At 40.6% G+C, this 56,980-nt stretch overlaps 1 protein-coding gene across 1 annotated transcript; it reads left to right on the top strand.

Annotated features, from left to right (window-relative positions):
* The first annotated feature begins 6,951 nt into the window (after window positions 1–6,951).
* lrrc75bb (leucine rich repeat containing 75Bb) lies at window positions 6,952–46,532 on the top strand. The gene is made up of 4 exons (XM_036595209.1): window positions 6,952–7,545; window positions 27,516–27,644; window positions 30,543–30,655; window positions 45,680–46,532. The coding sequence occupies exons 1-4, from the start codon at window positions 7,213–7,215 to the stop codon at window positions 46,212–46,214; spliced, it is 1,110 nt and encodes a 369-aa protein (XP_036451102.1). The 5' UTR covers window positions 6,952–7,212; the 3' UTR covers window positions 46,215–46,532.
* Window positions 46,533–56,980: the final 10,448 nt, after the last annotated feature.

Below are 56,980 nucleotides of genomic sequence, written 5' to 3'. Positions count from 1 at the left end.
GGAGAATTGTAATTAAATAAAGAATAGTCTTTCAGCTTTAATTTAAGGGTAGTTACATCCAAATCAGAGGAATTCTACAATCCTTTTCATATATAGCCCCCTCACACACATTTTTGGGGAGAAAAAAGTAATTGAACAAATTAACAATCATAAATTAAATTGCAGTCAGTGATTGAAATAGCAATACAAGGAAAACAGCCACAGTACCTCCACCATGCTGGACAAATGAGATGGTGTGCTGATCGAGAGCAGTTCCTTCACATGTAAAACCGAATAATTCGACCAACATAATTTTCTTTATTTATGTATGTAGAGGGAGACAAAGTGGCAGTATGCAAGCGCAAGTCCTTTTTTTATTGAAAGCCATGATGAATAAATCCACAACATAACCAAACAATAAGAACACTCACTAACAAAATACTATAATGGAAAGGAAACAAGACTAAAGAACATTAAGAGGATTAGAAAACAAACAGGAGATAACGAAAACACAAAACACCAAGCAAACACAAAGCACATATTAACACATTTGAATACTCATGGAACAAACCAGAAACACCTGGGACTAGAAGGAGGGCTGGGCTACAGACAACAGACAAGTGAGACAGATGACAATAAGGCAGGACCAGGGAGGAGACACAGACCAGAAGAACAACCAAAGCACATAGCAAGACACACAAAGAAAGATAAATAAAGGCAGCCACAGACAGAAACAAGGAAAGAAAAAGCAGAATAAGACAGAATTACAGGTTACAATGTACTTATATGTTAAAGTTACTAATACAAATCTAATAGCACATTCATATTTATAGTTTAACCCTTAGCCACTTGGATAAATCTAGTTAAAATAGATGAGGATGTTCTTAATCTGGCCAACTGTGGTTCTGCCCTTTGACTCATACTCATTATAAATTTCAAATATAATATGATGTGGTAGACAGCGACAGCAACAATGACTTTTTTGAAAATAAATATTCCAGGACCTGACTGTGTCCTGGTCAGTAAAGTAATCTACTAAATTTATAATTTCTACCATTATTGAAGTTAGTCACATGCTTTATATTATAAATATTCATGATTACTTTGCAGCAAGATTTCACCCAATAAATGTTAAGCCATAAGAAAAACAACAGCTTGTGCTAAGTGGTGGACAGAGGAGCTAATTAGCGCAATTAAGCAGGCTAATATCTTAGCTCACCACAAAACATCTTAAATTATGTCACTTCAACATCAGCCACTTGACTCCACTTGCTTCAATTTGAGTCTTCATCCTCTAAAATTGCAGATATTGAGCCCATGTTGTGGTGTAAAGATGTTTTAGCATGCTTGCTAAGTTAACGCTAGCTTCTGGTGCTAAAGAGGACAGTACAGTGGAGCAGAGAGGCTAAGCTAACAGCTCCATTTACAAAAACATAGTTTCACTCCTTCCAATTTTAATTTTCATCCTCTAAGCCCTGCTAGAAAAAACAGCATTGCGTTTTTCCATGTGTTAATGAAGCTTCAGTGAGTGAATTGAGCCCATGCAGTGGTGTCTGGTAGCGGTACTAGTGCCACTGGCTACTAGAACAGTTCTAGACCATATCTGACAGTTTATAGGACAAATCTCTGTTACATCACAGCAGCTAAGAACTTACATCTGGGTGGATAACGGCACACCTTTGCACTGATAGAACAGGATTTTGTACTAATTCAGAAACTTATTTAGCCAAGATACTGGACAAATTAAAAGTTTCTAAACTTTCAGGTCAATAACTTCACAAATTTGTGTGGTTAATTTTTATCACATAATCATGAACTTACAGCAGCCACTGCAGTAATTTGCATTCATTAGGGTGTTTTCCTACAGCATAAGGAAATAAAAAATATATAGACAATACATTGCAATTCATACAAAAATACATTCCAAACACTAAAATGTATCTCAGAATATATCGCTATATTAACCTAATATATTTTAAAATGCACTTTTTTAATGTATGGGGAAATATTTCACATAGAAATACACCATACAAAAATAAATGTGTGTAAATGTGTTTATGAAATACATTTGAAAATGTATGAAAACAGCCAAAATCCTGTCTAATGCACTTTTACTGTTTGATACCTTTTGAAATGAATTTGTATTCCAGTATCTGAATTTTAAATATTAGCAAATGAACAAAAGAAAAAACTTAACATGACAAAAGTGAGTGTTGTAGGTATTGATACTCTGTGAAAATGCAGTTATGATTTGATATCTTGTTTATTTGAAATACATTGTGTATGATTGTCTTACTGCATATGTACATGGTTAATGTAAAGTATGATGCAGATCACAGAGGTCAGTACAGTTTAGTTAGTATAATAACAAATGCAAAGAAATGCATTTTAAAAATGTATTTAACAAATACATTTGCATTGTCATTTTCCATATGGAGGCTATACATTAGCATCAACAACTGACCCAAACTTGAACCAAACTTCTAGCAGTTCTAGTTCTTTTACCACCTGATTGAGAGACAATTTACAATAATCATGATATACAATTAAATTGGAATTTTGGTCATTTTATGTAACTAAAAGCAGTTTGACTAATAGCTTTGCTGGCTAGTCAGCTTAACTTATTAGTTGACATGAAACAATGCACTGCAAAATCAGGAAAAGAATCAAACAAAGCTTCAGTTTTTCTCTACTAAGTATGAAAATATGAGCAAAACCACTTGTTTTATGGAGGCTAGCATAAGTACTAATAGACCTCTTAACTAGCTTATCGAACCATATACAAAGTAATCATTCTACAAATAGTGATCAACACATTAACGTAGCATCCTACTTTACATTCTGCTGCTCTTACTGGTGAGATAATAATGCTATATCAACTTCATCTTCATCTGGAACAGTAAAGAATTCGCTAAATTGTTGTTACCATAGATATACATACCTAGGTGCTGCGTTGTCTGTTGTTCTCTATTTGAGGCGATGCACATCCGCCATGTTGGAGCAGTCAAGATCCACTTGTGAACAAATTCACTTGTATTGAGAGTCGAAGAGTCTCAGGATCAAATCGGCCACAATTTCCTTATAACTCAACCGATTTTCACCCACTTTGTTTTGTTATAATCCTCAGACATAGATTAATCTAGGTTGCACGGACTGCTCTCGGTAGCTTTTATTTCTTTATTGGCGCAAGTATAAACGCAATCTCACCCACATCAGCAAATCCATCAATGTTTGAATCACTTCTAAATAACCCCCCAAATCACAGTAAGAAGCTAAAGTTGGCTTCCTATTCGCCAGCTTCTTGTATGAATTTTCCCATTCCACCTTAAATGGTGCAGCAGTCACTTTTCCGAACAAGAAGCTGGCTGATGCACCATTTAAGGTGGAACAGGAAAATTCAAACAAGAAGTTGGCAAATAAGAAGCTGACTTCAGCTTCGTGTAAGAAGGTTGTAATGTTAATCTATTATGAATATCTACACAGATTAAGGAATGATATAACTTACTTAGCTACAAAGCATTAACAATCATTATAAATAAATAACTACCACATAAGGTTATGAATAGACTATTAAATGAAATAAGCCTAATATAAAACCAGAGGAAAACAATCACATCAACAGTTCTCTGTGCCGCACCAACCACACGACAATATCTACACATAAACATCACACAAATAATACGCATAACGCAAACAGGAGTGTGGATCACTGCATTTCCTCCGTTATATAATCCTATCCCACTTTCTGAGTGCAATATTCTTGAAATAGTGTAATTTTGGACAGTATCTTTCTTAAACTGCCGCTCTATAATGGTACTGAATGCAATCCACCAGCGATGTTGACCGCCCCAGAATGGTGGCGCTGTTGACGTGCCTGGCTCGACCCAACGCGGCATCTAGGTACATATATCTATAGTCGTTACCTTCAGAGTGTTAGCAAACATCCTCAGTGGGGTGAATACTGCTTATAGTCTTCAGTGGGGTGAATACTGCTTACTGCTTACAATACTCTATTTACATTAAAAATATACAGATAAATGGACATAAAGTAAAAAGGAGGTTTGAACGTCTATAAAAAGTTACTGTAGTTATAAAATGACTGGTCTTTTCTGTGGGACTGAATTGCTTTTTTGAAAGTTTAGTATTTTAGTGTATGTGGGGAGTCACCATCACTGTAAACAATTCTGACTCTGTAAGTTTCTCTAGAATGGAGCATTTCACACCAAACCACTGGACTAACACTGAGTTTAAACAGTTGAACATTGCTTGAACAGTCAGAGATGAATTGTGCCAAAGTGCCAAATGAAGTGATCGTCAGTGGAGCGGATTGTTCAGACTGTTCTGGCTAACTTAGCACACCGTGAGGAGGTTGGGGTGACCTTATTTTGCAATGGTAAAGTGGACTTTTGTGGACAGTGGAGGTCTAAAATATTAATAAGGTGTGTCAAAAGTAACTGTTTATCTGTTTTATTCTGTGCAAACCTGCCTACTCGCTCATTGTAATGTGTTAATGCTAGCCAGCTAGCCAGCGAGGACAAGCTATTCTGTTAAGAATGGTGTGTCTTGCTTGTTTACAACTTTACAGAAAGAAAATGTACCGAGGGACCAGACATTGCATACTTGGGTACATTTGACATTACAGCCTCAAACACAACATGATTTTACTGTTATTGCTAATGTATTGTCTGTTATATATGTATTTACTGTAAACTAAGCTGCCTCCACGCTGACTGAATGTGAGTTATCCACTCAGCTATACAGCCAACATTCAACACTGATCTGGTCTGTTAGATAGATGTGCACAAACCTCTCACTTTAGGGCTTTTAGCATTTAATTTAAGAAAAAGGTCCAAAATGAGAAAAACAAAGTGTAACAAACTTCACCTCCTATACAGTTTATGATTCACCAGCTCCTTTTCCTAATTTTTGTTTCTGCATAATATAACTGCTGCACCATTTAAGCATTAAGCATAAAATTCTAACAATAAGCCAGTTTCAGCCTCGTAGCTCCAATGCCGATAGAGGCTGGATGATCTACTAAGCTCTATTCCTGGTATACACTCACAAAAGATGGTTCTTCAAGGGTCTTAATTAAAGAAAGTGGTTCTTTGCATGATTAACCACTTAACTGGCCAAGGCCCACCAGCAGGCCCAACATTTTATTACACATATTTATAACCTAAGAATAGCTCAACCACTTTTGCATTGAAGTCCCTGTAGTTACTCAATAATAAGCCTGGGATTTTAAGGAGTTAAATGGTTCTCTGCATGGTGAAATGATTAATGTGCTGTATATGGTTCTACATAGAACCTTTTTAAAAAAGGGTTCTATAAAGCACCATCTGCAGCACATTCTCAATCAATCTGAAAGACCATTTCATCATCCAAAGAATCTTTCAGTGTTCATGATTCTATATAGAACCACCTTCTTTACTAAAGAACCCTTGAACAAACATCTTGTGATACTGCACACATCTCTGCAAGTGCACATTTCATCCAGAGCAGCACCTTCCAGTAACAGCACTGACAGAAACTTCCTGTTTAATGTGTTTAACCTTTAAACTCTTGCTGTGCTTCAGCACCTGTAACGCTTCACACAGGCCACAGCGTGCTGGATTAAATGTTTAAACTGCCTGAACAGCGTTCTCACTCTCCAGGTGGAACATTAACTATTCAGGTGCACCGCTGTAAAACAGATCTAATCCAATATAATACCAGAAATTCAGCACAAACACTAAACTAATAATTAAATACACTATAATTATTCCCTCAATAGATTAAACCCAGTGCTGACAGTCAGTCTGAACTTACATATGCAGAGCTATGTATAGTTATGTACAGTTACATATAGTTGTTTAAAGGTACATAGTTATACACTGTATACCGTTACTGTCAGAATAAAACTTTGTATCTCCAAAAAGTTGATGTGAAAAGGAACAGCATTCATTCATTTATTCATTGACTCATTCAAGCATTCACTTATTTCGATCATTCATTAATTCATTCATTCATTCATTTATTCATTGACTCATTTATACATTCACTTATTCATTATTCATTAATTCATTCACTCATTCATTTATTCATGTTCATGGTCCTTGTTAAAACAAATTACCTCTAACTAACTGACGTGCAGACGAGGAATTTTATACTTTAACAAGTTTTTCACCTTCAGACAAATTTATCAGTTTTAGGGATTTTGATTCGTTCTAGATGGTTTCAGAGTAGAATATGCATTACAGAATATGCATTATAATAATAACCTATAGGCAATAGGTTAGTACTGGTCACATTTCTTTGAGTAAATTTATAGAAATTGGATCTAATTTCGTCACTAGTTTTTATATAACAGCTGTTATAGTGTAAGGGGAGGGGTCACGCCAAATGTGGCTCAAGTGCGTCATCAAGCCCTGACGATAAAAAGTTTAAATCCACACTTCAGTACTACGTAATTCCCAGTCTTTTCACATTTTCAGCAGTTATTTACATTGTGTTTAGAATCGAGTCTCTGAATTTACTTTTAATCGTTGCTTTTGATTTCAAGTGATGTTGACCTTCTGATTTCATTTGACTTTTGCTCTTTTTTGGTCTTTCAGGCTCAGAAAAAAACAGAGAAACTTATTTCTGTGAGAACATCTTTCATTTATTTATTTATTTTATTTACGTGTTTTTTCAGCCACGTAGTGGGCGTCGTCCCAGATCTCTGTTATTAAACACACGTGGGGGAATCGCACGATCTGATTGGCCGAAGAGAGCGGAGCGCCAGTATTTTATTCCCCACCTATATTCAGACAAACCTCAGCCGTGCTGCGCTGTCATTGGCCACTAGCGCCCCTCCCCCTCGCTGCGATTGGCTAGGTGTTTATTCAGGGCGGGCTGCTTGCGGCTATGAACTACTGGCCAATCACAGCGCGGGAGGGCGTGTCCAACTGGAAAAAAGGTGGAAAATAAAACAGCGCCACTCAGTCGTGTGTTGTAGCCAAACACAGAGAGAGAGAAAGAGAGAGAGAGAGAGAGAGAGCGAGAGCGAGAGCGCGCGAGCCAGCACCGGATTAACTCTCTTTCAGGATTATTTGCAAATTAACGCACCATTAAAAGAATAAAAAAACAGAAATGCATGTGGAGCGTGCGCGGAGCTCCTGCACGCCTCCTCCTCCTCCTCCGTCCACTTCTCCGCCTTCACTACTACTTTACTGACGTTGCCCATCTGATCTCTGCACGTTGCTGCTGGACATGGGCTCCAAACTGAGCAGACAGAGCAGTCTGGATGGAGAAGCGGCGTTCTTTAGAAGACCCCGCCAGCAAGGAGGGTCTGGAGACGGCCAGAGGAGCGAGGCTGGAGGAGCGGGAGACGCAGGAGCTGGAACTGGAGCTGGTGCTGGAGGAGAGTTTTTGCTCACTTCCTTCATGCTCAGGTCAGAGAAGCTGCCCAGCGTCCTGCGCAGGTCCAGCAGGTCCAGCCCCAGCCCGTACCAGAGGAGGGTCGCCTGGGTCCGGCAGATCCAGAAGCTGCTGAAGGAGCAGAAAGTGGAGGAGGCTGCAGACGTGCTGAAACTGCTCAGAAAGGTAAAGAAGAACCAGGAACTTAAAGGGGAAGTCCACTGACTTTACAAATTTCCTACATAATTAAGTGTGTGAGATGTAAACAGAGTGAATCAGAGTGGGTTGGTGTGAAAGGGTTCAGATTTCTTTACAGTGCTGGTGATAGGAACCAGGCGTCACCATTACTACAACACAAATATAGACATTTTATTTACTATCCAAAACCACCAGTGAACCTACACGAGTCTTCTGAGGTTTATATGGAATGTTGATGATGGGAAAATAGTGGAAAATCTGAAACAATATGTTTTCTGCATGTATCCCTCCACCTTTAATGGATTTTAAGTTCTCAAAACTATCCTAAACAATGTCTCAGATATCAGGCAGTGAATTCATAACCATAATTAATTAATATGATAACTTTCTGTGAGGGATCTTTTAGAGGTGGATGTCTGGTTCCTATCACCACTATGAACAATTCTGACTCTGTAAGTTTCTCTAGAACAGAGCATTTCACACCAAACCACTCTGAATGACTCTGTTTACATTTTAACTAGGGCTGAACGATTTATGGAAAATATCTACTCGTGATTTTTCTGACTGCAATTTAAATTGCAACTATTTAGTATAATTTAAAGATCAGATTTTTTTAGCCAAGAAGTTCAGAATATCCACTTTTTCTGGCTTGAGGCTTGACCCCTGAATGTATTGTGCCTGACTGCCAGTTGTGATGTCACAAAAAATGGAGGTTTGGTTAAGTCTGATTGGTCTATCTTATCTACAGGCAGTGCACAAGCTCTAGGAAATTACATTAAATTTTCACTCTTAAAACCTAAGACAGTGTTGTTCAAAATGTAGACTATAATTTTTATAGTTATTTTATAACTTTTAAAAATAACAGCTATTGCTATTTGATAATTGTGCTTCTTTAAATTGCAATTTCGATATAAAAACTTTTCATCTTTCAGCTCTAATTGTAACCATTTATTTTGCAGACATTTTGAGATATTGGTGGAATTCCACTTTGAGACAGTGGCTTCCAAGCCTTGAGCATTTCTTAGTTAACTGGATAACTTAATTCAGAAGTGAGGATTGTCCAGTAATAGTGTCCCTCAGCTCCTCTCCTACTGAAGAAACTTCTGGCTTAAGTTTTCTGGCTTTTGCTTCTGTTAAACTCTCTTTTGTGAAATACTTCCTGCTTCTGTCATTTATTTGTCATGTTCGGCCCTGTTTGTGTACATGTTTTTGTTCATGGGCTCTGTAAAGCTGCCTAGAAGTATACGAAAAATAATTATTATTATGATTATTATGATTATTATTAGAGATTTCATATCAGTGTTGATGGGTATGGGGCGAATAAGAGCAGTAAATGTTTGTTGGGATATCAGAGGGAAAACAAAGAGAATCCTTTACAGAATGAGTGAGTAGTTTAGCATTATAGACTTTTACAGCAGCATAACAGGTCCTTCAATTAAAAACGCTCTTAAAAATTAAATTAAAAAGCTCTTTTTAAAGCACAGCAGTTTTTAAAGAAGAAATATCCAATAGTCAAGATTTTGATATCGATATCGGATGGTATTCAAGGTTTTGCACAACATTCAAGTATCAGTATAGGAAAATTCATAAGGTTTCAATATCGGTATTTGCTGATACCCAAGCTTTCAATATCTGTATTGGACAATACTTAAGGTTCAATATCAATATTGGACAATACTCAAGATTTCAATATCGGTATTTGCTGATATGAAAGTTTTCAATATCTGATTTGGACAGTACTTAAGAGGTCAATATCAGTATCGCAATCAGCTGATACTCAGTGTTTCAGTATCTATATTGGACAATACTTAAGGTGTCAGTATCAGTATAGCTATCAGCCAGTACTCAAGGTATCAGTATTTGTATCAGACAACACTTAAGGTTTTGATATTAGTGTTGCTATCAGCTGATACTCAAAGTTTCAGTACCGGTATCAGACAATATTTAAGGTTTCAGTATCGGTATCAGACAATACTTGAGGTTTTAGTATCAGTATCAGACAGTACTTAAGGTTTCAGTATTGGTTTCAGACGATATATAAGGTTTCACTATCTGTATCAGACAATACTTAAGGTTTCAGTATCTGTATCAGACAATACTTAAGGTTTCAGTATTACTATCGGTATCAGACAATACTTAAGGTTTCAGTATTGGTATCAAACAATACTTGAGGTTTTAGTATCGGTATCAGACAATACTTAAGGTTCCAGTATCAGACGATACTTAAGGTTTCACCATTGGTATCAGACAATACTTAAGGTTTCATTATTTGTATTGGTATCAGACAATACTTGAGGTTTTAGTATGGGTATCAGACAGTACTTAAGGTTTCAGTATCGATATCAGACAATACTTAAGGTTTCAGTATCGGTATCAGACAATACTTAAGGTTTCAGTATTAGTATCGGTATCAGACAATATTTAAGGTTTCGGTATTAGTATCGGTATCAGACAATACTTAAGGTTTCAATATCAGTATCACTATCAGCCGATACTCAAGGTTTCAGTATTATATTTACTGATGTTTGAGTTTTCAGAATCGGTTTTGCTATCAGTCGGTGCTGAAGGTTGCAATGTCAGTATCAATATTGTTGTTGCTATCAGCCGGTATTTAATGTTTTCATGTCTCCATCGGACAAAATCCATTTTCAATATCAGTATCGACTTATACTTAAGGTTTCAGTATCAGTATCGGTATCAGAAAAGGAAAAAGTGATATTGCACCCTCTCTTCTTATTATCATTGTTAGAATCGCCCTGTCCTACATAGTTTGTTTTTTTCCGGCTCAAGATTTGATTAATCAGCTCATTAACAAGCCCTCCTGGATTTAGATCAGGTGAACTGGATCACCAGAATAAGCTCAAATATTCGGAACAGGGGGCTCGAAGCGCAGGATTAGGAAACACTAAAGCCCAGACTCAAGTTTCATCCCACAGGAGAAGATCAAAGGTCTTTCCTATCGGAAAGTTTGGGCTTGACTTATCCAGCTAAACTGAGAAATCCTGCTGAAATATCTGAAAATATCAGCCAGCCTAGTAGTTCTTAATAATAAACATGCCAAAGGGAACCAAAAAAGGGTCCTTTCAGGGAGTGATGCCATTGAACAACCACTACTGATTCTTGAAGAATCTCCCAGTGATTCTTTAAAGAACCATTTTGTGAAGGATGTAATATATTAATATTCATGTAAATAATGTTCTGTATCAAATAAAGTCCTTTCTTACAATTGTACATCAAAGCCAAGAACCATTTAGAAACCTGTTTTCACGAATGTAGTGAACTGTTAGAGTGTAGAATCCATTGTTTTATGATCTAGTGCACTATTTACAAGGCTTCACTCCGTCCAGCGGGCAAGTGGGACTAACAGCACAGTGCATGCATGGGTTAACCAGCGCTTCACAGAGGGGTCTAACTTGAAGCCTGGAGGGCAACATCACAGCCCTAGTGAGGGTCCAGTATGGTGGGCACTGTTTGCAACCACACTAGGAATAAATGACAAGTGTATTATGCTGTCGGCAGAAAATAAATCAAAATAAATGTAAATCCTTTTTATTCAACACACCAGCAGAAAGGCACCCAAGACTACTGAAACCATGGGGGAGGTCACAATGAGTCATACACATTAGCCTGACGGTGACCAACCCCCCAACCCAAAACACCTACACAGATGAACATCATAAACACAGACCTTTTAACTGGCAGACAGTGACATAAACAACAAAAACAGTCCCTTTGTCAGAGGGTGTGTGCATACCTTTAACCTTTGGGTGTGGTCATCTGCATAGCCATGCCTCCAGAGTCTATCAGAGCCAGGACCAGCTAGTAGCAGGCCGCCATGCTGTGCTATATGCAGTTCAGTTTTTTAAAGAGAAGAAATGTTTATGTTGGTCTGTTTTAGATTAATTCATACAAGGACTTTAATGTTGAAGAGCCTGAATGGGGGGGGGTTGGTGGGTTTTCTGGAGTAGAGGAAAGGGCTGTGTTTTTAGCTGTTAGCACTGGAGTGGCGGTTTTTCTTATTGCAGTGTTTGCCGCTGTTTTCAAAGCTGCGCTATGGACCGAAACCTCAAGTTTTCTAAGTTTCTTCTGAGAATCCTGAATGGTACATTATTTTGCAGTTCATTTTTATTGATAGGCTACATTTAGCTAAAAAAAAAACACGATTATTTGAAACCCAGAATTAAAAACCAAATACCTACCCATTGAACGAATAGTCGAATATTCAGGTTCAGCCCTAATAATGATCCTGGACACTGTATGTTCATCACATTGTTGTTAACGTTGTTGGTTTTTGTTCTTTGTGGAGCTTCTGAGGGCTTCTTGTTGGGGTTTGAGGGTTGGAAGCTTTGGATTTGGTGGTTTGAACACTTTAGTTGGTGCTCAGTAGTTGGTACAGAGTGACAGCATTTCATGTGCGAAATACCCCCTGGTGTTCAGGGGGTCCCATGTTGGCTCACTAATCCAGCTCTCACTCACCATAACAGTGCTGAGGCTAGCTTTAATTCACTCTTTCCACCAGTTTCTTGGGAAAGTGGGCGAGTTTTCACATTTACAGATGTGTTACGGCACATTCTAAAGTTTTTCAGAGGAATCTGGGCAGAGTTACAGTTTCTAGACTTTGAAGGACCAACTGGGTCTGCTACAGCGTCACCCTGAGGCAGAGCAGTGCAGCAGCTCCGGTTAGTTAAGAACACCAAAGAGAGAAGCTGATTGTGGGTGAAGCAGATAAACAATGAGCTTCACTGAATCTGGATTTGAGCCACTATTTTTCTCTAACGAACAGCCTGAAGTCATAAGATTATCTTCAGGGAATTTTGATTTTGAGACATTCAGGGGGTCCTAGAGGTTAATTAGTCCCAGACCCCACAGGACCCTGTATTTTGCACCTCGACAGTCAGAACTGTAGATCAATAGGAATGCTGCTGTCTCAGTTGTATCTGCGGTGCAGTGTTTGTTGTTTATTTGTGTACACTTGCCATGGATTATTTTAATATGATTTGGAATTATTAATTAAGAATAAACTAAAGAGGGTTTTTTATTATTACTTTTCACACAGTAGTTCAATACAGACAATAAAACAATACTCCAAGTTTTTTTTCAAAAAGAAATGCAATTTAAAAAAGACTGAGAATTCTAGTTTGTCTTAATGTTGTCATATTTGATTATTATAAGTAATATAACAGCACTTTTTAATTTAACTACAAAATCTGAAAGTGCGTCATACAGAAAGGTAAGTAAAACAATGCAAAGCTAACATAGTTTAAATGAAATCAGCACAATTTAAATTATTATTATAATTATAATTTTTATTAATAATAATAACAATAATAATAGTTCTGAAATGAATGCAGTTGAACCGTCATCTTCAGATGGAAGTAATTTTATACCTGTGGAGTTTATGGAGTTTAGTGCAAAGAGGCTGAATGTGCGTTTGTGTTTCTGCAGGACGCTGACCGGGGTTCCCTTACAGGGTCAGTGTGGAGAACCCTAAAATAGTTCCCTGCAGCTTCTGCTTTTAGAACTGGCTGCAGTGCAGCTCTGTGAGCTGATTACAGTCGTACAACTCACAAAACCTCACAGCTCACAATCTCCTCACTGCCAGACAGCAGCGCTGGAGGCAAAAGTAGTTCACAACAAACAGTAAACAGGATGATAAACAATAAAGAACATGCAGAACAAAAAACATTACAAATGTAACATTTAAATACAAATAAGGACATTGCAGAGAAAAACAATCTAATGATGAGTGGAAACTAATACAGTCTGAGCTGATGAGAGCTTTTTAAGCCCTTTTCACAATGTACTTGATGTGCAGGGATTACAGTGATGGAGTTCACATCTGATTACTGTGAAGCCTGTTGTGCTGTAGTGGCATTAAAGAGCTCATATCAGGGAAAACTGAATGTTCCTCCTTTTTAATCTGATAGAGTTTGATGTGGTATGTAAACATTCTTAAAGTATCAAAACAAATTATGTGAAAATAACAGCCTGTTTAAAATCCACTGTTTTTCTGAACTCAGTAAACAAACACTATATGGACAAAAAAATTGGGACACCTACATACTACACCTACAGGAGCTTTTATGATCGCTCACTCTAAATCCATAGGCATTATTATGGAGTTGGACCCCCCTTTGCAGCTATAACAGCTTCCAGTCTTCTGGGAAATTTTCTACAAGATTTTGGAGTGTTTCTGTGGGAATTCTTGTCCATTCATCTTGAACAGCATTTGTGAGGTCAGACACTGATATTGGACAAGAGGGCCTGGCTCACAATCTCCATTCTAGTTCGTCCTAAAGGTGTTCAATAGGGTTGAGGTCAGGGCTCTGTGAGGGCCAGTCAGGTTATTCCACACCAAACTCACCCAGCCATGCCTGTATGGACCTTGCTTTGTGCACTGGGAGCTCAGTCCTGCTGGAACAGAAAAGGGCCTTCCCCAAACTGTTCCCACTAACATCAGTGGAACTGAGGGGCCTAGGCCAGCCCCTGGAAAACAACCCCACAGCATTATCCCTCCTCTACCAAACTTTACAGTTGGCACAATGCAGTCAGGCGTAATGTTCTCCTGCCAATTGCCAAACACAGACTCGTCCATCAGACTGCCAGATAGAGAAGTGTGATTCGTCACTCCACAGAAGACGTTTCCACTGCTCCAGAGTCCAGTGGTGGTGTGTTTTACACCACTCCATCCAATGCTTGCTGTTGTACATAGTGGCCTTAGGCTAGTGTGCAGCTGCGCAGCCATAGAAACCCATTGCATGAAGCTCCTAACACACAGTTCATTTGCTGATGTTGCTTCCAAAGGCAGTTTGGAACTCTTTAGTGAGTGATGCAACAGAGGATGGGCACTGTGCACTTTAGCACTCGGCAGCCCCACTATGTGAGTTTGTGTTGTCTATCGCTTCATGGCTGAGCTGGTGTTGCTCCTAGACACTTCCATTTCACAATACTAGCACTTACAGTTGACAGTGGCAGATCTAGCAGGGCAGAAATTTCACGAACTGACTTGTGGCAGAGGTGGCATCCTATGATAGTGCCATGTTTAAAGTCACTGAGCTCTTCAGTACGACCCATTCTACTGCCGGTGTTTGTCTATAGAGACTGCAAGACTATGTGCTTAATTTTATCCACCTGTTAGCCATAGGTGTGGCTGACGTAAGTATGATTTTGTATCAGATTTATGTTGTACTATCTGCTTTTATTTGGTCTTTCAATGTCAAACAAAAACTGTCTGTTTCAAGCCAGCACTTTCAACAGAAGTTGACGGCAGTGTTTAACATGAAAGTTTTGATGCTGTGACGTCTTGAACCAGCTACGTGATTTGTTCATGGCAGTATGATCAGTGACTCATGAGGGTTAGGGTTAGGGATAAAGAGAGATTGGAAAATGGCCATGCGGAAATGAATTGTGAATGTTTTTCGTGAATAAAACCACACAAACATTATAAGAGCAGCTCAGAAGGGACACTATAATACAAGAAAAATGTAGGACATTGGCCCTTTAATTCTTTATTGGCAGACGAGTGCTGGAGGTATTTGGATTCAAAAGTAGTTCACAGAAAACAATAGACAATAACGTAAACCATAAAGAGTAAAATAAAAGACATGCACAGCAGGAAAGTATTAGAAACTTCTCATAAAAGTATAAGTAAGGACATTTCAGAGAAAAACAATCTAATAATGACTGTAAACTAATACAGTCTGAGCTGAGTGCTTTTTAAGCCCTTTCACAATGTACTTGATGTGCAGGGATTACAGTGATGCAGCTGATTATTTTTGAGGCCTGAATGGACAAACAAATAAAGCAAGTGTGTCACTCTGTAGTGGCATTAAAGAGCTCATATCTGAATTGTTCTTACTTTTTGTATCTGCTGTTTGATGTGGTATGTAAACATTTTTAATGAAACAATTGCTAATATTTGCTATATGAAATCATAAAAAGACCATCAGAGATGGGAAACATGCTAAGTTGAAATTCTGGCTTTTCTGACAGCAGTGCTACAGCCAGTATGTTCTCCTTTAAAATCCCTGGAGCGGAAAGTCTGTTTGTGTTTTGGCCTGTGACCCGGCCTACTGCCTATTTCCCAGGACTGTTTCGATACACCAGGTTGCCAGATATAAAACAAACTGGCCACCAAACACAGCATGTGGCAGCCTCAGAAGCAGGCAAATGAACTGGATCTTCAGAGATGACGTTAGATTTTATACACTTAAAAAGATGGTTCTTCAAGGGTTCTTTAGTGAAGTAAAATGGTTCTACATAGAACCATGAACACCATTTTCTTTGCTATAGAGCCCTTGAAAAACCATTGTTTTTCAAACGTGGATGCAAGAGAGATGGGGGAGCATCTCCTCACCCTCCAAACTCTTTAAAATATCTCTTCATAATCATGAATCTTTGGTGCTCTTCTTGAATCCCAGCTCTTCATCACTCTGGATTTGACATTGTCGTCGTTTGCCATGTTGTGAGTGATGCCAAAGACACTTTGAAATCCAATTTTAGCATCCAGAGCGTAAAAGACTGAGACACGTCTGTAAAAATATGATTGAGTCTCATTTCAAACCATCTACAAATGTGGTTTGAATCTGATTTGCAAAAATCTGATTTAATGTGTTTTTTGATGTTCAGACTATCAGAACTCAATCTGGATATGACAAAAATCAGATTTGGGCTGGCAGTCTGAAAAAGGCCTAAGACGGATGCCGAGTTGGCTAGTGAGCAGTGAGCTGTAGCTAAGGTTATCAGGGTAGATACGGCTGAAGTCGGTTCCCTGTTCGCCAGCTTCTTGTTTGAATTTTCTGTTCCACCTTAAATAGTGCGCGATTTAAGGTGGAAATGGAATTCAAACAATAAAAACATCGCAGACGTAAACATTAGCCGATCAGCTTAAAGGATAGGGCTCGTCGTCACTCTCCGCTGTGTAACATTGCATTCATTCGTGTAGTTTCAGTATCCTCAACCTGGCAACCCGCATAAGCTTCGAGTCTGGGGAGGAGGGGGCAGAGCCAGACATCTCTCTCATATATTTTAAATTTGGACTGCAGTACCTGTTTATACCGTTTGTGGAAACAAAGCTGCAAAAACAGCTTGTTTTGAATTCAGCTTCTGTGATGTCACAAAAAATTGTTCATTACAGTTTATACAACAGTTAGTTCCGGCCACGCAAGCTGATTGGTTGAGAAGCATTCTAACCGTGCTGTTATTTCGCTATATCATCACGGGTTTTTCACAAACACTGTATCACTCTGCTGAGACGCCGTTGCTAAGCAACGACTTTGACAGCTGTAGGAGACGCTCAAGCCATTTGAATGTTTTTGCTTCGTACTTTGCGCACAAAAAGCCGTGAGTTATTTTGTGATAACACACTTCCTCTCGTGTTCTATTGCTTAAATATTCCATTTACAGCACCTAAGCTCCGCCCATTAACACTGAAGTTATAAGGAGTGTTTCAGCCCAGATTGCTTTGTGAAAGAGGCACAGCCAAACAGAACAGAGCTCATTTATCTTAAAGGTACAGTGGCAGATTAATTCTCTGTTTTTTGTACTTAAAAGGACACAAATGTTATAAGTGGAGCTTAGAGGGGAAAAATAAAATATGATAAGAATGCAGGATATGGGCTCTTTAATAGAAATCCATTTCCTTTCTGCTCCTAAGGTGAATCATTCTATCCCATAATATTTAGACAAGCATCTCTTCTCGGGGGAGAACAATAATAATATTTCTAACCGGGTTGCCTGAAGAAGTCATGAAGTGACTCATTAAGAAGGCTGTCTGATTCGTCTTATGAGCAAGCATGCAGTAACAGAGACAAATGTGGGACGTGGTCCCTTTAAAAGCTTTTAAAAGAGTTTGTGATTAAGTGGTGCCGCATGTCTGGCGATGGCGATGCAGGCTGGTTTGGGCTGGTACAGTCTGAGCTCTGAGCTTCAGTGAGTGAATAAGCCTTAGCTTCACCGCCTAAAGCCTCTAAAGGGATTTCCCCAAAGCCCCAAAGCCCCACGCTCCAGCAGGTGCTGGTCTGTAACAGGGTTTACAGAGTCTCAGGACGCTCGCCACAGATCACTGCAGATCACCCTCCACATTCAGAAACATCACTGAGACTCAAATTCCACCACAGTTCACTTCAGTTTATTTTAGAATCGTTCTGTAAACAACAGACATCCTCACAAAACAGCTTTACTCCAGCTTTTCTGCATGAAGAACCAAGACTCAAAAGGAGAACCTCCCTAAGAGCATGAAGAAGAACCATTGAGAGGAACTAGGACTCAAAACTTCCTAAGAGTATGAGGAAGAACCACTGAGAGGAACCAAGATTCAAAAAGAGAAACTCCCCAAGAGCATGAGGTAGAACCATTGAGAGGAACCAAGACTCAAAACTCCCTAAGACAGGGGTGTCCAATCTTATCCACAAAGGGCCGGTGTGGCTGCAGGTTTTCACTCTAAACAAGCTGGAACACACCTGATTCCCTTTGTTTGATCAGTTGGTTTGAGTTGAACTGCTGATCAGGTGATCTCCTGCTTTGTTGGAGTGAAAACCTGTAGCCACACCGGCCCTTTGTGGATAAGATTGGACACCCCTGCCCTAAGAGCATGACAAAGAACCACTGAGAGGATCCAAGACTCAAAACTCCCAAAGAACATAAGGAAGAGCCACTGAGAGGAACGAGGACTCAAAACTCTCTAAGAGCATGAGGAAGAACTACTGAAAGGAACCAGGACTCAAAACTCTCTAAGAGCATGAGGAAGAACCACTGAAAGGAACCAAGACTCAAAACTCTCTAAGAGCATGAGGAAGAACCACTGAGTGGAACCAAGACTCAAACCTACCTAGAACTATAAGGAAGAACCACTGAGTGGAACGAAGACTCAAAACTCACGAGGAAGAACCACTGAGCGGAACCAAGACTCAACTCCTTAAGAGTATGAGTAGGAACCACTCAGAGCAGGGGTCTTTAATTAAAATTCAATAAGGTCCAGTTAGAGAAAATTTCCTCAAGTAAAGGTCCAGAACATCATAATGTCTAACTTGCATTACGAGTCAGTGCCACATACTGTATACTGAAGTAGCCTAGTAGGTATATCAACAGCTTATGTAGTCAACAACTTAATGTCAAATCAAATACAATTCAGTAATATTTCAACAACATTTATTGTGTTTTCTCTTTTTAGAGCTTGCAATGTGAAATAACTTCCCTCTGACTTACTTTCTTCTCTGACTGCTGTTTCTCACCTCGTCCCTAACCTGTGTGTGCGTCACTCACTCCAGTCTCAGTGCTCATCGTAATGCACAGATCTGATTGGCTGAGTAGCATCACGTGTGATATTTATAACACATGCAATTAGTCTGTGAGTCTCCTGGGCTGCTAAACCAGTACCGTAATGACTAGAAAAGTTACGCCGATTAAAATAGGACCACCCCGTCGAAATTAAGTAATTCTCCATAGTTTATCAGTTGTAGGTCCAGGTCCGCTTAGGACAGCGTCTGGGTCCGGACTCGGACCGCGGTCCGCCTATTAGTGACCTCTGACTTAGAGGAACAAAGACTGAAATCTACCTAAAAGCATGAGGAAGAACCACTGAGAGGAACCAAGACTCAAAACTCTCTAAGAGCATAAGGAAGCACTGAGAGGAACCAAGACTCAAACCTACCTAAGAGCATAAAAAGAACCATTGAGAGGAAGCAAGACTCAAAGCTACCTAGAACTATGAGGAAGAGCCACTGAGAGGAGCCAAGACTCAAAACTTCCTAAGAGCATGAGGAAGAACCACTGAGAGGAACCAGTTCTCCAAGAGCATGAGGAAGAACCACTGAAAGGAACCAAAACTCAAACCTACCTAAGAGCATGAGGAAGAACCACAGAGAGGAACCAAGACTTAAAATTACCTTACCTTAGCAAGTAGCCTGTGAGCTACATCCAATCAAATGTCTTCCAACCAGATATTTTCATTAATCTATAAAACTGTAATGGATGCAGTGCAGTGCTGTTCCTCTGAAGTCCAGTCCACTATTGCCAGATTAGCTAAACGCAGCACGGCGGCTACATTCATTTGCATAAAGTTGAAATCGGCTGAACGTTTTCGCCACATGACGAAGCAGATTTCACTGCGCCGCAAACCATCATGCATGGCACGATGCAGCAGAGCTGTCTATTGAAATAAATATGATGGTGCAACGCAAAGTTGCAAGTGGACACACGCTGTTACTCCAAGAGCTCCAGCCTCCAGCGGTGGAAAGCAGCGCCAACGTTAACGTTAACTTTTTCCTTCTGTTTATGTCACTTCTCTTCTTTGCTGTTGAGCGTGGTTTCTTGCCGGGAGGTAGTGATAATGGATGCTTGCAAAGAGTTTCAGCCATGTGCTTGCTCAACACTATATTGACTCATTATCACCTCTTGAGGTGCAGAGTGGTATTACAAGACAGGACAGGCTGGGCTAGCCAGTCAGCCAGCTAACTCCAGTAGATATCTCTGCAACCCGAGTTCCTTCACATTCGGTTAATAATTATGGTTTATTTTGGAATGTTTTAACCTATAAATCTTACAAATGACACATTTAAGGATGCTCAAATGTTCAAGTTTATATACAGTGTCAGAAACCACATAATCACGTCTGTTAGAGATCCACATAGTTTGAGGTGAGTCTGTGATGAGTTAGTCATGCAGTTAGCACTAATGAAATTAGGTGAAGTATAAGCTTCCATTACTTGTTAGCTACATTAACCTTGTAGCTTCAGTGCTTGTTAGCTACATTAACCTTGTAGCTTCAGTGCTAAAACTAAAGAAGAACTTCATACACCAAACATCTTTCGACTACATTTGGGGTAAGAAGAGGAATTTGACTTTTCACCAAACTATCGCTTTAATTGGTCACATATTGATCTTTGTCTGTTCGGAGTTCAGAGGAAAGTCTTAACAAAGCCGGTGTGATAGCGCGGGACCCCCGGGGTTAATCCTGCTCCTCTCATTAATGCAGGAGAGAGCGCACGGTGAGATTTTCTCTGGATCTTCATTAAACTCACATCTTCACTATGAAGGATGAGTTTCAATTCGGTGATTCAATTAGCTTCAACATCTGCAGTTCAGATAAATGAACTGAAACCGAGCGTACGGAGAGAAAAACAAGTTAATGAACGAGATGACTTCACAGAGGGAAAAAAATAACAATATGTAAATTGGTGGTGTTTTTCTGGGCAATCTGGTTTTGAAAAACAGAAAAATGATCACGCCTCAGTGTGTCCTGAGCGATTCGTTCAGGATAATGTTAAATGACTCCAGACGGAGGGAGCAGTTGCATTGCAGGGTGTGTTTAGTATTAGTTTAGAGCAAGTGTGTGTGAGTGTTTATGGTTGCGTGTGATTGTATAATCTTGCACAGAACACATTTATTGTTTTAAATTGCTCTGTGATGTCAACATAGAAGGTGTGTGACTTTGGTCGGGTGAAAAATGCCTGAATGTGGTTTTACACGCCCATTTACACTCATGATTTGGCCCTAGAATTAAACGAGCCCTTTTCTTGTGGGCTCATGAATAATCTGATGAGCTCTGCTTTGATTGGCTGGTTTACAGCGAGGCACCGTGATGACTCACACAGAAGCAACATGTTGAAACAGACACAGCAGGAAAATAAAATGAGCATAGTTGAGCATAGTTAGCATATGCTAGTTTAGCTATGCTAGTTTTTTGGAGCTTGCTAGTAGCTAACATTAGCTACACTAGCTACTCGCTTTGATTTCAACAACAACAGAAAGTAAATTAAAGCTGTTATCTCACTATGAAGCACTCAGTTTAAGATGATCTGCTTCAACCCTCAGAAGGTGGATAAAATCTCACAGCATGGTTGCTTACAGGCTGCTGTTGGGGTTGTGATGCTAATAAAGGTGGAACTGCCCCTCCATCTCTTCAGGGTCAAACAATAAGCGAAGCTGCTCCATGTTGTCCAAGCTTTGAGAAACTGTCCGGAGTGAAATGTGCTCTGAATTAAAGTTGTACAGGATCCTGTTAAAGATGTGGGAGCTGAAGTCAGCTTCTTGTTCCCCAGCATGTTTTAAGAATTTTCCGTTCCACCTTAAATGGTGCTGTAGTTACATTCTGTACAAGCTGTAGCTTTGAAGGTGGAACGGAACATTTGATTAAGAAGCGAATAGGAAGCCTTTCAGCCTGGTTTAAAGATGTTTATCAGCCCACTGACCGTTAGGTTCTTGTGAAGGGAATGAAAAGTGCCAACAGCCCTTCACAGCCTGGAGTTACATTTCTGCACACTGTCTGACATTTTCAATGCTGCTGCTCTGTTGTCATTTTTTCCTGCTCAGTGTTACTGAGCTCTGCCAAAGCCTGAGTAGACTGATAAATCAATGTGATGATCAGTTATTAATCTCAGCGTTACTGAGCTCTGCTAAAGCTGAGTAGACTGATAAATCAATGTGATGATCAGTTATTAATCTCAGCGTTACTGAGCTCTGCCAAAGCCTGAGTAGACTGATAAATCAGTGTGATGATCAGTTATTAATCTCAGCGTTACTGAGCTCTGCTAAAGCCTGAGTAGACTGATAAATCAATGTGATGATCAGTTATTAATCTCAGCGTTACTGAGCTCTGCTAAAGCCTGAGTAGACTGATAAATCAATGTGATGATCAGTTATTAATCTCAGTGTTACTGAGCTCTGCTAAAGCCTGAGTAGACTGATAAATCAATGTGATGATCAGTTATTAATCTCAGCGTTACTGAGATCTGCTAAAACCTGAGTAGACTGATAAATCAATGTGATGATCAGTTATTAATCTCAGCGTTACTGAGCTCTCACCAGCTGCCATGTTTGTTTTTGGTTGTCCCCAGACGCTGCTGTTACGAGATGGCACATCATCATAATGCCCTTTTCTCCCTGTGCTATCAGTAAATTCAGATTAACCTGATCATCACCTTTCTACGCACACCTTCCTTTGTCCAGAACCTTCACTGTGGACCACGCTCTTATCACTGCTACAGTTAATTATTTATTTATTCTACAACAACAACATCACATGCAGTTTTATCACCTCTCATTAAACCTATACTTCTTTCTGTTATCCTATGTTGTTTATTATGTTACTATGTGGTCTGAGGTCATTCTCTCAATTTGTTCATATCTTCTTAAACTCTCCTTTAACGGCTCTTCATATAACATGATTCTCATATGTTTCATGTCAGAATGCTCCGTTATCTTCATCACTACTTTCCAAAACCGCTGCAGCAACTTCAGCAGCTGTAAACTGCACGCCATTTCACATGTGTCTCAGATGTGGACTGAATGAAGAATGAAGGGTTTCCAGCGTGATGGGTCAGTCTTTAGTGATTTCCTGAGTGTCCATTGGTCAGTTTCACACAGAATGTAGACGGACACACAAATCCACCAGTTACACACGGTGCAAGGCAGATGATGTGTATCTCTACCTCTTCATAGCATCATAATTCCAGATGTGCTCGCTGATCTGTGCTGTTTTTTTTTTTTCAGAAGGGAATTTTAAGCCACATGTGTTTTAATTTAATGTAGTAAAAAATTAAGTAGCTGAAGTAGTTGTTTTTAGTTATGTGATCAGTTATTAATCTCAGCGTTACTGAGCTCTGCTAAAGCCTGAGTAGACTGATAAATCAATGTGATGATCAGTTATTAATCTCAGCGTTACTGAGCTCTGCTAAAGCCTGAGTAGACTGATAAACCAATGTGATGATCAGTTATTAATCTCAGTGTTACTGAGCTCTGCTAAAGCCTGAGTAGACTGATAAATCAATGTGATGATCAGTTATTAATCTCAGCGTTACTGAGCTCTCACCAGCTGTTTACAAAATAAAAAAACAACAAAATAAAAAAGCAAACACATTAAATGATCAACCAATGCAAATTGAAAGTTTGATAGAAACATGTTAAAGTGAGTGTGATGATGTACCTGCTTCTATAGAGCTAAAATACCTGGGAAAAATGTCCAGTGTACCGGAAGTTTGGAATGATGGAGGATATTGACAGTTATGTGTATGGACAGTTATGTATATGAACTGTATAACTGTTCATATACAGTTATGTATATGGACAGTTCTGTGTATGGACGAGTGCAGCTGAATTTGGGATGGACCCTGTGTGGAGTTTGATGCAGGCTGAAGCCCACTCACTTGGAAATCTCTCCAAATCCAAATGAGGAGCTCAGAGAGAGCAGGACATGCAGATAAACCACAGCAACCAGGAGCAGATCAGCTTTTCATCTGACAGATGCTCTCCTGGATTTTTGGATGGAACAGCTTTGTTTCTCGCTCTGGTTTTGAACTGAAATAGTTATCGTGTTTACATGTACACAGCAAAATTATTAGGCCAGAAACGCGAACGCACATGCTTCCAACTACACAGTTTTGTGCGTTGTTGCATCACAACGCAGTTCATAACAGTGTAAGCTGCATTTTGAGTGTTGCAACAGGGGGCACTACAGTAACAGCCAAGCCAACCGCCGGCATGCTTTCTCAACTAGCACAGCAGATGAGAAGTTGAGTCTCATGCAAAAAATGGTTTGCTAACATTAAGATCACTCTCTAATTTGTCCTCTGGCACCCTCATGAGCACTGAGCATTTTACCCACCTGGACAGTTGGGAAAAAAGCGCTAATTATGTAGCTGTGATGTGCCCAACACTGCGGTTAGTGCACTGCCATCATGGTGCTGCAGCATGTAACCTGCTGTGATATCGTAAAACATTCCCTGACCTCCCAAAAAGGTAGACACGAAACATTTGTGCCCAGGGGTCGATAACTTGATGATTCAGGCCTGATTGATTGATGACACATTTATGAGTTTCCCTCAGATTAAAATATCAGCTTCAAAGATGTTTGACATTACTGATGTGTCTTCTGAGCTCTGCATGGACCTCATGTTTAGACTGAGCTTATTTGGTGCTGTTTACATGATCACATCTTATTTACAGTAGAAGTCTGTAAACAAGCAGCAGCATGTAAATGTAAGTAGACTTTTGGTGGTCGAATTGCATCTACTAACAAGCCCCCTCTAAACCCCACCCCCAAACTCGTCTAGTCTGACTCTTTAATGTTGAGAGTACAATCACTAACACAAGTAGAACAAGGTAGCAATTGAAAAGCTATTGTAGCTTACAGAGCTGTTTATGTTTACTGTATGTAATGTGATCTACAGGCAACTTTTCAACTGTGCCAAATTACATCACATCCATGTGCTAGCGACAGGCTTGTTGTCCATCAGACAATGTTAATGAGCACACCGGCACCCCCCTATCTGCCTTCACGAGGTGTTGGACTGGTTTAGAAATTTCACTCTCAGTTTGCTCCCACCCTTATAAGTGTACGTTTTCCACATTTAGCCCAACATTTCTCATTGTTTTCCCCAGACGTTCTTGTTAGGAGATAGCACATCGTCATAATAGCCTTTTCTCCATGTGCTATCAGTAAATTCAGATTAACCTGATCATCACCTTTCTACGCACACTTCCTCCAGGACCTTCACTGTGGACTTTACCACACTCTTATCACTGCTACAGTTAATTATTTATTTATTCTACAACAACAACCTCATGTGCAGTTTTATCACCTCTCATTAAACACATACCAGCTTCTTTCTGTCATCCTATGTTGTTTATTAACCCTATGTGGTCTGAGGTCATTCTCTCTCAATTTGTGCATATCTTCTTAAACTCTCCTTTAAATGCTCTTCATATAACATGATACCCATATGTTTCATATCAAAATGCTCCGTTATCTTCATCACTACTTTCCAAAACTTCTGCAGCAACTTCAGCAGCTGTAAACCTCTCTGCACACCATTTACATGTGTCTCCGATGTGAACTGAATGAAGAATGAAGGGTTTCCGGCATGATAGGTCAGTCCTTAGTGATTTCCTGAGTGTCCATTGGTCAGTTTCAAACAGAATGTAGACAGACACACAAATCCACCAGTTTCACACGGTGCGAGGCAGATGACATGTATCTCCCCCTCTTCACAGCCTCATAACTCCAGATGTGCTCGCTGATCTGTGCTGTTTTTTCAGAAGGGAATTTTAAGTCACGTGCTTTAATTTAATGTAGTAAAAAATGCTAAGTGACACGCTGAAGAGGTGAACAGTGCTTGGAGTTGTGGCATATTACTTCAGTGATGAAATAAATTCATTTTAAATCATAACCGCTTTAACTTTGAAGTAAAATACTTTGTATGACATACAGTAATTAAATAAATTTGTGTGTCACACCCTTTTGAATTTAAGGTCTAGTATTTTTCTGATCAGATATTTGACAAATAAAATACTTGGAAAAAAAATTGATTGTTAGTGGCGGCTGTAGCCTAAATCCCTGTACCAGAGAGTAAGTAATGACATTGAGCTGAGTCTGTATAATATACTTACATTAAAAACACAATAAAACAGGAAAAACGAAGTTAATGTATTATTTCATCTGAATGAAAGGCAGGAGTCAAAACGTCAAAACATCTCAGTTTAGCTTGCAGATGACTAAAGCAGACCTGGAGAAACTCATCCACGCCTTTATTTCAGGTTTGATCAGGATTGATCACTGTAATGGTCTCCTAACTGGACTCCCAGAACAGACAATCAAACAGCTTCAGCTGATTCAGAATGCTGCTACCAGAATCTCACTAGGAGTAAAAGAAGGAACACCCCCCCAATCTCACTCACTGAATTACTTGTACACACACACACTACTTGTATACACACACACGACTCACACACAGCAATAAAACACGTGTGTGTGTGTGTACAAGTAATTTGTTTGTGCACAAGTAGTGTGTCTGTCTGTGTGTGTGTGTGTGTGTGTACAAGTAGTGTTTGTGTGTACAAGAGTGTGTGTGTATGTACAAGTTGTGGTTGCAAGTCGTGTGTGTGTACAAGTAGTGTGTACAAGCTGTGAGTGACTGTGTGTGTGTGTGTGTGTGTGTGTGTGTGTGTGAGTAGTGTATGTGTGTGTGTGTGTGTGTGCCTGTATTTGACCCTAAACAGCCCTCCATATCTGACTAATTAGGTTCATAGAGCCATGCAGTCTCTGTGAGTGGACCTGAGTCGGGACAGTAAGCCCAGCAGAACTGTCTGAGGCTGAGGAATGCGGGTGCTCAGAGCTGTAAACCGGCTCTAACATTCTGCTCCTGCTTCCAGAAATAGTATCATGTGTAGAGAGATGGATGAGAGAGAGTCTGTTTACTGTCAGCTGTGATCAGTGCAGCGGCAGATACACGGATTCCTCTCGTTCTCTCATCCCCGCTCTCACTAATCTCTCTCACTCTCTCTCTCTCACTTTATCTCTCTCCCTCTCAGTAGATGTTGATCAGAGAAGTAAAAAACTTAGAACAACAAACAAGTTCAGAGAAACAAATCCTGAGAGTCTACAGTGACCTTTACACCTGACCACACCTTTAATCACGGATATCCAATTCTCTCTCTCTCTATGTTTCTTTTTTCTCTCCTTTTCTTTCACTCCCTCTCGCTTTTCCTTTCTCTCTGTCTCCCTTTCTCTCTTACTCTCTTTTGCCTGCTCTCAAATTCACAGATAGTATATGTAACTTATAGACAGTGAAAGGTTCTCACTTCTCTCTCACTGTTTATTGCCTTCTTTCTCTCTCTGTCTCTCTCTTTTCTCTCACTGCTTCTATCTGTCTTCATCTTTTTCTCTGCCTTGTTTTTCTCTCTCCCTTTTTTCCATTTTTAAACTATCTCTCTCAGTTCTTTTCTCTTTCTCTTTTCTCTCTCCCTCTCTTTTTTTTTAAAAAACTGTTTCTCTCTCTCCCTATCTGCTCATTGCTTTCTGTTATAAATATGTTTTGTGTCAGGGAACTAAAAGTGAAGTGAGATGAAGTAGTTTCTGTAATAAATCAATGTAATTAATCACTCCCTCTTTGTCTCTGTTCTCTCTCTCTCTCTCTCTCTCTCTGTCTCTCTCTGTCTCTCTCTCCCTCTCTCTCTCTCTGTAGGATCTGGGTCTGGAAGGTTCTTCTCTGAATGATATCCTCTATAAAAACGCCGCCTTCCTCAACCTGGTGGATCCGATTTCCCACGAGCTGCTGCTGAGTCTGGCGCGAGACATGCAGTGTCCAAAGAGGGTAAGCGGTCCCGGCCAGGAGCGACACCTCGCTCGCGCCACTACACGCAAGAGTAAATTTAGATTTAAAGGGCAGATGTAACCGCAGAGGCAGCAGGGGGACACACGAGGGTCCGGCATGTCAGAGAGTCTTTTATATGCTGTTTCTGTTGGCAGAGCTGTCAGACCGACACACCCCCACACTCACACTCAGATCACCTGGAGACCACCTGCCAGGGGGTCTTCTACACGGAGGCAGAGGCAGGGGTGGGGGCTTCGGGGACATACAGTTAAATATAGAATACAGACATGAAGAATTTTAACTACGTCAACATCTTGGTTAATGATGAAATCAGCTTCTTATCACATTCTGGCACTTCAGGCATTTAAAGGTGGAACAAAACATTCAGATGAGAGAGGAGGAAACTGCAGCCTCGCCGGTCGAAAGAACCCACATCCCACGTTCCCTCTGTGTTTTATTCTTTAATCTGTAGTGCTGATTTTATGATATCTGGTTCTTTAATGCCAGATCTTTAGTGATGTGCTGTGCTGCTGGTTCTGTAGTACTTGTTTTATAGTGCTGGTTCTGTGCTGCTGGTTCTGTAGTGCTAATTTTGTAGGGCTGGTTCTGTACTATTAGTTTTCTAGCACTGGTTCTATAATGTTGGTTCTGTAGCACCGGTTCTATAGTATTTGTTTAGTAGAGCTGGATCTATTGTGTTGGTTCTGTAGCGCTGGTGCTGTAATGTCAGTTTTGTACTGCTGGTTCTATAGTGTTGGTACTCTAGCTCTATTTCTGTAGTGTTGGTTTGGTAGCAATAGTATTATAGTGTTGGTTCTGTAGCATGTGTTCTATAATGTTGGTTGTCTAGCTCTGGGTCAGTTTGGTAGTGCTGGTTCTATATTTTCTGGTGCTCTAGCTCTGGTTCTATAGTGTTGGTTCAGTAGTACTGGTTCTATAGTGATGGTTTGGTAGTGCTGGTTCTGTTCTGTCGGTTTGGTATTATTGGTTCTATAGCATCGGTTCTGTAGTTTCAATTCTCTAGCGCTGGTTCTATAGTGTTGGTTTGGTAGCGCTGGTTCTATATTGCTGATAATCTAGCTCTGGTTCAGTAGTGTCAGTTTGGTAGTACTGGCTCTATATTTTCTGGTACTCTAGCTCTGGTTCCATAGTAATGGTTCGGTAGTGCTGGTTCTGTTCTGTTGGTTATTATTATTGGTTCTATAGCGCCGGTTCTGTAGCGCTGTTCTGTAGTGTCAGTTCTCTAGCAATGGTTCTATAGTGTCAGTTCGGTAGCGCTGGTTCTATAAAGTTGGTACTCTAGCTCTGGTTGTACAGTGTTGGTACAGTAGCACTGATTCTATACTGTCGATTCAGTATTTCTGGTTCTATTGCATAGGTTTGGTAATGCTGGTTCTATAGTGTCTTTTTGGTACTGTTGGTTCTGTAGTGCTGGTTCTGTAGTGTTGCTTCTCTAGTGTCAGTTCTCTAGCACTGGATCTATAGTGTTGGTTCTGTAGCTCTGGTTCCACAATGTAAGTTCTTTAGTGTTAGTTCTGTAGTTCAGTTCTCTAGTGCTGGTTCTGTAGTTTCAGTTCTCTAGTGCTGGTTCTATAGTGTTAGTTCTCTAGCGCTGGTTCTATAGTGTTGGTTCTGTAGTGCTGGCTCTGTAGTGTCGGTTTTGTAGCGCTGGTTCTGTAGTGTCGGTTCTGTAGCGCCGGTTGTATGATGTTGATAATGATCTGCGTAACAGGTTCTTGTTGGTTCTCCCCGCTGATGGTTCAGCTCCGGCCTGTTTGATGTGTGATGTTTCGCTCTGCTGGTGTTTTTGTGCTGCCGCACTGATTAGATTAGCGGCGCTAGTTTTGGGTGAATCTGGTTAAAGAGCCGCTCAGACTCAGACACACTCGATCGGGCACACACGCTAGTGCGCGTCTCTCTCTCGTCTCCAACAGCATGCGTCGCCAGCGCTCCTACTGACATTCCTCCTCCCCTGACCGTAAACATGCTAGCATTCCCCACAGCAAGATATCTCATGACACCACTAACGTCCCTGCTGCACCATCGATTATAAATTGCATCATTCAGAATACATACATGTGATATGTATCAGCTCTGTTAAAGTTAGTCCTCTATTTATACTTTTACTTGAGTTAAAGTACAAAATTACTTAAAATCCCTCATTTCTGCTTTTGTGCCTTCACTTCTGAAAGCTTATCAGAGCCGCCCGGGCCTAGATACAGTTACTGAGCTCTGATTGGACATTCAGTATTTAGGGGATTGAAAAAAATAGATTGTGAAAACATAATAGTAATAAATAAATAAATAAGCTTAAAATGTAAGAACGTAAATACCTAAGATGCGCTGTCAATTTAATAGTAAAAAATGCAACAAATAAGAATAAACTAATAAAACTGCAAAAATAAAATAACTTAACATTAAGAACAGGTAAAGCTAAACTAATAAACAGTACTAATAAATAAAAGAATAGAAAGTATTATAAATAATATACCATGAAAGATCATAATATATACTGTGAGTACGGTTGTTTCAGCACAGTAATAAAGTACATGTATGTCTACTATTGGACTGTTTATTTGATCTGTACTGTATTCTAACTGCTGTTTTGTAAATTGTGGAAATTGAGTGCAGAGATTAAAGTAATCCTGCTGTGCTTTTCAGCCTAATCTCTGCATCTGCCCACTGGCTTCTGTTATAAGTGGGTTCACAGACGGTGGGATTCTGTTCTTTTCTAGGTTCAGTGAAACGTGTTGACGTTATTGTCTGTGATGACGGACTGTACGGTACAGCAGAGAGAGACGAGGCTGTTAAACAGCTGTTATATTCTTTAACTCTGCACAGACGTTCCTGCAGGAACAGGAACCGAATAACTGAACAGTCTAATATTTTCTCCTGCAGGAGGCGAACGCTCTGAAATCTTCAGATAAAATCTGCCGACAGCTGGTGTACCACCTGACCCCCCACTCCAAATGGGCCAGACAGAGTGTCCCCAAGAGGAAATCCCACGCATGGTCAGTCTTCAGTGTCCGCCTGTCCATCACAATATATACAACAATAACAATCACTCTCTAGTCCATACAGTCCATATAAAGAAACTACGCTGCAAAAATAGCCTGTTTTTGTTTGTTTTTGTGATCTCACAAAAACCAGCATATTTACATATATCCACCCACTCAGCCTACAGCTGTTTAGCCCCGCCCATTCAGCCTACAGCAGTTTAACTCCACCCATTCAGCCTACAGCAGTTTAGCCCCAGCCATTAAGCCTACAGCAGCTTAGCCCTGCTCATTTAGGCTACAGCAGTTTAGCCCCACCCATTCAGCCTACAGCAGTTTAACTCCACCCATTCAGCCTACAGCAGTTTAGCCCCACCCATTCAGCCTACAGCAGTTTAACTCCACCCATTCAGCCTACAGCAGTTTAGCCCCACCCATTCAGCCTACAGCAGTTTAGCTCTGCCCATTCAGCCTACAGCTCTTTTGCACCGCCCATTCAGCCTACTGCAATTTAGCCCTACCCATTCAGCCCACAGCACTTTAGCGCCGCCCATTCAGCCTACAGCTCTTTTGCACCGCCCATTCAGTCAACTCATTTACATATGTCAGTCTTACAGGCACAGTTACAAAAACAGCCTGTTTAACTGTAAGAGGTTGTTAAATGATCATGTAGAAATGAATTTTGACTGGCTTATAAAACCACACAAACATTATTAGTGAAGCTTAGGAAAAATAAAAGAGACTAAGAATGTAGAGAATGTAATAATATGGGCTCTTTAGCTGAAAAGTAACACTGAGAATGAAACATTGGTGGGAAAAATAAGACAAAGTTTTCCAAACATTTGACGAGCAGCGTCTGGCGTTCGATCACCTCTCAGTATCAGCCTCAGCGTTAGCTTCAATCTCTGGATGAGTGTTTAATTAGCTAATGGAGTGGAATACTGCATGCTGGGTAATGCTGCTCTCTCCTGCACTGAGTTTATTGATGTGATGGAATTAAATCGTGCACAGTTGAACTGAACTTTATCCTCACTGCAGCTTTTAGAGTTTTCTGTTTAACGACATGAAAAAGCTGTCAAAAAGTGAAAGCAGAACAATTTCTCTCGCTTAGGGACCACGAGGGGTCTGAGAATATGATTTTTTCCCCTGTTTGTGTCTTTTATCCTTTCTGCTTTCAAAATTCAGGAAAGCAGAGATGCTGCGCGCACCGTCTATACGCACACTTAATGCATTTGTATTTCTGTCAGCTTTACTTTCTTGTGAATTATTATGTATTTCATTTATTGTTGTTTAAAGATTTGCACAGTGTCATATGTTTACATTAGCATATATTGAACTTTTTTATCTATTAATGAAGCATTATATGCAAACTAATATGACTAACATAAGTAAGGGCCTTTAAAGGAAAAGTCCACCTAACCTTCAAAATGTCTACATAATAAAATGGTTAAGATATAAACAGAGTCATTCAGAGTGGTTTGGTGTGAAATGCTCTGCTCTAGAGAAACTGAGTCAGAAGTGGTGATAGGAACCAGACATCCACCTCTAAAAGCTCCCTCACAGAAAGTTATTACATAAAATGGTTATGAATTCACTGCCTGATGTCTGAGACATTGTTTTGAGAGCTTAAAAATTATTCATGGTGGAGGGAGACATGCTGAGGCAAAATAGTCCCCAAAAAAAAAATTATTTCAGATTTTCCACTATTTTCCCATCATTAACATTCCATGTAAAACTCAGAAGACACGTGTAGGTTCACTGATGATTTTGGATAGTAAATAAAATATCTATATTTGTGTTGTAGTCATGGTCACCCCTGGTTCCTATCACCACCACTGTAAAGAAATCTGAACCATTTCACACCAAACCACTGAACTATGCATAAAAATTGAAAAATTTGAAAATTTGGTGAAATTCCTGTTTAGAAATTCCCCTGTAGAAACATTTCGAGTTATGATAAAATCTGTGGATTTAGCTTTTCGTTCTGTATCTCGTGCAGTTTGACGAGGCTGAGAGCCTCCTTTATCCTCGCTGTGTGAGAGGGAGGTGCTGAAGTGTTTTTAGTCATTTTGAAGGAGACCCATTTTGCTGGATGGAGCAGCTGGACGCTCTGTGAGATGTTTAAGTTTTCCAGAAGCGCTGTTGAGCGGTCTCTCTCTGCAGTTGGAGCAGATGTGGAGCGGGAAACCACTCTAACAGAGAAAAATCACTCCAACATCTCCACACGCTCTCTCCGTCCCTGAGCAATTAGCCCAGTTTGATTTCAGCTGCCGCATTTCGGTTCCTCTGCGGTTCCTCGCTTCACCACCACTGTCTCAGCAACAACAACAAACAGCTACGCGCTAGCTTCATTAGCGGTTTTGTCTTTCCTCTCAGAGCCTTTGACTGCACTCCGGTGCTCGGACGGAGTGATTGCGGCTTTAAATGGAGGAAATGTTGTGGAGATCTTGATAAACTGACTGAAATCAAGCTTCCATTCACAGCCACTCAGTCAGCATTCACACGCTGTGGTCCACTACTGCAAGGTCACTGACCACACACGTTCTTCTGCATCCTGAGGTTTTTCTTTGTCTCTTTTGTTTCTTCTGTTTTTTCTAGGTTGAGAGTTAAATGGCCCATATTCTGTATTTTTCTTGTATGCTCCACCTATAAGGTTTATGTGGTTTTATGTACAAAAACAATCCTAATATATTTTTACCTGACCATTTTCCAACCTCTCTCTCTCTTATCCCATACCTTGTTTACATTATAACAGTAGGTGGACGATGGTAAACCTAATGAGACATCTTTTCAGCAGCGACAGCAGAACATTTTGTAAAGATGTTCAATTTTACCAGCATTTAATGTCAGCCACAGCAGTGGAATAACCCAGATTGTTGATTTTTAGGCTGAATAGGGTGGAGGTAAACTGCTGTAGGCTGAATGGGATGGGTGGAGCTGAGCAACAGTATCAGTGGGCAGGGCTAAATTGCTGTAGACTTAATGGGCGGGGCCAAACTGCTGTAGGCTGAGTGGGTGGAGCTGAACTGCTGAATACGTAAATGCATTGTTTTTTGAGACATCACAAAAACAGTAAATTCAGAACGAGCTGTTTGGTTAGACAGAGTAGTGAAGAGTTTTGAAACATTTAGAAAAATTCAGTTTTCCATGAAGTAGGCCATTTAAATGGTCTAGAGAAGAGACAGAGAGACAATGAGAGGTTGTTTGTGGTGTCCGCCTCTCTCAGCATGTCCGCTTGTTAGGGCCGGCTTCTGTTTTGTTCTGTTTTGGTGTGTGTGCTGTGTTCCGTGTGTTTTGGTGTGTGTGCTGTGTTCCGTGTGTTTTGGTGTATGTGCTGTGTTCAGTGTTTCTGGTGTGTGTGCTGTGTTCAGAGTGTTTTTGGTGTGTGTGCTGTGTTCAGTGTGTTTTGGTGTGTGTGCTGTGTTCAGTGTGTGGGCTGAAACAGAGAACGTTAAGCTGCAGGCCTGTGGAGCGCTCGCGGCTCCGACACAGGAAAATACATCAGCCTCCTTTATTCTTCCTTTCATATGAGTCTTAAACTCTCCCAGAACTTTAAACAGACCCGACACTGTTACAGAAACATTGCGCTTCCCTCTTTCAGCAGCGCTCGCCCTTCAACACTTCTCCCCCTTAGGATTTCCACTCTGAATAATATTCATCGTTACTGCGCTTCTGCTCATAAGACGAATTACACAGCCTCCTTAATGAGTCATTTCATGACTTCTTCAGGCAATCCAGTTAGAAATATTATTATTTTTCTCCCCCACACCGGCTGAGGAGAGACGCTCATCTCCGTATTGTGGAAGCTGTTGGGAGCAGAAAGGAAATGCTTCTCTTTTTTAAAGGCCTGCACTTTTAACATATTTTATTTCCCTTCTTAGAATCCACTTTTGTACCAGAAAGAGTCATTTTTACTTGAATTGTTCCATCCTGTCTTCATCCTCTGAATTATGAAAAGGAATGTGTTACTGTGCCTTTAAAACAGGCTGTTTGTGTGGCTTGTTTTCCATATATGGAGTGTATGGACTGACATTTTGGAACTTCAACAATCTTTACCAACAACATAGCTCTTATTTCAAGTTAATATTTCCAAATTCAGTTAATTCTTATTTAAAGAATGACTAAAGCAGATTTTATTTATTAAATACCAAAATATTGTGTTACAATAAATAACATCAATTTTGTTTCAAACCGTCAAAATAATGTCATTATTGTAGTCAGTTAAGGCTATGCAGTGCCCCCATCTGGTTCAGCTCAGACATAGGTGCTTATTATGTAGCTCAAATCTGTGTCACAATATGCAAATCAGCTGATGCTCCCACCTAATTTATAATGACAAATGACTGGGGCGATAAATATGAGTTTGAAATATGAGCAGCTGACGCAAGAACACAGCTGTAAGGTATCAGAGTTGTCTTGACAAATTTTAATTTCAATAAAGGTTAAACTGCCAAAGCAAACCGAAAACAAGCATATTAATGTGTTTTTTCAGCTATTTATCACCTGAAATTACCAGTCCTGCAATATGGTACTTTTTGCTCAGTGTTAGCAGCGCTGCTCAGTGTCTCAGCGTGTTTGCTCAGTACCCATGTTTTTCTGAATTAATCAGCTTTATTGATAATGGTCTATAGACAGAGCGTCTGTAGAGGCTGCAGGTCAGTCAGATGGAGCATCTTCATACAGTGTAAGTATATAAATCGTAGCTTTGTCCGAACACGATGGTCTATGCAAATGTACAGTGTGAGTCACCAAAGAACAAGATTTCTAAAATCACACAGTGTCTGTCTGACTTTAGAAAACATTCAGCTACAGCTCAACCAGCCAATCAAAAGACTCCAACAAATTCCTGCTGTGGCTGTGCTGCTGCTGAAAGAGACAGATGGGGATCAAAACTATGAAACCTACTTTACTTACAGCTGTACAGAACAGCTTTTCTGACAGGACACAAAACCTGCTTCTCCACTGCAGCGCTACTTGATCAGAGATCATTAATGTAGCATAGCTAGCTAACGCACTTCATCTAAAATCAGATAGATTTAATGATTTAACGTTTAAGATACATTGCACTCATTTATACCAACAACTACTTCATTTTAAGTGGGTACTCAGTGTGGGTCAGACTCTGTGTCAGTGGTGTGGATGCGTTCCTTGTATTGGCTCTTTACTCTGTGCTGAATCAGTACTGTGTTGTTGTGGCTCCTGCAGCAGTGAGCGCTCAGCCTGAGGCTTTCATCTCCACACACGCCACCGCTGTAGCCCCTCTAATGATGAATGTGTTTAATAAAGGCATGTTGGGAGTGTCTGGGGGGTGCGTGGGGAGGGAGTGTCCCTGCTGCACATTCACACGGTAATTACACTCTTTCTCATCGGCACTAATGCACTGTGGGCTTGTCCTGGGGGGCTGCTGTGGGTGGAGTAAGTGTGTGTTTCAGAGCTGATCTCGCTACACAGGGACTGTGTGTGTGTGTGTGTGTGTGTGTGTGTGTGTCAGGGAATGCAGTGTAGGATGTTAATCTCTAAGCTCAATTAGGTTTGATTTGATTACAAAAATTACAACCCTTACACTACAGTCTCATTGGTCAGTTATTAAGCTTAATTAATCAGTATATAATTAATTACAGTAGATGCTGAATGATGAATATTAGATGCTGAATAATTAATATTGGATACTAAATAGTTGATATTAGATGCTGAATAATTCATAGTAGATACTGGATAATTAATATTAGAAGCTGAATACTTTAAATTAAAGGCTAAATCATTAATATTCAATGCTGAATAATTCATATTGGATGCTAAATAATTCATAGTAGGTACTGAATACTTCATAGTAAATATTGTAGAATTAATATTAGATACTGAACAATTCATAATAGATACTGAATAATTAATAATAGATGCTGAATAATTTACAGGCAAGACAAAAAATCTGTCAAAGAGGGTGTCAGTACTGACTTAGTAGGTTGTCCTAATTTTTTTTCAGCGTATATATATATAAAACATTTACATTTACATATTTATATATATATTTACACAGTAAAAAATGTATTAACATTTGCATTTTTTAAAACCAGCTTGTAGAGGTTCATGTCACAAAACAACAAAATTCATAATGTGGCCGGGGTGATAAGTGTGTGTGTGTGTGTGTGTGTGTGTGTGTAAGGCCTGCTGGGTAATGTAGTGAGAGAGTACTGATGGACTACATATTACAAAATCATGAATTCTGTAAAAAACGCTGGGGCTGCAGGCAGCAGAGTTCTACATAACACAACTAATAACTTAATGATCACAGTATTTCTAGTTGAATGGTGTATTTATTGAGTGATTCTTTTAGGATTTCTAACATCTTGTTTTGCATTATACCAAGGACAAAAACAGAACAATGAACAAGGATTTCTTCACTTCTGTTCAAGATTTAGGCCTCGGAAACTGTTTCACTGATCTTATTTGACCTCAGAAGAGCAGAAAGCTTCTGGCACACACATGTGGTTGCTCATGGAAAGATGACACCTGCTGATGATTCCTGATTAACGTCACTGCCTCAGAGCTGCCCTACTGACCTCTACTCTGATAAACTCCTCAAACTGCCCCCCCCGTCCCACTCCCCTTCCCCTCTGGCTCTGCTTAGATCTGTTTGACCTGGTTTTGCTGGGTGATGAAGGTCAGCAGCGGTTGTGACTCACTTCCCTTTACAGGTCACTGCTGACCTGGAGGGGGGCATAAGGAGAAAAGGACGTCTCTCTAAACCCGATGGAAAGGGCCTGTATCATGGAAAAAATTTCTCTCCTCATTTTTTGATTGAAAAGAGTTTGATATAGTATATAAAGACTCGGCTATGACTGAACTAAACCTGGCTATGATTGAACTAAACCTGGCTATGACTGAACTCAACATGGCTGTGACTGAAATAAACCCGGCTATGACTGAACTAAACCCGGCTATGACTGAGCCAAACCTGGCTATTACTGAGTTAAACCTGGCTATGATTGAACTAAACCTGGCTATGACTGAACTAAACATGGCTGTGACTGAACTAAACCTGGCTATGACTGAGCTAAACCTGGCTAAGACTGAAATAAACCTGGCTATAACTAAGCAAAACTCGGCTAGGACTGATCTAAACCCAGCTTTGCCTGAACTAAACCCGGCTATGACTGAACTAAACCCGGATATGACTGAACTAAACCCAGCTATGACTGAACTAAACCTGGCTATGACTGAGCTAAATCCAGCTAGGACTGAGCTAAACCCAGCTTTGCCTGAATTAAACCCGGCTATGACTGAACTAAACCTGGCTATTACTGTGCTAAACTCGACTATCACTGTTCTAAATCTGGCTCTGACTGAGCTAAACTCAGCTATGATTGAGCTTGGCTATGACTGAGCTAAACCTGGCTATGACTGAGCTAAACTCGACTATGACTGTACTAAATCTGGAGTTTAGCGCTCCGGTAGAAACACAATCTCACCCACACTTCGCTTTGAGGAGAGTAGTTTTCAGTCTACTCCCGTCAGGCTGCTGCTCGTTTCTCTGAGTGCCTTTAATTGGCTAAATAAGGCTCCCTCTGTAAAAGCAATGATTTACATCAGAGCCTACAAGTTCTCCTAATGTAAAGATCCACAGTGCTTTGTAACTTTGCATTAGCATTAGCATGCAGTGAGCGAAGGCTGGAGCTGATGGGGGTAATTATCATAATGATGATGATACATGATACAGGACATAATGGAGTACAGAGAGACCACGCTACACGCTACACATAGGTGCACATATACAGCAGCCGGAACTTTTTAAAGGGGGTCTGGTTACTAGTTCTGTCAGATAGGATCAGAAATTTAATTAGAATTTTGTCTTTGTTTAGCAGATATTTCAATGTATCTAAGTTTTAAATACAGTATTTAAAAAAATAAATAGAATAACCCTCGCGAGTTGCCGATCATGTTTCAAGACTTCGCAGCATAAAAACAAAATCATTTTGACTGTTGCTGTTAGCTTCCTTTGAAAGTGCTGGCTTGAAACAATATGCTAGTTTTTGTTTGATTTTGAAAGACCAAGTAAAACCAGTGATATATATAATAAAAATCTGATATAAAAATCTTATTTAAATGTGCGCAAAAGTATGCAAAATGGGATGGCCTTGCATTTATCATTTATCTTAATATCTTTGTCATTTTATAGGCAGCCTTGCCGAGAAAGTCACCCACAGTGGAGATCCAGAGAGCCAGAGAAATGTAGAGCGCAGTAATTCTGCAAAAATCAGAGTAACTGAATTCAAACTTTACAGAATTATTATTTGTGAACTGTGTCAAATATTGTATGTCAGTTAGCCTTGACAGAGCTGCGCGGGCTGGAGTGGGACAAAACATTTCGGTTGTGGGCAGAAGTGGGAGAAATGATTCTGATTTTCTGTGGGAGTGGGTGGGAGTGGGATGAAATCTTTTGGAAGTGGGCAGGGGTGGGTCTAAAACCTCTACTTTGAAGTTGACTCTCAATTCCAGAATGCCTGGAATTGAAGAATCAGTACTTTCTGGGATCGACTCCCAGCCCTACCTACACATCTCCTCTTGCCTCATCCTGAGCTGTTTTTGCTGTTTTTCTGTTTTTCTTTCTCTGTGTGAGCTCTGATGGGTGAGTTATTGTCCAGGGATCCTGCAGAACACACACACAGTTATGTAACACACACAGACACACAATCTTGCCTTACATTCTTCTTAAGGACTTTAATAGGTTTCTGTTGATTTTTGTATTACTGTAGCCAAGCGATACTACACCTAAACCTAAACCTAATCATAAACTTAACCCCAGTATCCAAAAGGCAATTTTCTGCTCTGTCAGTTTTTCCAAAAAAAATAAGTGATTTGGGGTGAAAACAGCACACGCTCAAGTGAGGAGCAGCACAAATTTTGAGCAGAAATATCATGCTGTCCTATTATTGTGAGAACATGTAGTCCTTACAAGGATAGCAAGACGTGTACACACATTATACACACACACTGCACTGTTGTGTGTGTCCTGGCATCACACAATTGAATCCACGAATATCACACACACATAATCTGACATTTTAATCAAAGCTTCTGGAGGTTCTTGACGTTCCGGTGATTTACAGATTTAATAACATTTTTGTTCTGATGTTTATTTTCCCACATCATCACTGAAATAATCACGCCTCACTCTTCTGTACGCACACTTTCCACATTACAGGCATGCACACTTTATAAAGACGGTTCTTCTAAGGCTCTTTATTAAAGTCATGGTTCTATTTAGAACCATGAGTTCTATATAGAACCATTTGCATTCTTAAACGGTTCTCTGCATGGTGAAACGGCTCGTCAGATTGATGGAGAATGGTTCTATATAGCACCACAAAAGGTTCTCCTATTCTATACAAACTTGACACTAACAATAGCAGAACACTTTGTGGTGCTATATAAAACCTAGGGCCGGACACTATGACAGTATGTTTTTTTATCATGATAAATTATGTCACAATATGATACAGCATGCTTTTCTAAACATATGGATATCGTCAGTACTTGTAGGCACTGACCAACTGCATGATTTATTATAAAGAGAGTAAAATTAGTCCCTTTTAACTGGATCTACTGCCAAATACTGAATATTAATCACAGTTTTTGATAGTATTTTTAAAATATAGCTTTGCTGGTTCTATAAAAAAATATAACTGACTTTATTTATGATATTATTGTTAAATTATTTATTAAACTTCTAAAAAAATGATGATTAAAAGTGGCATTTTGTCCAACACTTATCCACCAGTGGGATGCCCGGAAAACACTGTCCTCTCAGGTGTCATGCAGACCGTGTACCTACATCATCACAGAGTATGTTGAAAAGCTAAAAGCATCAGTTACAGTCATCCTGAAGCTTTTAAGCCTCCTTTACATGTTAGGTACATCAGCTTTGTAGCTAAAAAAAACTTCAGACACCAAACATGCCCGGCTAATGGACCACATTTGGGGTAATCAGGGGGGGAAGTGGGTGAATTTGGTATTTGAGAAGCAGGTGGCTGTGCTGATCTCCCTGTCAGTCACATGGTCTCTGTGTTCATATGAAAGTGTGTCAGTGGGTATTTTTAGCATGTTTTAATTCAGTAGTGAGGGTCAGTCAGGGTCAGTACGGGACAGTAATGGTGAGTTGATTCCAAATGAGCCAATTCTTTGACTCCAACACGTCTGGTAGTTAGCATCGACTCTTGGCCAGTGATTCTTTGAGTTGAAATCAATCAATCAATCAATCAATCAATCAATTGACCTTTATTTTCATTCAGAAACACACTGAGGATGATCCTCATTTTCAGTGCTGCCGAGCACTTACAGCACAAAGTGACTGAAAAGAAATTAAAATGTAATTTAATCAGTTTAAAGTGAACAGAACTACATAAACAAATTGACAGTAAAATCAAACTAAATCAAACAAGATAAAAGGGAAAAAAATTAAGAGAACAAGTCAAATTTAAGATGACAAACAATAAAATAAATCAAACCAAGATATAGTAGTTAAAACCAGTTAATACATTTCAACATAATAGGATAAATAAGGCAAACTAAAATTCAGTCAAGTAAAAGGATTGCTTGGAGTCAATTCTTTGGCTTTGCAGACACACACTCTCAGCCTGACATGCACTGCCAGCCTATTAATGACATCACTGCCACGACAGTGTTTTGTTGGTTTGATAAGCTAAAACAGCGACCTGCATACTGTTGGGCTACATGAGTTACACTGAGTGGACTTTAGCTTTGTCACACTGATAATAATGAAATGAAATGTTATGGTGATTTACAGAATAAAACCTACCATGACGATAAGACATTATGTTGGGTTCATTAGCAGAAAAAGCAAACAGGCTACTCCTGAAATGCACAATGTGAAAAGCACATTAAATGGAATTCTCCAGCTGTGTTATGTACAGAAAATGGATTGTTGTGAGATGATTATTGAGAACTATGATGATGATACTGTTTTAATGTTAACGTGCCGTTGGGGCACTTCTGCCAGTGTGGCACAGAATGTATGTGTATGTGACGTCACTGGGCTGAGTGCATCTGCAGATAGACTCTACTGAAAAACTGGTAAACAATGTCGAGGACAGTTTAGCTCTCTCAGGTTGACAATGTCTTATGCGACAGCAAAGGACGTCATACGTTAAAGAATAAATCTTGGTAACGCTGCATGCTAGAGACTTTCATTTTTTCCTGGAAGGGTAGCATTGTGCCGTTTTAGTGAGGGCTCCAGTGTGATCCCTTTCAGAAGCTTTGTAATCCAGTCTTGAACTGCACTGTCTTTTTGGATAAAAATAAATCAAATCATAATAACAATTTCAACACTGAATGTCTTCTAAGATTATTTATCTGTTTCTCCATGTTGATAAGAGTTGTTGCTGTTAGCAGGGCTGGTAGGCATCCATGGGTTGAGTCTGTTGCCCAATTAGAGGCTGTGTTCCTGACTTGTCCACCAGTCAGTGGCTGTGTTCCTGACTTGTCGACTTATTAAGAGGCTGTGTTCCTGACTTGTCACTCAATCAGAGACTGTGTTCCTGACTTGTTGGCTAATCAGAGACTGTGTTCCTGACTTGTTGACTAATCAGAGACTGTGTTTCTGACTTGTCGACAAATCAGAGGCTGTGTTCCTGACTTGTCACTCAATCAGAGGCGGTATTCCTGACTTGTTGACTGATCAGAGACTGTGTTCCTGACTTTTTGACCAATCAGAGTCTGTGTTCCTGACTCATCAACCAATCAGAGGCTGTGTTCCTGACTTGTCAACCAATCAGAGACTGTTCCTGACTTGTTGATTAGTCAGAGACTGTGTTATATAGTACTTTCTTTGTCTCTAACATTTAGTTATGGTTTCCTGGAGTGGGATTAAGCCTAATGAAGTCACTCAGTGTGGCTTGGGCAGCCTTTAGCTGGTTGCTGGTGGTCTTCTTGAAGACAGGAAGCAAGTTTGATTGTATTGCGTGCAAACTACATTTTTAAAAGCATTTGAGCCTGTAACACCCGCCGCTCAGTTAGCGAAGGCTATATTTATTAACTAACATCACGAGACACAAACATTTAAAAGTGGATATGAAAATAATAACATGACTCTCTTTATCCCTTTGAGCACACATGTCAAACTGGGGACCTTTGGGGCCAACTAATCCAGCTCCAATGAGCTACAGCGCAGCGCAGACCCTCAGTGTGAAGAGAGACTGGAGCTGTTTTGCGCTGTATTTTTGTATGACTGTGAGTCTGCTGTGAGGATATTTACAGTGTGACAGCACCAGAGAAGCTGTCTGCTCTGTAAACGTCTGATCTATGACAGACTCTGGAACGATTCCCCCATAATTCAGTCAGAGAGGAGAGAGAGACAGAGAATGCTGGGAGTTTAAATTGAAGTCTCTCTCTCTTTAATGCTCCCTCCGTAATGATGGATGGAATCAGACATGTGGCCTGCAGTGTAGCTCCAGAGTTCTGTAGTTTTGTTTTGCAGCTCATTTCTTTTCACCCATGTTGCTTTTTCTGATGCTGTGAGGCCATGTTTAAAGCGTGCGTCTTTCTGACCAAACATTTAACCCACAGATGGAAGAACAGTCACGTCAAAGGCAATTATACAAGATCTAACATACTTTAAAGGCCCAGGCACACTAGCAAAATTACATTCATTTCAATAGAATTTACTGAAATGAGTAGTTCTGTGCCCCAAAACTATAATGCCAACCAATCAGCACTCAGTATCAGTAATGCCAGCCAATCAGCACTCAGTATCAGTAATGCTAACCAATCAGCGCTCAGTAGCAGTAACGCTAACCAATCAACATTCAGTAGCAGTAACGCTAACCAATCAACATTCCGTAGCAGTAACTCTAACCAGTCAGCATTCAGTAGCAGTAATGCTAATCAGTCTGCTCTTAATAGCAGTAATGCTAACCAATCAGCACTCAGTAGCAGTAATGCTAACCAGTCAGCACTGAGTAGCAGTAATGCTAACCAATCAGCACTCAATAGCAGTAATGCTATCCAGCCAGCACTCAGTAGCAGTGATGCTAACACATTTAGGACTTTTGACTGATCTTGGACTTTAGACTAAAATCCTTTTGCTCTGAGTGACCCTATATCTTAATTATGTTTATTTTATTAAATTAATGATTGAATATTCCAAAACAATCATAACTCCACCCGAGCTTTACTAGTCACTGATTGTTTCGGTAGTGGCAATTTTATCTTATTTCGATCAGAAATCAAGAACTCCATCCAGCTTTGAACAGCTGTACACATTAAAACACTAAAAAGTACTGAACTGCATAAAATATGACAATTCTTAATGTTCTACACTGATTTTCAGACTTTGGGACACATTTACTTCAAAACAATGGGATCTACCTGCTCACCATGTGGCCATGAAGGACAGGGATGCAGCCTCACTTTCTGCTCTAAAATGCAGGGGCGTGGCTAAAATAAGGCCCCAGTAGTTTCAGTAGTTTTCCAATTAAAAATTAAACTAATGGTAAATGTAAATCATTCAACTTCAATTTAAAAGAAATTGAAAAGATCTTAGATTATTATTTTCAGAAGTGTAAATTTAGAGATTAGGGTTTGGAACAGGCACCTCCCAACAGAAAGTATCCTATAAATGATTATTGTGTATATATTTAGCTTATTACTGTCTCTATTCATGACTTGGGTTTAAATAGATCAGAACAGAATCCTTATAAATATTTAGGATCTGAAGAACTTATGTGAGAGTTATGTAGGGACTGTATTGTTGATGTTAAGGATGTTGTAACAGTTGTGTGTGTAAATTGTCCTGAAAACTCCTGGAAATCACTTCCTAAAAAAGAGTGGGAACCCTGGATTAGGGTTTTTTCGAAGGACGTATTTATCCGCTGCTCTGCTCACACAGCACTGATTCGGCCCCCCTCACTGCTGGCATTTGGCCTCGTCACAATGTGGAGCGAGGGTGGAGGCGTGAGCTGTGTTGTTTCCGGGGCAGAATCTCTTCCCACACAGACGGAGAGCATGTGAGGATCTCCTGGAGAAAAGCCCTCTGATCCGATCAGCCAATCAGAGCGCAGAGTCACTGCAGGCACTTTAATCCTGCAGAGTCAGCACAACGCCCCCGCCCTCCACATCCCCCCTTACTGTAATAACAACACAGAGAGAGAGAACGATGGAGAGAGAGAGAGGAGAGAGACACACAAAGAGTAAAGAGAGAGAAAGAGAGAGATAGAACAGAGAGAGGAGAAAGAGCGAGACCGAGAGTAAAGAGAGAGAGAGAGATAGATACACAGCAAGAGAGATTAGAGAGAAAGAGAGAGATACACAAAGAGACAAAGAGAAAGGAAAAGATAGAGATGAAGAAGAGAGACCGAGAGAGTAAAGAGACAGAGTAAAGAGAGAGACAGAGATACACGAAGAGAGAGTAAAGAGAAATAGAGAGACAGAGAAAGAGAAAGGAAGTGATAGAGGAGAAAGAGAGACAGAGAGAGAGTAAAGAGATAGAGGGTAAAGAGAGAGAGTAAAGAGAGAAATGGAGAGAGAGACAGAAAGAGAAAGGAAGTGACAGAACAGAGAGGAGAAAGAGAGACAGAGAGAGTAAAGAGGCCAAGAGTAAAGAGAGAAAGAGATACACGAAGAGAGAGAGTAAAGAGAGAAATGTAGAGAGAGACAGAGAAAGAGAAAGGAAGTGACAGAACAGAGAGGAGAAAGAGAGAGAGATATACGAAAAGAGAGACTAAAGAGAGAAATAGAGAGAGAGAGAGAAAGAAAGGGAGTGACAGAACAGAAAGGAGAAAGAGAGACAGCGAGATATAGAGACACAGAGGAAGAGAGAGAAAAAATGAAACAGAGAGAGGAAGTGATAACAGAGAAACAAAAGGTGTTACTTTAACATTTGAAAAAAGTGTTTTTCAAGCAAGATTGGTGTAATTTATTATTAAAAAAATGAAACGTTTAATATTTTAATGTCAAATTCTCTCTGAGTCTTCAGTGAATGTAATTCTGGCAGAATTCTGATGATCGTATGTTTCTGTTTTCCAGTCTGAAAACCACCCTGAAGAAGAAGTTTGCGGGCGATACAGTGGACCTGTCCGGCATACCTCTGTCCAGCCGGGACCTCCAGCGTGTCATTTTTTACCTCCACAGCTACGGCTTGTCCGTGGTGGCGGTGGACCTGAGCTTCACAGAGCTTCAGGACGACGGCCTGCGCCTGCTGCTGCCCTCACTCAGCCTGATGCCTAAGCTCTCCACACTCGCTGTCAATGGTAACCGGCTGACCACCGCTGTCCTGAAGGACCTGACCGAGGCGCTGAAGGACCCAAAGAAGTTCTCCAACCTGGCCTGGGTCGACCTGGGCAACAACGTGGACATCTTCACCATTCCTCAGCCGCTGCTGGTGGCTCTGCGGCGGCGCTTCGGCCTAAGGAGCAGCCTGCCCACCATCTACGAGTACAGAGAGACAAAAGACGGCCACTACGGCCTGGAGGCGTCTACCGAGGAAGAGGAGGAGGAACTGGAACCCTTGAACATGGGTGAGAACACTATGAACATCACGCTGCACTTCACCGAGAGGTGATGAGACCTGAGTTCTGTATGGGTTGTAGTTTCATTGGTTCCTGTGAAACGATTCAGGGTGATCAGAACCAGAATCTCCCCCCGAGCAGCGTCTCCTGTCAATCACAGCAAACTCTGGAGCCCTGGAACACGGAGGAGAAAAGCAGGAACATCATGCTGAACTTCTCTGAGAGGTAATGGGAGTTTGGTTCTTCATGGTCTTCTTGGGTTCTCCAAGGTTCTCCATGGGTCTCCCACGAGGGATACCCAGAGTTCTCCAGGATTCTCAAAGGTTCCTTGATATTCTCCAGGGTTTTCCAGGATTCTTCATGGGCTTCCCTATGTGGATCACCAGAGTCCTCCAGATTCCCCAAAGTTCCCAAAAGTCCCTTGGGGTTTTCCAAGATTCTCCATGGGCTTCCCTGTCTGGATCACAGAGTTCTCCAAGATTCTCAAAGTTTCTTTGGCGTTGTCATGGTTTTCCAGGACTCTCCATTTGGATCACCAGAGTTCCCCAGGGTTCCCAAAGCTTACATGGGGTTTGACATGATTTTCCAGGATTCTTCAGAGTTATCCAGAATTCTTAGTGGTTGCTCAGGGTGCTCCATGGTTCTCCTTTCACTTGTCACCTTCGAGTTCTCCAGAGTTCTCAGTGGTTTCCATGGGTTCTCTTCTGCCAATGTTCCTGTTCTCCCCTGCCTCAGCATTTGCAACCAACGGAGCAGAAGGTCAGAACAGAGGAGAGTGGAATAGCGAGAGCATAGGTGGCCAAGCAATCAGAGTTCATACAGATCTGTAAGATCTCCAAACGCAGACGGACCACAAACAGAGATGAACACACAGTACTGAGAGTGTTTATGTACACGCAGCGCTGTAATTAGCGGTTAGCATGTATGGACGCACCGTTTGGGTTTTGTTGTGCATCAAACATGCCAGTGGTCAGTGGGTGGTCACAAACTGCTCCCAGTTCTTTCCTCCTGCTGAACCTCAATTACAGGAGCCGACCGTCTGCGTGTGCTGCCTCCGCTCGTTAGCGCAGACCCAATGCAGACAACCGGGAGACTCAACAGCACTGACCAATCAGATTAATGCTTTATTAAATCAGCCTGCTGGGTTCAGAGGAATGAACGACGCGCTCCTGCATGAACTCACAGTTTTTTATTCGGACATTTTGTTTCTTATGCTTGTTTTGATTATTAATTTGAGAATTAACTGAGTTCTTGTCTTTTTGGGGTTTTTCAATGATTTTTAATACTAATAATAAGAAGTGCTGTGAACTCCCTTCATTTGTTTAATTTTTGGTCAAAACAGCCATTAAGTACCAGTTATTCACTTTTCAGCATCTTGAAAAAAAATACTCAACAACTAAATCTAATATCAGATGTTTTCAGTGTTCAATGTGTCACTCTTTACCTTTATTTCAGCTTCCTTTCTTCTCAGGAGACTCACTTTCAGTTTCTCAAAGAAATCTGCAGACACACCTCCGAAGTTCAGTCTTAGAAGTTGGTTTAGCATTTACTGCACATTCAGTGATGTTGAGATCTGAGCTCTGGGGTTATCAGTCCATTGTTCAGAGAACACCAGCAGCTTCATCTTGTTTGTTTATTAGTGTTTACTCGTCAGTGTTTGCTTTGTTCAGTCTTTACTTTTGTGCACCCTAACAACCACCTGAAAGACCTGTTGGACACCAAAACTCCTCCCATCAGATAAACAGCACTTAAAGCTTTCATCTTTAAGAAAAAGAGAAAATCAAATTGCTTCAGATCTGAAAACATCCACAGGTGTTTCTGTCCATCCTTCCACTGTGAGAAGACAACTCAGCGCTATGGGTCTGAAAGGATGTGTAGCTGTCAAGAAGCCTCACTGAGAAAAGGAGACAGACACATCAAACAAAGAAGCTGAACAATGGACTGACCACCCCAGAGTCCAGACCTCAACATCACTGAATGTGTTTGGATTACTTCAGAAAATGATCAGCCAACTTCTAAGACTGAACTTTTGAGGTGTGTCTGCAGATTACTTTGAGAAACTGAAAGTGAGTCTCCTGAAAATAATGGAGGCTGTAATACTGAAGTGACACACTCAAACAGCTGAGCTGAAATATCAATAACTTGTACTTAAAGGCTGTTTTGACTGGGAGTAAAATAAATAAAGGAGGGGTCTCTTACTTTTGCACAGCATATTAGCATTTAGCACATCTGTGAAGTTTAGTTTTTTGGTGTTTTTTGGGTTACACTGTATTATTTCAACAATGATGATGCAACAAAATGAGCAGAGATCAGTTATAATGTAATGAGGAGTTTATAATTGATTGTTATTGATAAAGTGCGTGTGAGTATGCATGTGAGAGTGCCGTATTCACGGAGAAGCACTGAACGCTTTTGAATGCGGACGTGTGTCTGATTTGCACTTCATAAAACTGGTTGGTTGTGTTTGGGACCCTCTGGGTCAGACGTGGTCTCGTAAATGTGGGTGGCAGCCAGGATTATAACAGTGTTTACTTTTTCATTGGTTTTTATTTTTGTTTAGTTTCTTTTTTGTTTAGTTTCTGTCTTCAGATTAGTTTTAGTTGGTTTGCACTGACAGTTTTTACTTAGACTTTCCTAAAAGATGTTAGTGTAGGTTTTTTATTTGGTGTGGTGAATTTGTTGTATAAAGACAGTTAAAGGGGCCTATAATTCTAATTTTTAGTGTTCATAATTTTAATTTTGCTCTACTAGAACAGATTTACAGGTTCAATATTTTAAAAACACATTTTTTCCTCATACTGTTCATCTCTGTTCACCCTCTGTCTGAAATGCTCTGTTAGAGCTCCTGTTTCTTTAAGCCCCGCATCCTGATGAGCCCAGCATGCTCTGATAGGTCATCTCACCCACTCTGTTCTGTTTGGTTAACCCCTTGAACAGCTTCTTGCTACAAGCTTCGCCCCCACACCTCTCTGGCTGTTCTTACAACGGCGATGGTCAATCCTGAAAGTCAGGTAGAACAAGCTGGACTGGAGCAGGACGTTTCAGAGCGGGAACTTAACTGTTTGACTTAACTGTTTTATTTGATGTCAGTTTCTTTCTGCTCTATTTCCTTTTATTTTATTGTGTTTTGCTATTGCATTGCAGCTGTTGTGTTTGATGTTAATTCTTTTACTGTTCTATTTTATTGAATTTTATTTCTAAAATGCTAGTTTTCCTATTATTATTAATATATTATCTTAGTTATCTTAGTTGGTTCTTTTACTTAACTTTAATGTTTTCATTGTATATTGTTATTTTATCCCTATTTCTTATTTGATTTGTTATTTTTATTTTTATTTGCTTGTCTTGCTGGTTTTTATTTGTTTTAGTTGATCGATTTCATTTTAACTTTTTTCAGTTCTGTTTAACCTGCTCAGCTACATTGTAAATAAGGATCACCCTCAATGTACGTCAGAGTTGAAATAAAGATTGATTGATACTTTGTAGCTCTTATGTGTGAGGTTGTGCGGAGCTCGCCAGTAGGCAGACGACAAGAATTGTGTTACGAAATGTCTTTGTCTGATGTAGGGAACTAAGGGGCCCAAACCCTGAAAAACAGCCTCAGCCCATTATACCTCCTCCACCAAACTTTACTCTTGGCAATATGCATTCTGGTAGGTAACATTCTCCTGACATTCACTAAACCCAGATTCATCCATCAGACTGCCAGATAGAGAAGCGTGATTCGTCACTCCAGAGAATACGTTTCCGCTGCTCCAGAGTCCAGTGGCAGCGTGGTTTACACCACTCCAGCCAATGCTTGGCATTGCGCATAGTGATCTTAGGCTTGTATGCAGCTGCTCAGCCATGGAGACCCATTTCATGAAGCTCCTGATGCACAGTTCCTGTGCTAATGTTGCTTCCAGGCAGTTTGGAGCTCCGTAGTGAGTGATTCAACTGAAGAAGGCACTGTGCACTTCAGCACTCAGCCGCCCTGCTCTGTGAGTTTGTGTAGTCTACCGCTTCATGGCTGCTTCAAGCTGTTGTTGCTCCTAGATGCTTCCATTTCACAATAATAGTGCTTACAGTTGACAGTGGCAGATCTAGCAGGACTGAAATTTTACAAACTTGTGACAAAGGTGGCATCCTGTAACAGTGCCATGTTTAAAATCACTGAGCTCCTCAGTGTGACCCATACTGCAGGTGTTTGTCTATTGTGACTGTAAGGCTATGTGCTTGATTTTATACACCTGTTAGCAATGAGTGTGGCTGAAACACCTAAGCTCAATAATTAGAAGGGGCGTCCACATACTTTTGGCCATATAGTGTACTTTGGTGAACATAAAGCTGAGTGTTGAAGATAAATATAAACAGAGCATTAACACAGATCTGAGTTTTATTACTGCATTGAAAAGTAATAATGAGAGAACTGACCTGTCAGATAAAGGCACAGTGTCCCCAAACCTCTGACTGGCAGAGTGTGTCAGTGTTGGGTGACTGTTTTTTGGTGTGTAATTTTTTGTGCTGCAGTGTTGTAGTGTACGGCCTGCTGAGACTGTTCCTGCCATGCAGAATAAACAGTGTTTGTTTGTAAACAAGCGTCTTCATTAATGAGGTTTGGAAATGCACTCCTGCTTTCAGTGAACTGGATTCTTTGAAGAGATCAAACAGAGCGGGGCTGGCTAATGAAGAGAGGAAACTCAGAAAAGAAAGAGAGAGAGAGAGTGTGGGGCGCTATTGAAATTCCTACTTAACTCAGAGCACTGCTACAGTAGTGATAATTCACTCAAAAACAAGTAAAATTATTTAAAGAGCCCAAACCCTACTTTTCTTTTGCATGTTATTTTTTCCACACCTGAGCTCCACTTATAGTGTTTGTGTAAGTTTATATACAAAAACCGTTATAACACAATTTTTACTTTGTCCCTTAGAATTAAACAAACTATTGTGCCTTTAAGACTGACTTATGTAAATGACCTGTGCTCTGACTGGCTGCCCTGCATTCAAAAGTCTGCGCTCAAATACTTCTTACAACTTCAGCATGAATGGGTGGGGCTAAACTGCTGTAGGCTCGATTTATGGAAATTCATTGCTTTTTGTGACATCACAAAAACAGTAAATTCAAAACAGGCAGTTTAGTTTGCATATACAGACTGTAAAGTGAAAGGTGCATTTTGAAACTTTGAAACAATGTTTACATACAACATCAAACGCTTTCATTTAAAATGTGTATGGGAAATGCCATGATGTTTACTCTTTAATAAAGAAGAGTACTGAAAGTAAACTACTGTTTGCTTTGAGTTACTTCAATATTTATCTTACTCCAATGCTAAGGTCGCACCCAAGCTAACCCATCAGCTCATTTTAGATGTTAGCTTACACTAGCTAAGAGTGCATTCCATTTGAACTGTGAAGTCGCAATATCCGAGTTCCCAGTAGGTAGTTTCAACTGGCACCCCCCCTCCACAAGTCGGACTTCCTACTCTGAAACTCAGGAGAGCCTCACCACCCCCGACCTCAAAATCCAAGATGGCTGCATCACACATAAGCAGTAAGTAATGGAAAAACAAACGTACTCTCTGCGCCTTCATTGTTCTCTGATATGAAACTGTTTAGAGTAATAAAGTTCCCCTCAGAGCAGCTAGCCCCGACTCTGAGACTGTTTAGAGTAATTAAGTTCCCTTAGAGCAGCTAAAAGCACCTCGAAACTTAAGGACAAAGGATCTATAGGGCAACTTAACCTAACTAACATATATCTAAAAGAGAATTCTTATCGAATAAAATAGCGTCGAACCTTGACTGCACAAATGAAAGATAGCCAGCCTTACTTTGAAGTCGGGAAACAGGACTACGGGTCCTCCGAGATGGGTCGCTTGAGGACCGGCTGGAGCTCACACGCTGGGCCTGGAGTCTTGGTGGGACTTTGCACAGGCGATGCGCTGCAGTTGATGACCGGCTTCGGCGTCTCGCCTACCCGAGGATGAAGCTTACAATCAGGGCAGTCTTCTGGCAAGGGTTTGGTTCACTGGTCGAGGCGCAGCTCTGGCTGGGCTTCAGAGTCTCTGGGCTTCTCCTTAGGGCTGCTTGAGGATGGAGCTTGCAGCGAGGCAGCCCTTCGTGGTCAATCTGACTGCAGATTGAGGTGGGGCTCGAAGGGAATCTTGGTTCTTGGCATGACGAGCTACCTCGACTCACAGTCGGCTGGGGAAGTGCAGTCAAATTTCGAGGCTGCTACCCTGGATTAACTACCTATCTTCGTCAGAGCTGAAACTTGAAGAAATTCCTTACTTGGCCATGTAAAGAAATCTTCACTTTCTTCTCTAAGGTTGGGTTAAACTTAAAGGTATAAACAAAAGACAAACTACACAAACAACAAAATATCCAGATCTGATCTAAGCATTCTAAACTCCTAAACTTTCTTTCTAACTGCGGTTGGCACAGACTTATGGAAGTTTCTTTTTCTTCTCTGGAACGCGAGCTCGAACTAACTGGAACCGCTGTGCGCGTCAGTTTTACCCGGCTGTTGGCCCCTCCCTTCAGGGGTGGAGCGAAGGCATTGATAGGTTCTCTTTACCTAACAGGTGATTAGCTATTCCTAGTTCTCGATTCTGATTGGTGGTGGTTTCTCTGTGAGCGCCTTCCCAGGGAACCTCCTTCCTTTGTTCCCTCTAGGTCTCAAAAGTTTTAATTCGATTAAACAAACCATTTCAGATCATTCAATTAAGATCCTAAAATCCACAACAGATGAACAGGACATTCAGGTATCAACATGCAGGTTCTACCCTCATTATATGAAACACCTATGGTAAAGGCAGAAATAATCCTATAGGTAATCCTTGGGTCTTCTCATTGCAGGAAATTTCAACACAGTAAAATCATCACTTCAAAAGAATAAAATCAAGTAAACGAGAAGAGTAAAATAGAAGGCTAGACATAATAAGTGAAAAGAAAACTTAGGTGCATGCTTAGTGTTCTAAAATCACTACTTTAAATGGTTATTTCAGTAACTTTCAGACAGTTATCCTACACGTTCCTAACGTCTGGTAAAAGAAAGGAGAATACACACTTTAAGTAACTGAGTACACAAGTACAAGCATCATCTCTTGCAAATTAGATAGGGTTGATAGTCCAACATGCATATCAATGAGATTTCCTGGGGCCCTTTGTGAGCAACAGTCCTTACGGTGGTGATGTGGTAATTCTTGTTTTCACACCTTGGGGTGCTGTGGGTCCATGTTTGAGATCCTCAGGGGATTTAGAAAGTTTACATTTTCAGTTCAGATTGTCATATCAGTTCTGTTCTTGGTATGTCTAGTTTAGTTAAAATGAGTCCTAACGAATGGTTGCAGTTTGGAGTGGATATATACCTTAGAAATGCACTTTCTGTTACTTAAAGATAAAGTTGTCCACAGGACTTTGGAGAGCCATGTGGCCACATTCCAGGGAAGTGTTCTGTTGCCCCCTGGGTCGAGGGAGAGGGGTGCTGGTTCTTGATTCAGCCGTAAATTTGACTGAGTTTGGGGTTGTGAGTGTTAAGTCGACAGATTTACACTTTCAACTCCAGACTCACTGGAGCCAAAAGGCCCTTAGCTTTTGGGTTATTAAGTTACGTAAACACTCAGCTTGAAGTAAAGTTTCAGCCAGTGTTCACTACACCTCAGAGCAGCTAGCCCTGACTCTGCGACTGTTTAGAGTAATAAATTTCCATTCAGAGCAGCTAGTCCCGACTCTGAGACTGTTTAGAGTAATAAAGTTCCATTCAGAGCAGCTAGTCCCGACTCTGAGACTGTTTAGAGTAATAAATTTACCCTCAGAGCAGCTAGCCCCAACCCTGAGACTGTTTAGAGTAATAAATTTACCCTCAGAGCAGCTAGCCCCGACTCTGAGACTGTTTAGAGTAATAAATTTACCCTCAGAGCAGCTAGCCCCAACTCTGAGACTGTTTAGAGTAATTAAGTTCCATTCAGAGCAGCTAGCCCCAACCCTGAGACTGTTTAGAGTAATAAATTTACCCTCAGAGCAGCTAGCCCCAACTCTGAGACTGTTTAGAGTAATAAATTTACCCTCAGAGCAGCTAGCCCCAACTCTGAGACTGTTTAGAGTAATAAAGATCCATTCAGAGCAGCTAGTCCCGACTCTGAGACTGTTTAGAGTAATGAAGTTCCCCTCAGAGCAGCTAGCCCCGACTCTGAGACTGTTTAGAGTAATAAATTTACCCTCAGAGCAGCTAGCCCCGACTCTGAGACTGTTTAGAGTAATTAAGTTCCCCTCAGAGCAGCTAGCCCCAACCCTGAGACTGTTTAGAGTAATAAATTTACCCTCAGAGCAGCTAGCCCCAACTCTGAGACTGTTTAGAGTAATAAAGATCCATTCAGAGCAGCTAGTCCCAACTCTGAGACTGTTTAGAGTAATAAATTTACCCTCAGAGCAGCTAGCCCCGACTCTGAGACTGTTTAGAGTAATAAAGATCCATTCAGAGCAGCTAGTCCCGACTCTGAGACTGTTTAGAGTAATAATGTTCCCCTCAGAGCAGCTAGCCCCAACCCTGAGGCTGTTTAGAGTAATAAATTTACCCTCAGAGCAGCTAGCCCCGACTCTGAGACTGTTTAGAGTAATTAAGTTCCCATCAGAGCAGCTAGCCCCAACTCTGAGACTGTTTAGAGTAATAAAGTTCCCCTCAGAGCAGCTAGCCCCAACTCTGAGACTGTTTAGAGTAATAAATTTACCCTCAGAGCAGCTAGCCCCAACCCTGAGACTGTTTAGAGTAATTAAGTTCCCATCAGAGCAGCTAGCCCCAACCCTGAGACTGTTTAGAGTAATTAAGTTCCCATCAGAGCAGCTAGCCCCAACCCTGAGACTGTTTAGAGTAATAAATTTACCCTCAGAGCAGCTAGCCCCGACTCTGAGACTGTTTAGAGTAATAAATTTACCCTCAGAGCAGCTAGTCCCGACTCTGAGACTGTTTAGAGTAATTAAGTTCCCATCAGAGCAGCTAGCCCCAACCCTGAGACTGTTTAGAGTAATTAAGTTCCCATCAGATCAGCTAGCCCCAACTCTGAGACTGTTTAGAGTAATAAAGTTCCCCTCAGAGCAGCTAGTCCCGACTCTGAGACTGTTTAGAGTAATAAATTTACCCTCAGAGCAGCAAGCCCCGACTCTGAGACTGTTTAGAGTAATAAATTTACCCTCAGAGCAGCTAGCCCCAACCCTGAGACTGTTTAGAGTAATTGAGTTCCCATCAGAGCAGCTAGCCCCAACCCTGAGACTGTTTAGAGTAATTAAGTTCCCATCAGAGCAGCTAGCCCCAACCCTGAGACTGTTTAGAGTAATAAATTTACCCTCAGAGCAGCTAGCCCCGACTCTGAGACTGTTTAGAGTAATAAATTTACCCTCAGAGCAGCTAGCCCCAATCCTGACACTGTTTAGATTAATAAATTTACCCTCAGAGCAGCTAGCCCTGACTCTGAGACTGTTTAGAGTAATTAAGTTCCCTTAGAGCGGCTAGCCCAGACGCTGTCCTATGTGGACCTGGACCTATAACCGATAAACTATGGAGAATTATATAATTTTGTCTGGGTGGCCCTATTTTAATCAGCGCAACTTTTCTAGTTATTACGGTACCGGTTTAGCAGCCCAGGAAACTCACAGACCAATCGCATGCATTGTGAATATCACACGTGACGCTACTCAGCCAATCAGATCTGTGCATTACGATGAGCACTGAGACTCGAGTGAGTGATGCACGCACAGGGGAGGGATGAGGCGAGAAACAGCAGTCGGAGAAGAAAGTGAGCCAGATTATTTACATGGTGTGCTCTAAAAAGAGAAAACTGACAATAAATATTGTTGAAGTATTACTGAATTATGCTTTATTTGATTTGACATTCAATTGTTGACCACATTAGATGTTGATATACCTACTAGGCTACTTCAGTATACAGTATGTGGCACTGAATCATAATGCAAGTTAGACATTATGATGTTCCGGACCTTTACTTGAGGAAATTTTCTCTAACTGGAACTTATTGAATTTTAATTGAAGACCCCTGGTTTAGAGTAATAAAGTTCCAAACAGAGCAGCTAGCCCCGACTCTGAGACTGTTTAGAGTAATAAAGTTCCCCTCAGAGCAGCTAGCCCTGACTCTGAGACTGTTTAGACTAATAAAGTTCCCCTCAGAGCAGCTAGTCCTGACTCTGAGACAGTTTACTGTTATTGACTCAGGGGTCAATGGGGTCAGTATGTTAATCATAATTAAGGTCTTTAAACAAAGAAATTCCAAATAACGGGGAGAGAAAGAGGCATTGATAAGTGTTTGCAGTTAGCATCCATCAGAAGCTGCAGCTGAGTGGAACTCACATGCACACACACACACATACACACACACTGCTGACAGCGCAGAGAGAGAGAGAGTAATGTGAGTGTGAGGGGAGATTTAGCCCTGACAGCTCTGCTGCAGTCTGCATGTGCACACAGAAAAAACATCAGCCTGCCTTTTATTCCTCCTCCTGCTGCCCTCAGTAAACCACACTTACCATTACAAACATCTATCTTCCGCCACCACTTACTGGCCACTTTATTAGAAACACCCACCTTCTGCCTCCACTCACTGGCCACTTTATTAGAAACACCCACCTTCTGCCTCCACTCACTGGCCACTTTATTAGAAACACCTACCGTGTGCTTTCACTCACTGACCACTTTATTAGAAACACCCGCCTAATGCTTCCACTAACTGGCTACTTTATTAGAAACACCTGCCTTGTGCTTCCACTAACTGGCCACTTTATTAGAAACACTTATCTTGTGCTTCCACTTGCCCATTCATACTGAAGTTATAAA

The sequence above is a fragment of the Colossoma macropomum genome, unplaced genomic scaffold (assembly GCF_904425465.1).
Source record: "Colossoma macropomum unplaced genomic scaffold, Colossoma_macropomum, whole genome shotgun sequence".
In the NCBI taxonomy this organism is placed as follows: domain Eukaryota; kingdom Metazoa; phylum Chordata; class Actinopteri; order Characiformes; family Serrasalmidae; genus Colossoma; species Colossoma macropomum.
Note: the sequence above shows the minus strand (reverse complement) of the source record. Positions and strands in the feature narration are given on the sequence as shown.

Bases quoted from the DNA above. Each gene is read 5' to 3' on its own strand.
- lrrc75bb (XM_036595209.1), top strand. From the start codon at position 7,213: ATGGGCTCCAAACTGAGCAGACAGAGCAGTCTGGATGGAGAAGCGGCG. The intron at 7,546-27,515 runs GTAAAGAAGAAC...CTCTCTCTGTAG, and splicing joins TGCTGAAACTGCTCAGAAAG to GATCTGGGTCTGGAAGGTTC. The intron at 30,656-45,679 runs GTCAGTCTTCAG...TCTGTTTTCCAG, and splicing joins AAGAGGAAATCCCACGCATG to TCTGAAAACCACCCTGAAGA.